At 38.9% G+C, this 72,089-nt stretch overlaps 1 protein-coding gene and 1 pseudogene across 1 annotated transcript; both read right to left on the reverse strand.

The window, feature by feature from the left end:
* Positions 1-18,816: 18,816 nt before the first annotated feature.
* On the reverse strand, positions 18,817-22,579 carry LOC114473722 (uncharacterized). The gene is made up of 10 exons (XM_028463490.1): positions 22,516-22,579; positions 20,852-20,953; positions 20,637-20,771; positions 20,337-20,479; positions 20,099-20,235; positions 19,898-19,991; positions 19,628-19,757; positions 19,206-19,423; positions 18,948-19,125; positions 18,817-18,836 (listed from the first exon to the last, which is right to left on the reverse strand). The coding sequence occupies exons 2-10, from the start codon at positions 20,943-20,945 to the stop codon at positions 18,817-18,819; spliced, it is 1,149 nt and encodes a 382-aa protein (XP_028319291.1). The 5' UTR covers positions 20,946-20,953; positions 22,516-22,579.
* Positions 22,580-32,252: 9,673 nt separating this feature from the next.
* LOC114473872 (uncharacterized) lies at positions 32,253-32,370 on the reverse strand (annotated as a pseudogene).
* Between the last annotated feature and the right edge of the window lie 39,719 nt (positions 32,371-72,089).

Consider the following 72,089-nt stretch of genomic DNA (forward strand, 5'->3'; position numbering starts at 1 on the left):
ATTTTAAGATAGAAATGTACGGATGGATCTTGTAAAATCCCTCATGGAGCTACTGCCACATGGGACAGCAGCTGCATCCTCATTTGCATTGTCTTCACAAAATGCAAATATTCTAGTTACAATTGCTGTTGGTGGTTTTGCATCAGTGATGAAGTTGGTGATTATTTTATAGACACATGTACATCTTGCCTCACAGCACAAAAATGTGTTGGATCCAAGTCCTGAGGTGGACACTTCTGTCCTCTATCTGTCTTCTGTTCTCCGTCCTTTCCCGTGTCATGTTTGCATGTTCTCTCGATGCTTATGCTTTCTTCTCTCATAGGTGTGAAGGGGAGTGTGAGTTGTTGCCTGCGATGGACTGGTGCCTTTTCCACGCTGTACATACTGTCCATCGCCGGCTGAAAAGCATCACCAGACCCCCTCAACCCTCAATAGGAATAAGTGAGTCTGAAAATGAACCAACAAATTTAGTATTTGAATAACTAATAAAAATAAAGGCAGTGGTTATCTGTATGGTTGCCGTATCAATATACCTACACTAGGTCACGTGATTTAGACTAAACCTAACTCTAACCCTAAAAATTGTTGCAATATAGGGTTATAACCCTAAGACACTACGTACTTGTACTTTGGTATCTACATACCAATATTACCGGGGGTTGTCCGTACGGCAACCGTACAAATAGACACTTTCTAAAATAAACACACATGTACAGTGTATATTTAAAAAAATCTTCCTTGGAGTGCTTAATTATACCACCAGGGTACCAATACTTGAGAAGCTAGGTAATAAAAGCAGGTCATCAATGTTGAATCCATGTAAAAAAAGAAAAAAAGTACCCATTGCAATGATTGATCAAAGCAAATTGCTGTTCTTTTCATAACCAAATAAATGGAATTGCAATATTTTGTAATGTATTCATCAATTAGAGAATTATATGTTAACTTGTCTCAAAGAAATGTCAACATTGACATAATATGACTAATGGATTGACCGTTACTCAAAGCAGTTTGGTTAAATGGATGCCATTGAAGGTCAGATTATTCAACAAATATATTTAACCAGAGACAAGTACCCCTAGTCTCTAGTGTGATTTCCTGGAGTTCCATGTTATTCTATTGTTCTGCCAACATATTTTTTATTTTTCATTCCTCATCCTATTCCACCATCCCTATATGGACACTTTCTGTTTTTTGATATTTGGTCCTCGAACTCTACATTCTGTTTTCCATTCTTGAAAACAATGTTCCTCTCAATTGTTTAGCCTTTTTCAGCAGGGGATTTTCATTTTAGTTAATTTTTTTGTCTAGTCTTGTTCTTTCATGAGTATCTTCAAACTCCCATGTTCTTTTTATAGAGTGGTAATACAAAACCATCTCCTCTTCTCTATCAGACCACAATTTCTCCCTTTGGACCTGGAAGTCTGCCCCAGTTTTTGATGTGACTCTATTGTTCGAGTCATTTTAGTGCATCATCCCCTCAGTGCTCTGGCAGAGAGCAAACCTCTCTGCAGCCACCTGCTGCTCCTTGGCTTCAAGCTAATTGCTCCAGCGTTCATTACACTTCACAATGTTTCTGTCATTTGCAATTTTCATGAGTTGGAATCTTTGGTTCCTGTCCTGGAGTTGTCTTTTAGCATCACTCGAAATCTCTCGCACAGTGACGTAAATGTGTGGAGGATCTTTGAGAATCTGCATGAATCTCATTGTCTCTGACCTTAAAAGCAGCTGATCCCTGTGTTTCTCTGACCTGAGTTCTTCTGCTTTTATTTTGGTTTAGAAAAGATTAAATCGACTATCTCTAGCCTTCCTTTCTTGGAGCAGCTCTAGTTTTTTATTCTTGAGGCTGTCGAAGCTCACCCACAAGGGAAAGTATTTTCTTTTCTCTTTTTGTGTCACTGTCTTTATTTGAATAGTTTTTTTTTTCTTAAAAAACCCTATATATAGCTTTCACTATTCTTCTTCCAAATCCTTTTTTCATTGTTTTATAATATATAAGCAATTAAATAATGCACGAGAAGTTTAATGAACAGGAAAATAATAAACTTGCTCCTAATCTGTAACACTCACCTGTTGTTGCACGTGTAAAAAAAACATGCGTAAACGTCATTACAACGTCAGGCATGGTCATTAAATCATGAGTGCCATTCACGTCTATAGACATGAATTGTGTTTTTTGGCTGGGGTTGCTAGGCGACAGTGTGGCGAAGCCCTCTGGTGAATATCTACAGTAACTTGTATCATGATGTGGTGACCAACTGGTGACATGTAGGTGGCAGCAGCACACCTTTGGATGAGAGATCACCCATGATGGGCAGAGCTCAGAGGGAGAGGAAAGGAGTTTACGAGACAGAAAATGGCGCTACGAGAGTTGATGCTGAAGTTCCCAGCAGCTCACAGCAGCGCACACTCGACCAGAGCATGTAAATGGTAAATGGACTAGATTTTATATCGCGCTTTATCACCACACTGAAGCAGTCTCAAAGCGCTTTTACATATCAGCTCATTCACCCTCACATTCACACACCAGTGGGACAGGACTGCCATGCAAGGCGCTAGTCGACCACTGGGAGCAACTTAGGGTTCAGTGTCTTGCCCAAGGACACTTTGACACATAGTCAGGTACTGGGATCGAACCCCCAACCTCTCGATCAGAAGACAACCCTCTACCACCTGAGCCAAGGTCGCCCTGTGTAGAACTAAGTGGACTATTGAGAGTGTCGCGATGGTGAGAGAAAACGGGGCAAGCGCTGAGACTCTGCATGTCCGGGAGAAGGAGGAAGTTGCGTGTGGAGCATGACGGGGGGAGAGACTTGGAGGAAGGCCAAAATACAGGATGAAATCCATTAAATTCTGACCTAGATAGCAAAATAATAATAATTTTCCATCAAAATTATTATTTTTCTTACAAACTGGCCATTTGTGTGAAACTTGCCTCTATTCAACTGCTGATTACGGAAGAACGAAACAAGCTCGAAACAAAATGATTATTTTAATGAAAGAATTCAGAATTGTCATAGTACAAAATATTCTGTGGGTCTTTAAAAATCAGTCTGGCAGTGAATGAGTTAAAACACGACCCACTTTTTTTTAGAATTCAAACAACCAAAGTTAGTTTTTCAAAAATGGCTGTTGAAAAAAACCCATATATAGTCTTTTTTTAAAACATGAATTTATATATGTTCTTGTACAACATGCATTTCACAGCATGCCGGTAAAAAGAAGAGTTTCTTTCAAAATAAGACAAGTCAAGAATTAGAGAAATTAAGTTTTTATTTATTTTGGACAAGCTTTCCGTGACCTCCTTTTGGTTCCCGACCTTCCAGTTGAGAATCGCTGCTTTAGAGCATTGATTTCTAGGGTTAGATCAGAAATTACACAATGTTCTGCCTGAGCTCGTACGACACAGCATCACAGCTCTGACCTCCTGCTAGATGAACCGTAGGGCGTCTTCTTGTGCTTCAGACTGCTTTTTCTGTTGCCGCAGCAACTCAAGACAATGTCATCATGGTATCCGGCCTTTGTCAAACTGCCTAGTTTTGGACAAATGTGAGGAATGCGACAGGGACGGATGCTCGGACAGACATTAAAATGCATTTGGGCAAAAATAAAAGTGTAAAACAAACATTCAAGTAACATCACTTTCATTTACATATATTTTGTAGCCTACATAACAGAATAAATTCAATGTGTTCACCCACAAAAAATGATTTGATCCATTGCATCATCTTCAAATCAAAGGCTTCAAATTTTTTTTTTTGCTTTCACCTACTCAGATGTCCTACATTATCCATGTATAACACTTTACAGGTGCATAAATGCTGATTTATACACTTATTTAACGTTTATTCTTTCTTTCGTCTTTGTTAAACATTTTATTCTTTTATTTGTGATTTTTTTTTTTTTTTTTTTTTTCTTAAGTGGCTGTAACAAAAACAATTTCCCCCTGGAATTAATAAAGGAATTCTGATTCTGATTTTAAAGCAAAATGCTGATAATTAATTGAGTATTTACACACGCAACAGATTTTGCGCTCTAAATTGGAGATCTTAGTGAAAATTATAGTCCGAAAATATTTCATAATGCTAAAAATGTAGTTTTAGAGTGGAAAAAAAAGGAATTAAATAAGAAGTACACCCTGACAAAATGATGTCCAGTGTTCATTTTAAGGACTAAAAGTTTTCGTCGACTATATTTTTTTAAGTGACAATAAATAGACTGACTAATTAAAATAATCACATGTGAACAAAAACTAAAACAACAATCCAATATAAACTACTTTTGTTACGTGGAAGGCGGGACAAGGCTTAATACATGATATACAGTACATCCCATATCAGGTTGATCAATGGTAATTGAAGCTTTAAAGAATTGACCCATCAGACACAAGGTTACTATTGGGGTTCTCCAGAGTTTGGTGAATTGAGTCATTTCACAGCACACTGATTTTTACATCTGGCCCTTCACCCGCAGGTTCTCAGGGAGATCTGGTGCAGTAGGCAGATGTTATGGTTCCCTCTGGGTTACACTTGACTCAATTTGAGAATCACTGGGATAAGACATCCTTGAACTGGTTTCTTTGTATAACCAAAGTGCAATTTTTATTTAGGCTGATCTGAGGGGATTGTTGGCTCCATTTCTTTCTTCAAGGATAACTTATGTCACTTTTGTGCTTTGCATATCTTAAAGGGGACACGTCATGCTAAATCCACTTTTTTAGCCCTTAAATGCATTTTGTCGTATATTTAGAGTGAAAAAATCAAATTAGTCTCTTCAGGAGCTCCGTAGATATCTTTATATTCTGTTTTGCTCATATTTTTCAATCTGTTTCAATTTTTCTATTCTCTATTACGTTTTTTGAACTATTACGTCACAGTATTTGCAGCGGAACTGCCAAATTAAGACATCGACTCCAGGCCCAACACTTCGAGCAATCCGCCATTTTTATTTCTTGCTTTTATTTTGTAGTCCAAGCTCAAGGATGCCGAAGTTTCGAGAGGATAAGTCAAAATGTTCGGTTGTTGGATGTAGTAACCCACACGCTTCATTACACCGTCTCCCAGCATCAGAACCTTTTCAAAGTGCCTGGTTGAGTTTTACTTTTCACGGAAATGTACCCACATCTGTGGGTAAGGTCATTTTTGTGTGCGCGAAGCATTTCAAGGATGACTGCTTCTGCAACCTCCGCCAGTATAAAGAAGGATTTGCCAAAAGACTTTGTCTGATTGAGGGTTCAATTCCTTCTATCTTTGGAGACGATGAACAGAGCACTTTGGTAAGCTGTAAATAACGCTAAAAAGTGTGATGATAAGATGTCCCTGTCATTGTTTTGTTAGCATTAGCAGTTGCTTAGCATTTGCCCTGTCTTCAGACTTCATATGTTAGCGCTGTGTGCTCGTTTTAGATCCTTGATGATATGGCTTACGTGATTTAATTTAAGTCTAAAGTTTTCATTAGTCATTTCATTTTGCCGTTTTTTGTCTTTGAAAAGACTGTATAAAATGCATTTCGTGATGTTAGCTTGTCGCTACCTTTAGCTCGGTGCTTGTGTTAGCTCACTTATTAGGGTTCTGCAGGTTCATCATCTTCATTTTCATCTCGCTCCGCTGGGTCAGACTCTGGCTCGAACATGTAAGGCTGAATGGACAAGTATTCCGTTGTTGACATTTTGTAAATAACCTCTGAATAAAAAGTTTATGCGCCGCTACATAGCCGTATCTCTTCTATCAAACTACAAAAATAGCGGAGCAGGGTGGAGTTGAACCGAGAGGGGGCGGGGTATGAAGTGTCTCATTTGCATTTAAAGAGACCGCACCAAAACGAGTTGCTCTCAGAAGCACATCAGAAAAGGGGTAGAAAAGGGGCCTGTGGAGCTATAATAATGAGGAATTCAGACCCAAGCATTGCAGTTCCGCTTTATATAGACCATAACTGTTTAAGGTGGATTTCCCTGGTACAGTCCAACAATTCATTCATGTACTTTCTAAACAGCCTTGATTTGTTTTTATAATAGGATTGATGTGCTTTTTTCTTGTCTCTTTCTTGTAATAAAAAAGCTGTCTTCTGACCTTAAGATTGAATTAAGGACCCTTAAGGTTGTTAATGACATACTGTGTGTAAAAAACTAAATGGTGTAAATCAAATTATGGACACATTAGAGACATATTATAAAATGATCATCTCAATTTATTAAAAATATGTGGGTCAATAACCAGACTATAAAATCATGTTAGTCAGGCATTAGGTGATTAGTTCTTATTTTGCATGATTAAGTCAAAAGTACTTTTAGACCCTGGAAGATCCCATTAAACTTGAAGAAGGATCCAAATCAATATACTGACTGGATCACTTTTAATAATCGAAAAATCCCCATCTGTCATTATTGTCAAAATTTTTTGAATTAATATCTTGGTTTTGTAATTGACTGATCTTTATGAAATTTGACTTGGTTGTGTTAATTTGCTTTTTCAATTACCCCACCGGGTTTTATGCAGGTCAGACCTTGGTTGCTGATAGTTTAACACGCTAAAGCAGCTCTGTCCAATTGGTGTGTGACTGTGAGAGTGAATGGGTGAATGTGGCTGATATTAAGTGCTTTCCCAGATAGCATACAGCTGTTGACCACATCAGGCATTTTTATGGCCCCTATATCACAAAATCAATATGGCCCACAGTTGGCAAATATTTGGCAAAGTGACGGTGGTCAGTCCATAAGTGAACCAAAGCAGCAAATGTGGGCCAGATGTCTTAAAGCAGAACTAAGTAACTTTTTGACCTCAATAAATCATTCTCATAGTCCATGTGAGGGTAATACAAGTGTTTAAGGGTTGATTGGGGGTCTTTCATCACCCCCTGCTGTCTCTGGCCAGAAAACAGCACTTGCAACTTTCCTGCCTCCGACGCGGTGGCAAGACGTACTGCTTTACGGCAACCTAATACAAACACACTGTCATTGCTGCAACAGGAACGCACACACACTCGCAACCCAGCGCTCCATCAGGCAGCACACACACAAATATCTATCCATCCATCCATTTTCAGAGCCGCTTTGTCAGCACACAAACAAACACATCACACACATTTCCACACTCTCTTCCGTATTACTCCCACATCATTCCTTTATTTTACTTCTCTCCTCCTCATACTGTTCACATGGTCACATGGGACTATATGTGTGGAAGCACCCTTATCGTCACTGTTATATAAGGATTTTTCAGTGATCGGTTGCTACCGTCTTGGGAGAGCAAAGGTGCACATGTAGCAGTCTGCGGAGTTTTTACGACATGACATAACCAAAGGGACCTGTAGGGGGAGCGCTAAGCGCAAGTTACTTAATTCTGCTTTAAAACATACTGTAGTTGGGCCAGTATGGGCTGGATTGTGGCATGTTATGTGAACCAAAACTGGCCCACATATATAATAACAAATGTGGCCCAGCTATCTTAAAACGTGTGGATAGGTTTTAGCTCATGTCTGTATTGTCACTTTGACCTTTTTTGTATAGCTTCTCTAAACCTTTAACTAAAGCATCTTGGGTTTAATTAGAGAGTGTAAAAAACTTAGCCCCTTGTGTTTGATTGTTCTTTTTATTGGTTCTTCATCAGATATTTGTCTTGACAAAATACAGAGTAGTTTTCTAGTTTACACCATAAATGTTGTGTTCAAGTATAATTACCTTCAGTACCTTCATGTAGCCATACCTGCCTGTCACTGACTGATCTTGTTAGACCTTGGAAGCTAAACAAGGCCGGGTTTTGTTAGTACTTGGATGGGAGACCACTGAGAATTCCAGGTGCCACAGTGGGGTGACGTTTGCTCTTGTGGTATCCGTCATTTAGGCAAGACACATCACCCACATTGCCTCATATGAATGTGGTGTGTGAGTGAGTGTTGGTGGTGGTCGGACGGACCAGTGGCGCACTGTGGCAGTTTGCCTTTTTGCACTTGAGCTTCTTTTCATTGACATTTAACATCTTCATTTTAATACCTTAACTTTCCTACTTTGTTCGTCTTCTTCCTTCTCTTCATCTCCTTGTCATCCACTCCTTAACCTTGTCTATCCCTCCTTCACCCAAAGCTTAATACATCTGCTTCAAAGCTGACTAAGCCACCAAGAGAATTACTGCACAGATGGATGTGAGAAAGGGAATATTAGCAGGTGTAGCTCAGCGCAGACTCTCTTACCTTCACTTTGTGAAAACAACAGTCAGGCCTCATGGATTATAGCCTACGCAAGGTAAACAGGATAAACAGTCAGCAGGATCCCTTAAACTGTCATGCCAGCACTGAATAGACAATGAGAAGTATGTTTGTATGACACACACACTAGCAGTTCTCATATGATAACCTTAGCTATGATCCTATCAAGATCCCCTGTTTTGTTCTTGCTTTAACGTGTCAATTACAAATGTCCATCTTTGTATTGACAAAACTTGTTGTCTACTGCTGGATGTTATCTCACTGCCACTTGTTTATTGTACCATTTACTGTCCCATTCAATCTCTTTTTACTGCTCAAGAAAGCAATTAAAGCTCTGTCTCAGCTCCTGGGTCACCGATTTAATTCTAAGATTGTAAATCAATTTTCACTGGTGGGTGGAGAAAAGCTTGCAAAAGCCTGACCTTTTTTAGCTGCGTATAATAGGAGGGAAGTTTTCTCGCTGTGAGCGGCTCTCATATTAATCTATTAAGAGTTGTGATGCATATGTTTCTTTCAACACAACATGTGGTACTGCCCATGTGAGATAAATAGCAGCCCACTGGGATTGACTGAGATAATCTTGTGTTCTGGTTGTAGCAACAGAAACAATCCTCTGCCTGTAGAGGGCAGTAAACAGCCACAGACAGATTCTCTATCTGCCAGTTCCACACTTTTTATTTAACAATACTGGTTTGATAATAAGAAATGGGAAAGGTAACACCATATAAAGCTGTAGTTAGCTCTTTGATTGTTCAACAATTCCCTTTTCCTCTCTGGGTGTAGGAATGAACTTAATGTCATAATAATAACAAAACAGTTATATACCTATATTGTCTATACAGTCAGATAATTAAACATTAATGGTCAACAAGAAGACACAGATGTGCACTGGTTAGATTTTCTACCTACAGCCTTCCTGTGTGGTGTTTGCGTGGTCTCCCCATTCCTGGGTTGGGTTGTCTTTTGGTAGTCTGCATGAGTGAATGCACTGTTGGGTGAAGAAAAAATAAATCAGCAGAATATCAAAATAGGCCTAATCAAGTGATATTACTCAAGCAGAAGAAAATAGGCAGCAACAACTCACCCATTTATTAGAAGTGCTGGAATGGAGTCTGAAATGGGCTGCTTGTATCATAGTCCTTCTATTAGCGAGAATTTAGATAAAGGGTCAATATCATCCGATATTCATTTTTCGCTGATATCTGATCAATATCTGATATAAATATTGGATCAGGACACCCCTAGTAAATCTCATTTCTGATGTGGGATATATCATAATGATATTCTGGTAGATTTGAGTTTAATCAAAGGGGTTTTGTTGAGGCTACTTTCTTTTGTTATACACAAGAATAGGTTCAACAAGCTTTTGCTGTCGTTTTAAAAATTCCTTTTATTTACAGCCCGATACAAGCGCAATCCATGCAGTGTGAAAATTGGCTTTTAATATAAAGCCTATTTACTAAGGGACAAGGCAGCTGTAATCTTAAAACATCCAATTGTGTTGTCTGTCTTTTTTATTAGGCAATTTGTACAAACATTATTTGATGCTTTTAACACAAAAGGCATATCGAGTAGGATCCACACGGATGACATGCTTTTTTGACAATGTTCCCGCAATGTTATCACACCTTTCTTTTTCTGTGTATAAACTCAAAGGAAAGAGAGATACTGTTATATATTCACACCACATTCATGCTGGTGGAGGTTCTGTAGCCACAGCTCTCCTGGTTTAGTCCAACAGAAGCATGGCTGCCTAACTTCCCACTGCAGCCTGTCTGACAACAGAATATCTATCCATCTTCTGCCGCTTATCAATGGCCGGGTCATGAGGCAGCATCCTTAGCAGCAAGGCCCAAACTATCCTCTCCTTGGCCACTTCGTCCAGCTCTTCCCGGGGATCCCAAGGCGTTCCCAGACCAGCCTACAGACATAATCTCTCCCAAACGTGTCCTGGGCCCTCCTCTGGGTCGCCTACCAGTGGGAAGTGTCCCGAAAACCTCACCAGGGAGGTGTCCAGTAGGCATCCAAATTAGGTGCTAAAGCCATTCCATCTGGCTCTCTCAATGCAAAGGTGCAGTGGCTCTACTTTGAGCCCCTCTTGGATTACTGAACTTCTCACCCATACGCATAGTTTGCGGGGGGCATTGGCCCCCTAGTAGTCAAAAGTTTTTATTACATTTTTCTCAATTCTTGATATAATTTACATAATATACAAATATTTTTAGGTGCCAAAAAACACAGTGATGAAAAAAAAAAAAAAAAATGGCTCTATAAAATTTACAGGTTCGGCAAAATAAAACTAACTAAAAAAGTTTTAAAGGACCAGCAGCCGATTACAATGGACCCTCCTGCTTCCCGTAGCAGCTCAGTGCTTTGTTTACAACATGGCGGACACCGCGGGTGTTCCATAGACTCATAAGTCTGTTGTTTGTAGTGACGCACTGAGAAAACAAGCCGACTGGAACAGAGAACGAGCAAACACTGCGATCAGTGCGCGCTTGTCTGGATATAAAGCAGTGGATTGAGCGGTGTTGTTTATATTTACTCCTCCCTCCTCGACAAAGTCGGCGTCCCCTGGCCGCCATGGGAGTGTGCATGCATTCAGTGTTCAGCAAAGGCGGACTAACGTAGCTAGAGACTTTTAATGCCATAATCTATGTTGTTAGACTTTTAAATGCTTTTTAATCCTTATGTATCCCTTTATTATATCATATGTGTCTAACAGTGATTTACGGTCAGCAAGTCAGTCCTTCCATGTTAAAGTGTATCTCCCATATTAAAGCACATGTATCGAGTGTTGTATCATGTAGAATATCATGAATAATAACACTGCTTACTTTGAGCAACTTTACTCTCTCATTCTTTAAGTTACAAGAGGCTGCTGAACATTTCAACTGCATTTTGGATTGCAGCAGTTCAAGTATGTTAATGCAGCAAAAACGAAGCAGAAAGCGACCGCCGGCCTGATTTTATCATGAATTTACAACATTAAATGATGCATTAACAAATTATTTTTTTGTTTTCAATATTATTGTTTATGTTACACACATTGTGGTTGGCTCGAATCTCAATACGTTCTTTATATATAATTCTATTTTTATTTGTATTTATTTTTTTAGCCCCCTCTGGCAAGAATCTCAAACTCCCATGTTCTCACCATATCTCGAAAGGAAAGCCCAGCCACCCTATGAAGGAAGCTCATTTTGCCTTCTTGCCTTCGCAATCTTGTTATTTCGGTCATGACCCAAATTTTATGACCATAGGTGAGGGTAGGAACGAAGATCGACCGGTTAATTCAGAGCTTTGCTTTTTGGCTCAGCTCCATCTTGAGTCTTCACCACAATGGCTCGGTGCAGAGTCTGGATTACGCCACACCAATCCGCCAGTCGATCTCTCGCTCCATCCTTCCTTCACTTGTGAACAAGACCCCAAGGTCCTTGATCTCCTCCACTTGGGGCAGGATCTCATCCCCAACCCGGAGAAGGCTTTCCACCTTTTTCTGGTCAAGAACCATGGACTAGGATTTTTAGGTGTTGATTCTCATCCCGGCCGATTCACACTCTGCTGCAAATTGAGGGTACAGCCTGATGGAACCAACAGGATTGATCATCTGCAAAAGTGACCACCAAACTGGACCCCCTCGATGCCGTGGCAGCGCCTAGAAATTATTTTCATAAAAATTAGTAACAGAGTTGGTGACAGGGACAGGGAATAGATGGTCCGTACCAGGGGGTCTAATATACTCCCAGTGAACCTTCTACAGGAATCACAGAGGGACACATTTGAATACCTTCTCCAAGTCCACAAACCACATGTAGAAGTGTTGGGCAACTCCCATGAACCCTCAAGGGCCCTAAAACTGCATGGCTCCTCCTGGATCCGAGGTTTGACTTTGCGACGTAGAATTTTCTCCAGTACCTCTGAATAGACCGTACCAAGGAGGCTGAGGAGTGAAATTCATCTATAGTTGGAACACATCCTCCAATTTTTGCAAATTCCTTTGTTGGACTCATAAAAATCTTTATCTTCATCAGTCCCCCTTCTTAAAAAGAGGGATCACCACCCCGATCTGCCAGTTTAGAGGCGCTGTTCCACTGAACACAGAAGAAACTGATTAATTCATTCACATTTATAAAGTGTGTTGCCCAAGGACAGAATGACAATGCTTGGGACTGAGTGAGATTCGTACCACCAACTCCCTAGTCAGCACTACTCATACCATCTATTTCAAATAAGACACCGTGACAGTCTTCCTGGAAGCTTTATTTCATAGAAATGATGAACGAGATGATTTCAAAAGGGAGGAAAGGACAGAGTCAGCCAATGTGAGAACAGCTGCTGTCTTTTAATGTCAGTAGAAGAGAGTGATCAGAAGAACAAGTAGAGGAGAACAAAGGTAATAGAACTTAAGAGTAAATGAGGACAATAGGAGAAAAGTACCTGGAAATGTCTGGACTTTGGCAATTAGTGCAAGACAGAGCCTTGGACTCTGAAAATTAGGTTCATCATTGCATTAATCACAGCAGCAGAATGGGATTCTCCCATTAGTCTAAATGGTGAAATGAAAATTATACTAATAACCCCGCATTCATATAAATGGATTTCAAGAGGAGAATACCTCACAATATACTCCGATGTTTGAAATCATTCCTTAGGCACACGTCTTTCACCTGTCAGCAGTTTTTACACAGGATTTAAATATTTGTCTTTTTTTCCACTAATAAAGGCTTTTAATTTGGCGGCTCAGGCATTCAGGTGGGAAACCAGTGACACCGCCAAGCACAGCTTCATGTGCACATGTTCAGTAAGCTGATCGAGCTCATCAATCTTTATTACATATTTAATCCATCTCCCACTCTTCGTTCCCAGAATCCTCCCATCCATGTTTTATTCTAGCCCGGTCTCATGGGGATCGTGAATATGTGATGTAAATGAATGAATCTATTGTTCTGTACGTGGCAACACGATTGCCTCATATTTTTTGTGATGCTAGGAACAAATTTATTTCGTGCTGATTGGAAGTCATTTCAAACAGATGTATTTAAGGTTGAAGTTATGTCCCTCTCCGTAACCCTAACTCTGAACCTTTTACTTTTCCCCAGCCTTAACCTAACCAACCCATTACTATTAGCTCTACGATATCATTTTCTATAACTCAAGTTAGTGCTTTGGTCAAAGCCTTTGTCTTTTCTACAGGAATGGATTGCTGGCATGACTTTTTTCCAATCTGAAGCATATTTTTGGTTTAAGCAACTGTAAAAAAAATTAGGAAATTGTGTTAGCATGCGCGAAACACTAAATTAATCACCAAGACAGTTTCTCGATCCCCGTACGATTGGGTAGTTTATTCAATAGCAAAATTTTGAGCCAATGTCAAAATACATCGGGGGCCTCCGATTTTCCGTGATTGCAGAAAACGGACGGGAAAAACAGAATTGACCTTCTGAAACGTTTAAATTATTCCGACACGGAAAAAGCAATCCGACCTGTTTTTCTTCTCCGTCTATCCTTATTTTAAAATTTGGCCCTAATATAACGTAACTTTTATTCATCACTGTAGTGAAATTCTAATCTGCATTTTCACCCATGTTCCCTGAGGGGTAGCAGTGGGCTGCCAATTGCAGGCACCCAGGGAGCAGTTGGCTTGGGGTTAAGGGACTTGCTCAACATCCCACAGTGATGGCCTGCGTGAGATTCGAACCGGTGACACTTCTATTACAAGCCCGCTTACTTAACCACTCGGCCATCACCAGTGGCGATATTCTGTGCAAAATCTTGCGCTGGTGTAACATTTCACCTACTTATCATGTTATCTTGTGAAAATGAAGACAGAGGTTTATCTAAAGTATGCTTTTAATGTGTTGTGATGAACAAGCGGTTCAGATTATTATGACTGCATTCAAAACTGTAAAGGCACTGGTACAAAGACAAGTTTAGCTGTTAGTGTTTAAGTACATAGTGATGAGTTTACCTGGTGATGCGTCATGGCTGAAGCATTTCCAGTCACACGGCTGCGTGGGGTTTCGTGCAAAACGTGAAAATGATTTGCCGGTTGGCAGTAATTAACGGTTTTATATATAATTTAGGAGCCTAATCACACATTTCCATGGTATATTTCCAGTTAAACAGATGGTTGGGGTTCTATCAGTGTGGCCTATGTCGCTCTTGCAACCTAATCTTGCATGATCCCAATTTTGTAAATTATACGAAGCATATAAAATTTTTAAATAATAACAGTAGTTGACTCTATTAACCCAATTTAGCATGTATGTTATTATTTTGGGAAATTTTATTAGCCAGTCATCTAAACAGGGAAAGATAACAAAAATGGAAACAAAACTAAAAAGTGTAATGTGACGCGGAAATGGTTAAACCCTGAAAGGAGAGCCAATAGGCTTTGACTTCTTGTTTTTGAGACTGTCAATCAAAGTGAAGGCGGAGCTGTGCACGGAAACAAGGCCGCGCCTCACAACAGCAAACAGGTAAATATGATTTTGGCTCTTACCTGACTCATGGACCTATATCAATGTGACCCGATGCGACCTTGTTGTGTTCCGCGATGCGTGTGCAGAAAAGTAGAGGCGTGGCTTCTGGTTGATTGGGAGAGGCAGTGGGAGGAAGTGAGGCTGTTTAGGCCGGGACATCGAGACGTTTCTCCGAAACTCCGAATAGCAGCTTTAAATAAATAGTTTTTAAAATACCATTATCAAACATCCACATTTTTTTTCAAGCTGTAAAATGTTAAGAAGGAACTATGACCACCAAACCTCTCTATTTCTTGCACGCTTCAACTAGTGTAAATGAAAACATTAATGCGTAGTAGTACAACACAATGTTAGTGTGTGTTCAGAGGCATCTAAAAGTTCATTTTTTAATTATTTTGTTTAACCAAAGCATTGGATTGACCCCACGGTCACACAGCGTTCATCTAACTCACTTCAAACTGTGTTTAAGCGTCTGTCTGCGTATAGACATTTAATCATTTTTATAAAGATACTTTTTATGTTCATGCAGACACGTCAACAATGTCTGCTCTTGAGACACATTCAATCATATTCTCTCACTGATAATAAGAGGTTTGCTACACAGCAGCCGAGGTCAGTTAGTGCGCGTTCAGTTTGTTGACAAACCGTGGTCATCCAATCTATACTGAATCGATGGCAACCTTCTCAGTGTGCAGCATCACAAGTGCTACATTGACAGAGGAAGATGGTGTTGACCGCTCTCTTAAATCCTTTTAATACCAAGATAATGCTTCAGATTTACCGATAGACCTCCTTGATCTGGTGCCATTTGTGCTGAGGCAGTGGCAAATAACACAGAACATAATTAGGGGCCCTAATGTTAAACAACTAACCAAATAACTGAGTGAGTGAGTTTATGATTACACAAATCAATAAAGAGAAGTGTTGCAAACTACACAGTACAGAAAAATAATAGTAATTTTATGTTTTATTATATTCACAATGCTATGATTTATGGAACCTTTTTTACATGATTAATTTCATAAATAAAACTTCTACCAACATAAGGGGATGTACTTCAGATTGGCAGCATCAGGTGAGTGGGCCCCACAGCCACATGTGACTTTCTAAGCAGCCAGCAACCAGTTAGGAAACCATCTGGATAGCTTGGAACTGGTGACCGGCTCCCAAACCATCCAGTAAAACATATTCATTACCTGAAACAATGCATCTAAGGCAGATGTCCTATAACTGTGGTCAGAGGTAACCCTGGAGTTTTGCTAGACACAATGAGGAGTCCATTCCATAACAATCATGAAAAAAAAAAACTAACACTAAATATTCACTGCACTAAACTAATGTATATATATACTGTGTATATATATATTTTTTATAAAAAATGTCAGTATTCGCTTGTTTGCTTTCCTTGCTTGTGTAATTGGTCAAGTAATAATTTAGTTTAGATTTAGAAAACTATAATATTTTCATTTGTTTGTAATAAAAAAAAGACCTAAAGTAGCTTTTTCTCCAACAGGACTCCCAGACATTTGTGAAACCCTGATCTTAGAAAAAGTAAATGACAAGAAGAAATTGACAAACACAGCAAAAAGTGGAGTGTTGATTCAACTCCCACAGAGTCAATTTTAACACTTTTTCAGGGTTTATATAGCTCCACACTCTACAGAGTTAAATTAACATTTTCAAAATAGTTAAATATCTAACACTGTGTCAGAGTTACTTTTTAACTCAATAAACTGGGTTAAATTAACACTAATCGAGTTATTATTAACACTGATTCAGAGTTACTTTTTAACTCAATAAACTGGGTTAAATTAACACTAATCGAGTTATTATTAACACTGATTCAGAGTTACTTTTTAACTCAATAAACTGGGTTAAATTAACACTAATCGAGTTATTATTAACACTGATTCAGAGTTACTTTTTAACTCAATAAACTGGGTTAAATTAACACTAATCGAGTTATTATTAACACTGATTCAGAGTTACTTTTTAACTCAATGAACTGGGTTAAATTAACACTAATCGAGTTATTATTAACACTGATTCAGAGTTCCTTTGTAACCTGGTTTAGTGAGTTACATTAACAAAACATACAAAGTTCTTACTTCTAATTATGAAATAATTTAATATAACTAGTAGTAAAATTAAAATGATTGACAATGACATAATTCCAAGAAAAATGATGCTTTTGCAAAAATATTTATTTTATGGCTCTTCTCCCATTATACAATTAAAAGATTGTGAATGAGGGTATGACATATAAACTTTCATTTGTAGCTCCATATGAGCTTTGAATATCAAAAGGTTGGTGACATTTCAGTTCCATTGTTTTTATGACATGCTGTTTTTCTGTTCGTTTCACTTTGAACGCATGGTGATGGTCATCAAAGTTCACTGTAAAAAGCTCCTGTGTCAGTAAAAAAAATGTCATTTTCAAGCAAAAGTACATCAAGTATTTCACCAAAGACTGGCATCTCTTCCTCCATTGAATTGCAAACAACAAGTCCAGCTCTGTACTCAACGCCATCAACTTTCACCCAACTTGTTTCGAACACCTCTTTTGACATCATTTGACGCATTTCACTGTTGACCACATATCTTGGAGAAAATGATTTGATGGGCCCATATTCCTTTTTTTTAAAAGGAAAAGTTTCCCAATGGAAAGCAATGGCCATCTGATGCCTTTTTGCAAGTGATTTGGTTATGTTTTTGAAATTTTTTAAATAATTTTTAAACAATTTGTGCTTTGCCTCAAACCTCATAGACCAGACAAACAATAAGAGGCCAATTTTCCAAATAGAAGATGGATAGTGAATCATAAAATGATGCTTGGGAATCAAGTTTCTTTGAGGACACAAGTGCTTGAATAATTTGTGGTGGTCAACAATGAGATTTTTCAAATACACAGTCATACCCAAAGTGAGAGAAGGAGAAAGAACAATGTCCATTATTTGGAGTAAGAGTAGTAGTAATTCCCAGTGTCCGTTTCCCGCTGGAATAATGTCACCAAACAAAAGAGGGATGTTTTTCACGAGACACAATGTCTGGATGGAGTTCAAGCCAATGCCATTGCCAGCACTATCCAAAATGATTTTTGTGGGGCGGTTTTTTCTGTCTAAAAAACCATAGTCAAATCCATAAATTCGGGAAAGCAAGTGCTGTTCTGATATAAAGTTTTTTATGAGATATTGAAATAACAGTTTGGTCTCATACTGGGCAACACCTTCAAGAAGGTCATGCATTATATCAAATGAATAGTTATTGCAAACATGGAAATCAAATGCCCCAATGAAACGGTTTGCCTGGCAAGGGATGAGATGTTTGTCCATGGAGATGTAGAAGCTGTCGATGTTCCTCTTCTGGCGACCAACGGCTAGGAGGTATGGCTGCTGGCACTGCTGATTCCGAAGATGCTCCTCCAAACTGCAGCAAGACTAAGGGTTTACACAAGGACAGGGGACATTTGACACAAGTTAAATCAGAGAAAACAGCATGACAGAAGTGAACACAAACACCCTCTGTAACTTGTCTAATTTGTTTCATCCACCTCTTGACCACCTTTAAACATGATAAAAATGAATAAATATTAAATTACCTTGTGAAAGACGACAAGTTTTTTGACTGCATCAGAGGCGCTTAATTTTGGAGATTTCGGTCCCCCAGGTGGTGGCGGAAGGAGATATAACAGCAACAAAAGGGAGGCCATCTCTTTGAACAGACAGAATGAATTGACGGAAAATACTTTGAAATGCATTAATTTGATATTTTTAATTAAAACGAGATTAGAATAAAGAGCATTTTCCTGTTGAAAGTTTGTGAATTCTGGAGGCTGAACAGAATGGTTTGCAAAGGGTTAAAAGCAGTTACAATGTTGAAAAGATTGAAAATCCTGAATTTTTTAAGTTGATGTGTGCTGCAATAAATTGTAAATTGACAGTTAAAGGATGTTAGTGAAGCAAGAGCTGAGAGAATATAGCCCCCAATATATCTGATTTAAAAACATCAATCCTCAAATGTTTAAATGGTGAATATAATGCTTTAAATTTTATGATCAACTAGTGAACAACCATAAGCCTTCACTTAGTAGTAGGCAGTAAACATCTTCTTTTGAGTCATTCACGTTTATTTCTTAGAGAAGAAATAAACAATCTACATTGAAGAAATTTAGTTACAAAAAAATTTAATAAAATCAAATAATTCTTATTTAATAGAGTTTTGGAATGTAACTGCTTGTAACAAATTCTAAAGAGCAAAACTCACTTGTTGCCTCATCACTTCCTGGTTGACTCTCTGCTGACTGAACCAATTCACGCAGCTCCGGTGTTGAGGTGAGCTGCTTGGCCTCTTTGATGACGTTAGATCTGAAGATCGGATCCCATTTCTGAAGCAGTCTGGTGGATACCTCATCATCAAACAGAAGAGTGAAGTCTTGATTCACCTGTGAGAAAGAAAATATATTACTACCACCTTCAGAACCAAATTTCAAGTCCTTCAAAACATAGACCACTGCATACTTACTAATCCTTTTGTATCCATGAATCTTGGGAAGATAGACAGGATATCAACAATTTTGGCAGGGTCATTGATAAGTTTTCGACCATGTTGAAATGTCTCTCTCATCTTTTGGAGAATTAAAGAAGTGTCTGTTGCATGGTTGAGCAAAGAGATTGCCTCTTGGCAGGCATCTCCCTCAAGCTGCTTCTCAACATCACTGGATCGTTGCAAATTAGGGCCCCCTGAAGGAAAGAACACAACAGTTTAAAGAAAATAAGCCCTATCTGCTGATCAGATAGGTAAATAAAAACAAAATAACATTTCAGACCTACAGAGTTGTGGAAAAGGTGAGAACATAAGACCCTTAAACCCTTTCATTCAATTCTATACTGGTTGACATCAAAAATGGTGACTATAGTCTAAAAGGCACTTAGCAAGTATGTTACCTCCTCCTCCCCCTTGCGAAAAGCCAGTGGGGCTATTTGGAGCTACAGATCCTCGTCGACTCTTTCTTTTGACTGTCTTCAGACGCCAAGAAATGTAGCCTGTGCTGCTTGCAGCTTCATAGAAGTGTTCCTAAAATGGAAATTAATTCACAATGTGTTGTCACTCATAAGTAATCTTAGAATTTGAACATCCCCTCAAACACAACTCAAAACATACAAATTATGTAAAAAAAATAAAATAAATAAAAGTAAAATAATAACTATACATACATAGCCTTTCTTGAAGTAAGGGTCTTTGAGGGACGGGAACACAGTCACTATCCCCAGAGCATATTCTTCTATAATAGCTTTGGTGGGGATGTGCCTGAGAAGAAAGATTGAGGTGGAATTATTTATGTAATTTGCATTCTTTATGTAATGGTTAAACAGTTATTTTTCTTATCAAAGTCTTAATAAAGAGGACAAGATTACCCATGTTTATCAATCATGTGGGCCACTATTATATTGACCAGTAGTCTTCGGGTAGCATCTGTAAGAGTTTGTGTTGTGTGATATTCCTCGAGAACCTCTTTACCACCTGAACTGGTTTCAAGTAATGTTTCGATCAACTTAAGGAAAAAAAAAGAAAGCCAAGAAAAATTGTGATTAACAGCAGAATAATAGATAGATACATTTAAAGAAATCTGTGAGAAGTGAGGATTGTTGCAACCTTTTTAGCAGACGCTGCATTGATTATTCCTTCAACTCTGGATTTCTTCCTAGGGACCTCATCTAGAAGTATAGTTGATGCACTTGAACTGAAGCTAGATTCAGACCACTCAGATGGAGAGGACAAGGAGGAATCGGAAAACCCTAGAAGGAAAAGAAAAACAATTATTTTGCACTGCAAAAGTGAATTACATTAATTCCACAATATACTTAACACTGTTGACAGATTTGAGAAAAAAATATATAGGTTACACCATCTGGAATTGGATTGGGTCATACCATTGACCGCTACATTTCTTACCATCATTTGAGAAAGCTGTTAGAACCAGACTGCCTTGGCTGACAAGGTCACTGAAAATGTCTTCATCAACTTCTGTTCCCGTTGTATCTTTGTACACTACTTTTGCGTCAGGTGGCATGCAAAATCTCTCAATGACTAGAAAAAGATAAAACAGACTTAGATAAAATCCCATACACAATATTCATTCAATTTTTAGTCTATATGTAAAAACAAACCTTTTTCATGGAACTCCATGAAATCAAACTGTCCATCGACATCATTCACCTTCACATACTTCTGCTGTTGGCAGTAACGAACCTGGATCAGCATGCTGAGACCTACAAAAAACAAATAAATTAAATTGACAGTAATAAGCACTTGATGTAAAAAACAAAACAAAATGAAGCAATTCAAGTTGAAATGATTAATAACACTTATAAACACACATCATGCAGGTTATACCCTGTAAAGACTGTCAAAGCTTTGACACACATGCAGTGGATTTTAAAATAATCCTGTCAAGCTTGGTCACTTAGTCTGTACATTTGCATGGCCCGATAGAGTGCATCTGCGATTTTTGGACATGTGAATGGTAAAACGAATCAATGGTGCCCCCTTGAACATTTTATTTGCCCCAGATTTCTGTGATGAATCCTGATCAAATGTTACTCACGTCCGTTTTTTGTCTTTTGTAATAAATTGTTTGGGTTTTTTTTTTTAATTTTCTGCCTTTTCAGGTCAAAAAAAAGTTATGTAAGAGTTTTGTACATAATTAAATGTGTAAATAAAATTATTGAACAAAAAAAAAAAAAAAAAAAAAATATTTGCCCCAGACTAGCACTGATGACATAACTGTAAAAAACTTCTGCAAAATATTCAAAAACATTCTAAAACGTACAGTCGAATTTGTCGAACCAAATAATCCCAGCTACAGGTCAACTGACACCGCACCCTGTGTTCACAGTTTTTGTCAGGTCACAGATTCTGTCACAACACCGGCACAGTCAAGTCCACTGAGTCCGACCTCTGTGGTAGCGGTGGCGGGGTAGTCTCTGCATCTGGCCACTCTAAAGGCACGTTGACACCGGACGCGGCAGAACCCGTCGAAAGCGTCAGGTTTACATCCAATATACATAGTGGACGCTAGTGATGCGCGGGGTCGGGATTTTTTCAACCGGCGGGGCCCAGCATAAATGGCTAAAACCAACCCGCACCGCCTGCCCCGAGCTTCTGCCTCTATTTACAGAACCCGCCCCAACCCAACCAGCAAGAATAAAATCCACAGACATAATGGTCATACTAATCCGTTATATTTTAGCTAGTATGCATGGAAAGTGGAAACAGACTCCATATTGCAACAGCTGCATCATTAGCACATTTCACCGAACACTTCGGTGAACAAGTGCTTGCTTCACCAAGCAAGCGTAACAAAATAACTGTAAACTCCTGACCTTATCTTTGACCGCATTTCCTCCTCCATGTTGTTACGGTTAGTCAAGAAAAAAGGATATTCCGCATGGTGCACACGCCTCACGATGTACTGCGCACGGTGCTAGCCAGCGCTGATGAGCTGTGCAGGTGTGATGCATTCATGGACAGTCGTAATGTTCTAAATTGGCCAATGGGAGCCCAAACACATAACTTCACGCACACACACAGTACCTTTTTAATTTACATGTTATTATACATGGACACATCACACGAAAAGGCGACTGTCCATTCAAATTACCCGCCCCAACCCGAACCGAACCGACATTAATTGACAATATCTTCACCCGCTCCGGTGCAACCGCATGTTAATGTCCAACTCATAGCTAAAATATATTAGAAAGTAGATATTTCATTTTTAAATGCTGCCTGTCATTTGACACTATTGATAATTTTGAATTAGTTAACTTACCTTCAGCGGAAAAACTCCTCTCGACTTCAGCAGCAGCTCCAGCAGATGGAAAATGGCGCGCACAGCATCAATGCACGGGGTTTCAAGCCTGAAGTCCAGGGGCATTGCTGAAGCAAGGCACATTAACACTGTAGAGATGTAAGGAGGACATCGCTACAGTGTTGATTTGCTTGGACGTGACTAACTCTGTTAAACAACTCCAACACTGAACACCATTTGAATCAGAATGTGTTAAAATAACACCCTAAGAGTGGAAATCAACTCTGATTCATTTACGTCTGAAATATCAACACTCCAATTTTTGCTGTGAAATGTTGTTTTTCCAACAATCCATTCCATCTATATTTAAGAGCCACTTCAAACAAACATGGGATTAAGATGATTATTTCATGACTACATATCACAAAAATCCTTTTTTTTCTGGGAATAACCATCCGATATGTTGATTCCTGAGACAGATTGAAGTAAGCTTTCATGTTTTTCTCTCTGATTAACCTTTCCGCCCACATTCAAACTGTGTGTTAACAAGAAGTGTCGTCTTATAATTAATTCTGTAGAATATAACAGATGTCTAGCATTTCCTTCTATTTTTTTCATGTATATCAGAGCCATTTACAGTGTTTTTCCCCCTCATAACTGTCATTGCTATAAGATGTAACACTAAACTTTGTTTTAACAGTATATGTATTGAAGACACAATTAAATTAAGCAGATTTAAAAGACTATAAATTACAAAGTGACTTTGATTCTTGTTGTTTAAAGCTGATATCCGGAGTTTTTGTGTAAGATTCTTTTGAAATGCGAAAAAATACCTAACTCGTTTTTTACTATGGTCTACTGCCAGTAGTCATTAATATACATTAATGTATATAAGTACCTCCTTCGTCCTATAGACACCTATACAAATGTGCCCAGCCAATAGGCTTCGACTTCCTGTTTTTGAGACTGTCAATCAAAGTGAATGCGGAACTGTGCACGGAAACAAGGTCACGCGTCGCGACCGCAAACAGGTAAATATGATTTTGGTTCCTACCTGACCCATAGACCTATATCAATGCAACTCGATGCAACCTTGTTATGTTTCGGGATGCGCGTGCAGAAAAGTAGAGGCGTGGCTTCCGGTAGATTGACAGAGGCAGGGGGAGGAAGTGAAGCTGTTTAGGGCGGGACATCGACACGTTTCTCAGAAACTCCGGATAGCAACTTTAAAGTCTGAACAACTTGACAATTTTGCCAACAGATTTTATTTCTTTCAATCCCTATACAATGTCCGTCAACTAGAGTCTGTGTGAATTCCACACAGCATAATTGTTTCAGATAGTTGAACAATACCAGTGGAGGGCTTTTTATTTTCTTCTCCTTTCAAGATGATAACATTCTGTCTGGACTTTCATTCCCATGTGCTGATGTTTTATTGGGGTTGTACAATAACAAGACAGGTCCGGTGGAAGATGCCTTTCAAGAAACTCGCTAACTTAAATCAGAAGAAAAATCTCTGACAGACTCAAATTTTAACAAAATATATAATTCGTGTTTCAATTCCAGGCAAAGAGGAGTCTCGGTTCTTTTCAACAAAAGGTTTCTCTTTAACATAATCAACTCCACCATAGACCCAGAGGGTAGATATATTATTATCAAAGTGGTAATCTAAACCTCTATGCCCCCAATAACGACGACCCTGAATTCTTCCATAGAGTTTTTTCGGAGCTATCGGACCTATCTGCAGATTCATCTGTAATCATCGGAGGAGACTTCAATCTGACACTCAACACATCATTAGACAGATCCAGTAAGTGCCCAAATACAAAACCATCTCGATCTGCTAAAGTATTAATGAATTACATGGATGATCTTGGAATAGGTGACGTATGGAGACTGAACAGTCCAACTAAAAAAGAATACACCTTCTTCTCCCCTGTGCATAAATCCTTCTCCCGAATTTACTTTTTTCTCTCAAATAAATCCATCACACATAAGATGTCCTCTAAAATACATCCTAAAATCATTAGCGATCATGCCCCGATATCCCTCACCCTGAAGTGTGACTCTAATCAGAAATTATCCTCTCTGTGGCGCTTTAATGCTTCATTACTTAATGACAGTGAATTTGGTAAAATGATAAGAAAAGAATGGGAGGACTTTCTATTAACAAACGATTCTCTGGAAGTGTCACCGTCCTTACTCTGGGAAACCGGCAAGGCTGTCATCAAAGGGAACTCCAAAATACAAAACTTAATCTGGACATAATTTTATCTAAAAAAACGGATTTTATTTTACAGCAATTACGGTACAAAAACTTACAATAAATCAGGCAAATATTTAGCAAATCAGCTTAAACACAACAAAGAAAACTATTTCATAGCAGCAATTTCTGATAATTCAGGTCAACCTTTAAACTTACCTCAGGACATTAATAAGGTTTTTCATGATTACTATCAAAACCTTCCTCAATAACTTAAACCTACCACAGCTCACCATAGAGCAGAAAACCACCTTAGACTCACCATTAACTTTACAAGAACTACAAAATGCTTTGGATAGCATGTCCCCAGTGCCTCTCCATTGGGGAATGGAGAGGCACCATAACAGGGTGGTGGGTAAATTCACACATCTGGGCCTGTCGGGTGGGGGCCCGGCCCGTCTGTTGATGGCTGGGCTACAGTGTGGGGATCGGGGGGTGCGGTCGGGCGTGGCGGGGCGGTGGGTCTCTGGGGGGTGTGGAGGAGTGTTGCTGGGGGCTCCCTTTGCGGGGTCTCTCCGGGCGGTGCCGGCCTGGTGGAGCGTGGGGGTGCCCCTTCCCTGCGGGTGGGGCTTGGGGCTTGTCTCGTTTCCTGGTTGCCTTGGGGGCGTGCCTCGCGGCGTGTGGGTCCGGGGCGGCTTGTCGCGCTGGTGTGGGGGGTGGGCGCGCTGGGGGGTGCCGGCGTCTGCGCCGGGGTTGGGGCGGGGTTACTTGGGGCTCCGGGGTGGTGCTCTTTGCTGGGGGGCGGCTCTAGCTGTTCCGGGGGTTGCACTGGGTGCTCGGCTGCTTGGGGCTTCCTCGGATGTGTGTGTGGGGGGCGGTGGCTGCCTCTCGGCCTGGGATCTTGGGGGCATCTGGGGGGTTGCTCGGCCGCGGGGGGGTTGCCTGGGGCTCCCTGGCCTCCGCTCTTTCTGCTGGCCTGGCTGCATCTGCGGGCCAAGGGCAGTTCCTGGGCTTGCAGTAGCGTTTTTTTTTTTTTTGCACATATACTGGTATACGATGCACTGGCACGCCTTGGGATGTGGGATAAAACTCATACTGGTCTTAAATTTAGACATGTTAATCCCAAATACCTGCTTTAGGTACTGCCATTCACTCATTCCCCCTGTTCACAGCCACCACCATTATAGCTAAGCTTCACACTTGTCACCATACTGGCTGGATTACACAACATAATAAGCACAATATAATCTACAACCTCACATCTCACCCTCACTGCAAAACAGTCTATTCTTCCCCACCTTTTCTATTTCCTGCCTTGAGTCTCTCCTCCCTGCTCCCTTTCCCCTCCCCTTCCCTCCCCCCTCCACTTAGGTGTAACACTGCTCTCCCTTTTTATATCCTCCCTATAATAAAATATTTCTTACCCTTCCTTAGGGAGGGCTGGTGATGGTCACAATTAAGCAATAAAAGAAATCAATGTATTTTATTGCAATAACAAAATATGCATTGCTGTCTCATAATGATTGCACTTCCTGTGGTGTTTACCTTTGACAGCATGTGCAGACAAGTAAAAAAAAAAAAAAAAAATATAGAGATCACAGACGTACTCCAGTCTCGCTGGTAGTGCTGACACAGAGTCGACTAAGACTGATTAATACTGCCTGTCACTGCTCCACCAGGCTGTGGCTTTCCTAAATCTCTTCTCATGAACTTCACCCATTGATGGATTTTCTAATTTGACAGCAAAATCCAATCATGACCCCGCCATCTGCTCATATGTCTGATAAAGTCAGCTCTTAATAAAGTACAAATATTTCTATATCTAATAGAACACATCTACCGTAGGGGGAAAAAAAACCTAACTGAAAATGTATTTAATATATGTTTTAAATAATATTTTTAAACATACTACTTAAAAATATAAGCAACATAATGATTGTATAATAAAGTCGTTCCATAAGTTGCAAAGATGCACACTTCTAACTTTTATGGCCCTCTGGAGTCCATTTTACTCATTTTACAGTGTGTAGAAATATCTGTTCAATCAAATGTAAGAGTTCTCTAGAGGAATGAAGTCTGTGAAACATCTAATCAGACATTTTATGGATTTCTGGGACAGTTATAAAGAGGATAAGCACAAGGGAAGACAGATTTTTAGGTACCAGCTGCTGAAAAGGCAGCTGTCAAATTTCATACACTGTTGTAATATGACGAGTAAAAACTTTGTCAACCCGTCTGGACACTTTTCCTTAGTTTATTTTGTTGGAAACTCTAATCGCTGTTCATCCTTTGCCTCTAGTTTCTATCGTCTTTTGAAAGCAGTGTGTTTGTGATGGCAGAACCACCCATACTTATATGAAGACAACAGTATTACACCATTTTTAAAGTGAAATATTGATTAAAATGTGGCTGCGTTTACCTTAATGTACACAAGAAGCAATCCCTGAGATTTTTTGCGCTCACATATTAGTCTCACATTAGTCAACACTTTTTGTGGTAGCAAGAAAGTAGGTAGTGAGGAAACTGCGTCACTCAAGGATTTAGGGAAGCAACTGGTTTAACCACCCTTTATTTGAGATCTTAGTGAATCCACCCCTCAGTGCGTGAAGTCAAAAAATTGGTTAGACCCAGGTGACAGTTAAAAAAAGAAAAAAAGTCTCTGACAGGCAGAGATGCAACGCGAGTTGCATTCTACCAAGCACTACGTCTGAACGAACTCACGTTTACCAGAACTCTACTGTTTAACAAGTAAGTACAAACTGAAGTAAAAAGAAATCTAAAGCTGAAGAAACCCTAAACGTGAACGGAAAAGACCTGCAAGCCTGAGTGACTGAGCAGAGACAGAGCTGTCAGTGAGAGAGCACGCAAAGCGGAACTGCTGCAGGACACAATCAGCCAGCAACACATCTGTATGTTTGTAGGGGAGGAGCGCTGTGACTGACTACAGAAAAACATTGTATCAGGTTTTTCTGCAGTCGGTGCTTTCTCTTCGCCTTTCTTTCTCTTTTTTCTGTCTTGGGTGTCTTGGCGCTGTTTGCATTTCAACCAGTCTGTGATACTCTGATGTTCTTTCGCTCTATTTGGTTTCGTTTTCCTCTTACTATCCACCAACACCAACCAGTGAAGGCAGGTGGCTGCCCCTTGAGCCTGGTTCTTGTCGTGATTTCTTCCCATTAAAAGGACGTTTTTTCTCCCTACCGTTGCTGATGCTTGCTCATGTGGAAATGTTGGGTTTCTTCATCATAACTCTATATTTTGTGATAAGTGCTATGAGATGACTTCTTGTTCGAATTGGCGTTATATAAATAAACATACTAGAGAAGAATGGTCACTCAAAAAGTTTAGCATCGAGGAGAGGAAATAAAGCCTAGGACATTGTTGTTTTGGAACCAATTTGCTAACTGCCATTCTGCCTTAAATGTGACACAATGTATCACATTTTTAAATGAAAGTAAAGCAAATACAAAGGAAAAATTGAATATAAAAATAGAAGACGGAGGGGATACATTTCAAGATCAAACCAAAGCATTAAGCAAAGAAACAAAACGGTTTCTAAGGAATAAAATATTAAATAAGATCTATGCTAAATTAAAAAAATATTTCCTCAATAAATTAATTGGCAGTAATTATTCCCATGACGATTTTGTGGACTTAAAGTCTGTACAAGAAGTGATCAGAAAAGAGAGGCAAACTTTTTGTTCAAAGGGTGATGTGTTTGAGGAGTTGGTGAACAGTTTTCCCTTTGTGCACCCTGTATGTCAGTTATAGTGCAATAAATGACAGCAGGTGATTACATTGGGTCTTAGTGCTGAGGAGAGCCTAGCTGAGGAGAATCGGACACACACACACACACACACACAGATGGTCTGTTTCTTAGAAAGCTGGAATGACTCCTAGTCCACCTATTTCCAACCTTCAGTCCGATATCATTTTCCTGTGACTGATAACCACAGGATAAAGTGTTCCCATACCAGTGTGTGTTTCTGTGTGCCTGCCTTTGTGGGGACCAGTTTGGATCTTTGGCTGAAGTTAAACTTCTTCAAGCCAATGTTTTCAAGGTTCAGGTTATCATCTTTGGGGTAGATTAGAGCTCCACTGTGACTAAAGACACTGTGTGCCAATAGGAAACGATGGCAAATGCATGAGGCCCAAAGGCAGTATATGGCTGACAACCCTATCCACTGCAGTGACAAAGTCCAATATTTGTAGTTATGGTTTAAAGCCAGTGAGAGTCAGTAGAAGAGCTCCCTAATGGGGCTCCACCTGCCTTACATTTCAGTGTTGTTTTTTTTTGGTTGCAAGACTTTTTTGTGATAAATGGGTAATGAATCCAGATTCAAGGGCACCCGGTGTGTTTTTTTTTTTTTTTCTTTTTTTTTTTTTTCTGCCCAGGTGAGAACAAAGGAACTCATCTAAGGCTGTGATTTTCTTCCTTAAAGCCTGAAGGAAGAAACCTGTATTGATCCGAGATTACCAAAAAAGTTCAGTGAATCCTGACCAGGGGTAAGTGAACCTCGCGGGTACATTACACACACTGCAAGGGTACACACAAACACTTGTTCATCTATTTTGAAGGTAGTACACTCAAGTAATTCATGACAAAGTTTTGCTGCAGGTATTTTTTTCTTTTTTAGTTCTAATCAGCCAACAACAGGCCTGACCAGATGCCTACTGTATATATGGTGATATCACAGATTCTGTTGCAGTGAATGTGTTTGCAGATTTGTAATTAAAGAATTTAAATAGTCTCTAATATGAAATGTAAACAGTTTTAAAATGTTAGACAAATGGTTATGAACTGGATGTCAAATTTTTGTCGCATTAGTTTTAAATGGATATCTTTCCCCCATCAGATCACAAATTAACTACGGGTGTGGTACTGTAGGCTCTATATTTAAATGTGTTTCTCAATATGTGTGAATGCCTTTTGGGCACCAGTTTAAAACATGTCCTTCCATTCCTGTGAGGTACAAAATGTAACTGTTAAGTTACTGTTAACTGTTAGCGTTAAAACCAGGAGTCAGGCATTAATGTTAAAATTAGAATGAAGAGTGAAGTGTTAGTATGTCAAGACCTCACAAATGCTATAATTGACTGAAGGAGTGCTGACATTGTGTTGTGTTTTTCTTCCTCGAGAGAGCATTAACTGCAGCTATACTCAGACAAATCAAGATTGAGTATCTAAAAGACAGGATAATAATTCAGCTGAAACCTTCAGCACATGATTGTTGTAATCTATTCATTGGAACCAAGACGTAGATATCCGCATTGCTTTCAGCAGGTTGCCCATTATAAAGATAGTGGGCCATCTGTTTTTGCACTTGTCACACTTCGCGTGTACTAAACTACAATGGCCCTTTTGAAAAACATTAAGTTCCTAAACAGCTTCTGAGGTGATTGTAACTCTTAGAAATAGTCAATGCAGTAAAATGTATAGGACAAGCTAAATCTTTTTCTCTGGTTCTGGAGAAGGAGAAAGTCTTTCATCTTGACAAGAGAAACTTGCTCAATCACTCAGGGTTGCATTTGTATGCACTTGTCCTGTTGCTCAACCTTTGGCTTCATATAAACACCCATGTATATTCTGCAACTCAAAAAGTTCTCCTGCTCATTTGCCCAGTCCAGGGCCAACATCTGTTATGATTTGCATGAAGTGCTGCACGATCAGGTCACCAGAGTGAATTCTAAACCACAGCATGGTCCATCTCAAATGTTCCCTATTGTTGTAGAGGAGTTACTACTGAACATGAGCTTATTATGATTCCCTTATCTCGAGAGCCTAGAGGTTTTAGCTGACATGACACGTTTCGAAGTACTCCTGCAGTTGATTGTACTACACTTATTTTATCATGTCCTCTTTCCTAAACAACTTACATCCGATTGCAATAAACCACATTTCACACACAGAGCATCGAATCGCAGTTGGACATACACATTCCAATACATCATATAGACTACATATAGGGGAGAGTTGGGTAAGATGAGCATATTTCATATTTAGGATCACTACATCAAGGCAATCATAGTTTTGTGGCTAACTAACAATAATTTTTTATAGCGCTTTTTTTTTTTTTTTTTTTTTTTTTTTTTTTTTTTACCTTGTTTGCACATGCTGTTGAAGGTTAACACTACAAGAAGTGCAATCTTTTAACAGCAATGCATATTTTATTATTGCAATTAAATAAATGAATTTATTTCATTGCATAATTGTGACCATCACCAGCCCTCCCTAGGGAAGGGTAAATACTTTATTAAAGGGAGGATGTAAAAGAGAGAGGGCAGTGTTACACCAGGGTGAGGGGGGTGGGGGGGGGAGTTAACAGGGAGGAGGGATACAAGATAGGAAAACGAATGGGTGGGGAATAATCAATAAGTTTCAAGTGATGTGATGTGAAATTGTGGTTGTGTATATTGTGCTTATTGTTGTGTTATCAAGCCAGTCTGGTGACCAGTGTGTGGCTTAGGAATAATGATGGTGGCTGTGAGCAGAGGAGGAAGTGAGTGGAAGTTACATAAAACAGGTATTTGGGAACAACGTGTCTATGGTTGAGCCCAGTATGAGTGTTATCCCACAGCCCGAGGCCAGTGCGTCCATGACAAATGTGATTCCAAGAGCCGCTACTGCAAAACCCATAAGCCGCCCCCGGGCCCGAAGAAGCAGTCGGGCCAGCAGAAAGAGCGAGAGATCTAGGGGCCCCCGGCGACCACCCCACGGCCAAGCAGCCCCCCGAACGCCCCCAAGGTCCCAAGCCGAGAGGCTGCCATTGCCCCCCCCATACACACCCGAAAAGCCCCCAAGGAGCCAAGGACCCAGCGCACCACACCACCGACTCCAACCCCCAACCCCCAGGCCCCCCAGCCCCCCACCCCCCCACCACCACCCACACCCCCGCGCCCAGCCCCCCGAGGGGAGGGCCCAGAGAGCCCCCCGCCCGAGACCCCAGCGGAGGAGCCAAAGCCCACGCCCAGCAGACGACCAGAGCCACGCCGAACGGGCAGCCGGCGGGCCCCCGCCGGTGAGCCCAGAGCCAGCAAGGACCCGACCCCAGGCCAGGAGGACCCGGAATGGATGCAGCACCAGGAGCAGCCCGCCCAGGGCGAACGACCACACCCCAAGCCGCATACGGCACCAGGGGGCCGCTGGGAGTCCCCCCGCCGGTCCCCAGGCACCCCAACCTAGCCCCCCCGGGCGCCCCAGATGCTGATGCCGCCCGCGCCACGAGCTTCAGTTCTTTAAAGCCAGGGCCCCCTCCAGAGGCCAAGCCAGACCGCCCCGCCGGGATGTGGCCCCCTAATTTAACCCCGACACTCTGCCTCACGGCAGCGCTTTTTTGGACACTCAAAGTTGCTTTACAGAATCAACGGATTATTCTTTCACTCCACACTTAGTGGTGGTAAGCTGCTATTGTAGACAGAAGCAAGGCTGTCATAGTGCGCCATCGGCCCCTCCCCTCCGACCACCACCAACGCTCACACACTGCATTTATACTAGGCAATGTGGGTGAGGTGTCTTTCCCATGGACACAATGACGGATCCCACTGGAGCGACTGTCTCCAACTGTGGCACCTGGAATTCTCAGTGGTCTCCCTTCCAACTACTAACCAGGCCCAGACCTGCTTAGCTTCCGAGATCTAACGAGATCGAGCAATGACAGGCTTGTATGGCCACTATATATCTGCATATATTTCAGGATGTTGTGCATCCCTTCAAACAAACAGAATGAGTGTAAACATAACTGTGTGAAAAATATAGCATGTAAAAAAAAGGGTCTCGTGGAACAACATAACCCGCATATGGGGTAAGTTGACCACAGGAGCGGGGTAAATTTAGCCATATCCCAACTTCCCCCCAACAACCTCCACACCAACCTTCTCTCTACCTAAACAACAGTCACTTCTTCACATCCATGTGTACTTTTATGTATTATACACAATTCAACAGGGAACGCAGTGGCCCTTGAGAAGGATGTGGCCTCTGGTGTCCGGCTTGTTGTCCGTGTTAAATACCGGTAATATTTTTATATCACATCAATTGAGTTTAGATGTTCTTAGCGAGCTGGCTGGTTGGCATTCATTTTGGGAGATAATCTCGTATATTTAGATAGATCTCTATGTTCACTATCTCTTATACCTGCTCGTTCTTCTCTTCAGCAGATTTCTGGATGCCGTTTCGCTTTGCAAACTCGTAGGAAAGTTCTGACTCCATGCATCTGAGATCATCTTTTTAGCCTCTGCTACTCCACCATAGCCTGTCTTTTTCAAAGATATATTTTCTTGTTTGTCAATGCACTTCTGCAGTGTCATTCTGTCTATTTTGGAATTATTTGCTGCTGCTTGAATAGACTTCCCTTCTCACACTTCACTGGAAACTCTTTCAATAACATCAGTGATGGCTAACTTGCTTTTTTTTGCGTTTATACACGAGGCATGATGTCCACTCTTTTATCATACAATTGTAGAATCTTAAAAATAATGTTTAAAACATATAGGCTACAGTCAAAATACACTTATTAAGTATAAGTGAAGTGAAGTGTATAACCCTTACCCCTGGCCAAATGGCTCAACTTACCTCAGAGCTATCATTTTGGCTTTATTAGTCCCCACAGCTAAAATGGTGCACTTTTATGCTAGTTGTATTACCTAATGTTGTAGCTCATAGACATACCACAATTTATGTATAAAACGAATGTAAAATTATCTATTTAAATCTGAACACAATTCTCTTGAAAGTTTCACTTATCAAGAAGGAAAAAAGCTTTTTTTTTTTTCTGGAAATACGTAAATGTCTTACCACTTCACCCGCGTGGTTCTTACCTTCACAGACTAAACATGTGGTCAGATGATCAGTGTTTTTTACCGTTTCTGAGCAACAAAGGGTGGCTCATCTTACCCTTTGGCTCACCTACAGTATATACTGTATAAGCAAAAATCACGGTTCGATACGCACCTCGATTTTGAGGTCACGGTTCGGTTCACGTTTGGTAAAGTATGAAACAAAATGCAAAAACATAAATTTGCTTGTTGGTTATTTGAAACTTTAGTAAACCAACAATGTATTTAACATTATACAGAATACGAAAATAAAGTTAGAAAAAAAAATAAAAATGCTATACTGTTGTAAAGTGCATCCTGGTAATAATAATATTCTCAAACAAAAAAAAAAATACATAAAATGTTATTAAAAAAAAAAAAGCTCCTCACAGCTTGTTAACAGCTTTTATCCGCTGCTATCAAAACTCTGATGGCAGTTGTTATAGCTTTGGCCAGATATTACATTACGGGAACTCACCCGTGCACAACCCTGTACACGAACCGAACGTCCTGTACCGAAACGGTTCAATACAAATACATGATTGTTACACCCTTAATATATACAGTCCCCTCCAAAACTATTAGAACGGCAAGGTCTATTCCTTTGTTTTTGTTGTATACTGAAGACATTTGGATTTCACATCAAAACATGGATATGAGACAAAAGTTCAGAATTCCAGCTTTTATTTCATGGTATTTACATCTAGATGTGTAAACAACTCAGAACAGAGCACCTGTTGTTTGAACCCACCTACTTTTCAAGTGAGCAAAAGTATTGTAGCAGAAATTATTAAATGAACGTAAAGTGAATAACATTTCATATTTGGTGGCATAACCCTTCCTTGCAATAACTGCATCAAGCCTGTGAACCATTGCCTTCACCAGACTGTTGCATTCTTCATTTTAAATGCTTTTCCAGGCCTTTACTGCCACCTCTTTCAGTTCTTGTTTGTTTTCTGGGGGATTTTTCCCTTCAGTCTCCTCTTCAGGAGGTAAAATGTCTCTTTTGGCTTAAGGTGTGGTGATTAACTTGGCCAGTATAAGACCATCCACTTTTTCCCCCTGATGAAGTCCTTTGTTGTGTTGGCAGTGTGTTTTGGGTCAGTGTCTTGTTGGGTGATGAAGCTTCTTCCAATTAGTTTGGATGCATTTTTCTGTAAATTGCCAGACAAAATGGTTTCGTAGACTTCAGAATGAGTTCTGCTGCCTCCACCATGTTTCACAGATGAGCTTGTGTGTTTTGGATCATATATGTAGAGTATATATGTGTGTGTGTGTGTTGTAAAATAGACATATATCTATGTAGAGTAAAGTATGGGCGACCATGGCTCAGGTGGTAGTGGGTCGTCTTCTGATCGAGAGGTTGGGGGTTCGATCCCAGTATCTGACTATGTGTCGAAGTGTCCTTGGGCAAGACACTGAACCCTAAGTTGCTCCCAGTGGTCGACTAGCGCCTTGCATGGCAGTCCTGTCCCAATGGTGTGTGAATGTGAGAGTGATTGGGTGAATGAGCTGATATGTAAAGCGCTTTGAGACTGCTTCAGTGTGGTGATAAAGCGCTATATAAAATCAAGTCCATTTACCATTTACCATTTAAAATGTGCTTTAGCAGCAGCTGTTAGAGTGGACAAGGTTAAAAATAAAGCCACGTGGTGTTCATCATTTTTACTGGAGACCTTTTCGCCAAAATCTTTAGTTCAGCAAGGATACATTATGTACTTTATCACTCTCTACCCAGCAGATAAAAATTCTGTCGGGATAAAGAAATTCACCGTTCGATTTGGCCACTGTTATCAGTGTGAGATATTTTGGTTACATTTTCTAATCCATTGCGGTTATTTATTTTTCTTCTAAGGGCAGCGCTTTCATTTCTCAGCCACCTGAGAAAGCCTACTTCGTTTTACATCACCCAACATGTCGGTGATTTTGAAAATCATTGACTGAGCGTCAGCCTCCAGGAATCTTCAGACACACACACAGAGACAAATAACACAGACACACACGCTGTGCTTTGTCCTGCTGGCAGAGACAGAAAGAAGGCCGCTGGGAGGAATAAGCCTCCATCGACAAGCAGTCACATTTTTAATAAACACATTAACTCCTTATAGATCCCTGCTGAGCTGCTGTTAAATGGCACTCATGAGGAATTAGCTCAAGGAAGATTAATTGGCTGCCAGAAGAGAGAATGGCAGAAGAGCGCAGAAAAGGGAAGAACAGGTGAAGGAATACAGGTGTAAAGGACAAACAGGAATGAAGCCAAATGATGAGAAATGTAAGATCAGTGAAAAGAAAGAAAAGGATTCTCAAGGTGGGGAAGCTCGTGAGAGAAAATGAGCAGTAGAGTAAAAGTCATGTAGAATGACTAGAAGTCAGCCTCAGGGTCACTCCAAGGAAAACTGAAGCAAAATGAATCACAGAATTTTCAAATCATCACCATTATTTTCATCATTGAAATGTCATCTCAATGTCAACTCACATTTTCTATCTTCATGCTTAGGAATGGGAATAAAAACCCGTTCTTTCTGAGAACTGGTTCCCAGTAATCCAATTCCTAGGAATCATTTGTTTGCATGTATTTCAATTCCACTTATCGGTTCCTCTTACGTCGCAAATACGTAACAATAAACTCCTCCAGGTACTGTATATTGTGTTTATGCTGGCACCAAGTGAAGCTCCTTCAACCATACAGTTGTTTGCTGTCCACCGCGGAGAATCCACCTCCTCCACCCACAGCTGTGCTGTCCTCCGTGCTGTGTTTGTAGCGTCTCTGTTGCTATGCTACTCACTTCCGGGTTTTGTACACTCGCGCAAAAGTTGCTTCTTGCACGGACTTTTGTTTCCGAAAACAAAAAAACTTCAGCAAGAACACACCTCTTCGCAAGTTTATGTCGACATAACAAGTAATCAGACATTGGAGACGGACTGGTACTGATTGTTGTCTTTAGTTTGCTCTTTCACATGTCACACACACACACACACACACACACACACGGTTGATGACATCACATGTAACAAAGGGGACGGCGTCTCTGAAGGTCCATTGATAGAAATGTAAACAAAGGCTAAACTAAAGCTTTACCGTTTAAATACATAACAAAATAAGTGCAGCTATACTTTTGGTTAATATGTTCTTTTTTTTTACAGATTATTTATTTGTTTTATGTCTGAATTAGTTTTGGATCAAGTTTTTCAAGTTCAAAAAGAACACTGCAAATATTCTCAAATGTTTTGAACCAAAATGTGTCATAAGTTATAATAATAATATTAATAATAATAATTCATCAATTTTATATAGCACCTTTGTATATATTAATATCCAGTGAAAACAATCCATACCTGGTGGATTAAAATAGAGCTGATATTCCTGCAGGAAAAAAGAGACAAAGATAATAAAATAAAGAGTTAAATCAAACAAACCCATTTGTATTATTTCCTTCCCTCACCCAATGAGAATCGATAAGGAATCGAATCGATAAGCAGTATCAATAATGGAATCGGAATCGCTAAATTCTTATCAATTCCCATCCCTATTCATGCTTATCTAGTTCAATGTCCTTCCCAGGTTTGGTGCTAATCAAGGTTGGGGTCAATTATAATTATAATTGGGTAATTGGTAGTATTGCTGTTGTAATCGTAATTGAGTTCAGATAATTGACTTTGCAATTGGAATCGGGATGAACGTTCTATATAAACTGTCAATTACAATGTAATTAAATACGTTTGTGGTGAACAATTATTAAAATATCAAGTTTATCTCGTGTTTCTGTTGAGAATAATTTTACTATTTAAAAACAGTTAAAAATCAAGGGGTTTACTGACAAAAAAGGCTCAGACGCTCAATATCAATACCAATATTTTCAATGATAAGGAAGCCTAACAAGGTCAACAGGAGATGAAAAATAAATTGGATGATAGATGATATTTTACAAATTATCTAAGACATGGGTTTAAACTCACCCGTTATCATAAGTGATGCTAACAGAAAGCTGAGACAAGAGAAAGGTTGAATATTATGCTCTTGTTTATTATGGCTTAGTAATAGTGATTCATTACAATTGAACTTTAGTAATTGAGAATGTAATTGTTATTGACTTTCAGGGGAAAAATAATTATAGTAATTGGAATTGGAAAACAAAACACATGCAGATCAACATTGAGTTGTAATTGAACATGAATAATTAAAAACATAATTGTAATTCAAAAGTGTAATTGACTCCAACCCTGGCACTAATACACAGAGACAGTAAATCAGCTACACTCACAGGCATTATAAAAACCTAACTCCACCCATTTTACCAGCAAGTGGTCACACCAAGGACAATAACTTTATTTTTTAAAGAAATTTCACATTCACTGTTGACAGCGTTAAATGTAGCTCATAACCTTCACTGTGTCTGCGATGCTCCCCACAAGACTCCTTAAACACTGGGTGAAGTGTGATGCTCTTTAATAAGGTTACATTTAGAAATATAGTGCCATACAACAGAGCCGAGGGGAGTGATTCAATAACATTTTACCGTTGTAAATGTGAAATACAGCAGTCAGATGGTGATGTCACAGGTGAGCAAACTGCGAGGTGGAGTCAATATTATTTTTTTGTGAAAATACACAAAGATCTGAAGCTGAAAAAACAGATGGCCCAGTCCAGGGACTGGGACAAAAATTCAGCCTTGGCATTTTCTGTCCAGATCAACCCACCACATTATCAGTGACACCACGTAGAAGCTGTTATTAAGTGATGCTCAATATGTGGCTCTTTATGTCTTCATTTTAATTATTATTCCCCCAGAAAACATTAAAAGAGGACACTTTTTAACCCCTTTTTACCTATTACCTTCGGCCATTTTCTAACTTCCTTTGTCCCATTTTTGCCCCTTTTCAATCAGTTCTGGCACTTTTTTCAGACTTTAACTACCTTATTTTTTGTCTCTTTTTGCAAGTTCTTTTTGACATTTTCATCCAAATACGCTAATTTTGACCAAATAAATATCACTTGTTTCCTTTTTACCCTACATTTTGCCTCTTTTTGTTCCACATTTTTTCACTTTTCCCCTATTGAGTGCCACATTTTGCTTATTAAAGCTTCCCGTTTCATTACATACCACCTGGTTCCTATTTTTTCCCCATTATTTGGCCACTCTTGGCTGCTTTTGTCCAATTTTAGTCACTTTACACTCTTTTCTTGCCACGTTTTTGTCATTTTTGGACCATTTTTGGCCACCTGTTACCATGAAAATCAGAAATCAGAATCAGAAAAGTTGAATTTGCCAAGTACAGTTTCAAAAAACAACACAGGGAATTTGACTCAGTCGTCGGTGAGCATGAGAACAAAAAAACAAAACACAAGCCAGCAACAGTAATGTAAATAATGATAGGTATAAAGGATAAGGGATAAATAAAGGATATATAGAGGATCAGGATAAAGGATACATTTTTTTTTTTATTTATTTATTTTTTACCATGTCTGCCTTTACTCGCTCTTCTTCTTCTGTGTGTATGAGTTACACGAGTTAGCATGTGTTCACAGATCCATTTTATCACCCGATGGGTAATTACTTCATCAATTTGCCATGAAAATGTTAATGGAGTCCTTTTATCAAATATTTAATTTCATAACTATGACTTATTCATCAAATAGAGCGTACATTACCACTGAGACAAGGGCAAGTGTGGTTTGAAATTCAAGCAACCTAAAAGACTGGTGTTTAGGATTCAAGTGGGATCTTGTCAAATTAAAGAAACGTTGGCTTTAAAAATGAGAAATGAAGAATTTTCTTTACGTGAAGCTGTTTGGGGACTTATTGACCTGCCTGGCATTAAACACTTCAAATAGGTAAACCAATTGTACATTTTTATTATGAATCCCATTTCTTGCTGGTTTAGTATTCTATGTTCTGTGGTTCAGGGTTACTGGGTTCAATGATACACTGAGTTCACAATATGATAGAGATTTGGCCCATGTACACTTGATCCTTTCTGTCATTATGTGAGTAGCCTCTAGTTCATGTTGTGCATTGTTTATTTGTGTCAGCAGACTCGTCTGAACCCTCTACTGTATTTGGTCCAACATTAATATTGGATTAAAGCCTTTTTTTCTGTCTTTTTCTGTCTTGGCCATTTTAGATTTAGAAATTCACTTTTTTATTATTATTATTATTATTATTATTATTATTATTATTATTATTATTATTATTATTATCATTATTACTTATTTCAATTTATCATCGATGTCTGAGTGCATGTAAAAAATGTGTCCTCTAATTTTAGAAATAAAATTGCCAAATATTTATTTGTACCCAATAAGATGAATTTGAGCAGTACCCCTGTTTGGGAACCACTGCAATAGATGATAATAAGAAAAAGGAAAAATGACCAAATAATTGCAGTTGAAAAAAATTACCATGCTTTTCTTTGTCTTATTTACGTACTCCTTTTCAACTCAATTAGAATATAAAAAAACAAAACATTTACAATCTGGTGTATAGCATATCGTGGGAATTTCTTTTATTTTATCTGACCCCCACCATGAATCTCTCACGATACCACTCGTGCCCTCCACCATGCATTTTGTGACATTTTATGATTGCAATATCTTGCTGCATGATATATCGTCCCACCGTTAGTAACTACCTATAATTCAAATGGCCTCAACTCTTGTTTTACAGATTTTAATTTTAAAAATCTATATTTCCACCACATTTAACAGCTGAAACCTTAGTAAAGCTCCTTCCTTCCAATCCTCACCTTCTTGCGTTACTTTAGTTTTGCTAATCCACATTTCTCCTCCCCAACACACACTGGTGTAAAGGCTGAATGTAAATGCAATGCACAGGTGTACTCGTGGTTATGCTGACTGTATCTCTAAATATATAAATATACGAGCAGCATGCCCATGGAACAACCGGGTTGATCATTTTGTTCAGAAGTGTATCACACACCCTCATATTAGGGATGTCATTCTGTTCGTGATATCCCAGTAAAAATGTGTCTTACAATTAGATGTACAAATTATGTGTATAAAAAGTAATTTGTATCCTATGTATCTCTTTATTTTTCTCTAAATAGCTCTTATATTTTATACCTCATCTGTAATTATTGAACTTAAGCTTTATCTTAACTCCTTATCCTCTGTGAATAGCCCCTATATTTTTGCATACTGTTTAGACCTGAACATTCAGACAGCACATTGTAACGTTTAATTTCAATGTTCTCATACATTTTTTCCTTCCTGGTCTAACCTTTTTTTCAGAGCTGCAGGGTCTTTAGTTTAAAAGCAGAGGGAGGTTCACAAACTGGAAAAAAAACAAGCAAAAAAAAAAACAGATTCTTTTAGAGAGAGCTCCTCTCACTTCACAGGAAGGGACCCTGTGACTAACTAGGACTTAACCAAACTAATTAAAAACCTCACGGTCAAGACATGGAGTGTAATTACTGGTGATGGAAGCAGCCCTCTGGGTCGCGGTAAGCCCACATAACACCATACAAACACTGAACAATAACACTAAATAAACACACACACACACACACACACACTCATGTTGATGTTTTACTGGATGGAGTTCACTCAAAAAAGTCTTTTGACGATAATCTGAACACATACAGTAACGTTGTTGTGTAGAAATCTTCAGGAACCGTGCAAAGGCACGCCACAACTCTCTATGTTGAGGATGTACAGTATGAGTTTTGACTGAAGGCTTTTAGGGTGCTTTCACACATACCTGTTTGATCCGCACCGTGCTTCGTTTCCTCGGATAGTGCGCTCTTTTTGCGATGTGTGAAAGCTCACTCGAAGTCTGGTGTGGAGCAAACAAGCGAACTCTGGTCCTCTGTGAAATGTGGGTCTCGGTTCGCCTCAAGCGAAACTAGGTGCGGTTTGTAATCACGTGAGAAAGTAAACAGACACCAAATGTAGGACTTTACGTTGAGGCGTAATTGTGACGGTGCAACTCCGTCATTGGCGGGGCAGCGGTGGAACACAGCAATCACACATGAACACACCCAGCAGGCAGCACACACACAAATATCCATCCATTCATCTATCTATCCATTTTCAGACCCACTTTGTCAAGCACACAAACAAACACATCACAAACATTTCCACACTCCCTTCCATATTACTCCACCATCATTCATTCATTTCACTTCTCTTTCTTCTTCAAACAATTCACATGATCGACAATGGCTGCACACCTGACTGTTCTATGTTTCACCTACTCACACATTATGCATCCTTATCGGTAACATTTAGCATAGGTTGTGGGATTCTGTAATTATGGGTTATTTTGAATTATTAATTACATTTCTGAGGGGTTTGTTTTAGGATTTCCTTTGGAAAACATAGGAAGAAGGACCAAATATAGGAAGTGACGGCGCAACTGTCAATGACTGCAGCGGCACATTGTTACGGCAACGAGCAGACACACACACATGACCACACCCAGCGCTCCTCCGTCCTGCAGCAATACACATACAGTACATACACAGACACAAACATTTCCACATTCATTGTGTTTATGGGTCATTTTGAATTATTATTAATTATGTTTCTGGGGATTTGTTTGAGGATTTTCTTTTGGAAATCGCATTTTTCTGACAGAAGTGTTCCTTTTGTCTATGGAGACTGAAATATTCTGTCCAATAGGCGGCCGACTGTTTTACCTGTGTGAGGTTGTTCAGAAAGTTTGGTGCACTTGGCAAATAGCATGTGTGAAAGCGGATTGAAACAAATTTAAATGCAACAATGTTGTGGATGCACCGCCTGAACTGCACCGAGTCTACCGGTCTGTATGTCTGTGAAAGCACCCTTAAACTCCCTCCTAAACCCTTATGCGGTGAGATCTGAAACAACACTTCTTTCCTTTGAATCGTTGCTCTGACAGCACGCTACATGTCATGTCATGCCTTATTGTACACGTGGGCTTTCTAGGGGCTGTAGACCTTCTTTTTAGGCCCGGCTACCAGACTCAAAACGCATTCACTTTGTTGTTGTTGTTCTTCTTCTTGTTGTGTACACTAGTTAAAATCACTAATCCTCTGATAATCATGAACGGATCGGGCTGAAATTTCCGGTAATATTCAAATTTATGGGAACATAGTCGTGTGATATATCGATTCAAAGTAAATTCAATGTATATTATGATTATGCCACGCACAATTCCATTAGGGGCCCGAGGGGCCCACCCCTCTTTTTTTTAGCAATTTCCATTCAAGTATTTTTCTCATTTATTTGTGAGTCAAATATTGCGACAATTGGTGGTACCGAATCATTGAACACATACCAACATATAAATGGGGTGCCAGGGGGCCTCATTTTTCAACTGACTGCTCCTCCGTCAATGCTCGTTGAATCGGGCTGTAATTTAAGAGATGTATTCTATGAGCGGATGCCATGAGCCTCTCGGAGACCTTTTTTTACTCGGTGGAACCGAGTCATTTGATTGAATTTTTGGGAACACAGTACATGCTATGCGGCACGGAGACATTCCGTGGGCCTGACCGTAGTTTGTTTGAACTTGTTTTTAAAAGAGAGCTGCATTTTATGAATAATGTTAATGAAGATGCAAAAATATGTATGCCCTCAATATAATATGAATTTGGCTTTAAAACCTAAGTTGTGTATTTAGCCAAAGTGGCCTTGGTCAGACTTTTAAGTATCAGATTTATATGGAAAACCCTGGGTTCAAGCCCTGAGGTGGACAGTTGGGTCCTTTCTGTGTGGAGTTTGCATGTTCTCCCCATACTAGTTTGGAGTCTTTAGTTAGGCAGTAGCTAAAACATTCTGCACAAGAATCCAACGGAGCAAGCTCCAACTCGCAGCAAGGTACTACATATCTGAGACACGAAAACAGACCCTGGGCTTATCACTGGGATGTGTCCACGCTGCACCAAACACCTTGTTTCCACTTTGGAATATAAACACACATGCCTTAGCAATCAGTTCTATGTATTTACATGTCTTTATTTATCTTCTGTTTTGTCAAGGTCAAACATTAAGATACAGATAAACCCATTGACCCAATTACATCCACACTCAATGAGGATTCATTGATAATTAGAACACAATTTTAAGTTGAAGGCAGAGTACATGGAGAACATGCAATCTCCACACAATAAGACTCCTTGTTTCCAGATTGCTGAAATACCTGATATTATAGAACAGACATAAGTAGCTCGGGAGCCACATGCGACTCTTGGTATTAACACAAAATGACTCTAGAAAACATACAAAAGTTACAAACCAAAAAACAAAAACAAAATTACTCCAAAAACACGGAACACAATTACATAAAGGCATAAAAATGAATAAAAAAAACCACAAGAATACATAAATGACTCACAAAAAAACACATAAAACAACAAATTTACTGAAAAATGCAAAAAGGACAACAAAAACACACAAAAATATTCAAAAATCCCACAAAATGACAACAAAAACAGACAAAACCTTGAATCTTTCCTGTATTAATGCTCAGATTACTCATTATTCTGTTGATATTGTGACCCTTGTATCAGAGAATCACTGTTCTGTGACCCCTCCTCCCCACTGTGACAAAAGTTGCCAATCTCTGTTTCAGAACAACACATTGAGCCAACAGCTATTCTATTTTCTCCTTTTGATGTGATAAAGTAAAAACAATTGCTGTTGTTGCACGTCAGCATTGAGCATTACCTCAGTGTTCCCCGTGGAGCTGTAGGAGGGATTTGTTCAGGGACAATTTAACAGAACAGATGCTTTCAGACCCTTCCTGGAGCCTTTAGCGAGGGACAAGCACAACAATAAATGTTAGCTTTTGAAGCTGTGAGTCATCAAACTAAACACAGTAATCTGAGAATCACCCTCGATCCGAAAGCATTAAAGAGATGAAGTCACTGGTTTAATTCTCCGCTACGACATTCTGCTGCTTGGTGTTTGTTCAGCAAAGTGAAATAAACAGTCAATTTGCTCTCATTTGAGATAGCGGTGAGGGAATAGATTGTTTTCTGGCATTATCGCTTCCAAATATGAGGGATTTATATGATTATTTGCTTCAAAGGTCCACTCCATAATTACCACTGGGAGGCAATTACTGGCTTTGCCTACTCCATGATTTATCGCCACCTCTTCTGAAATGATGTCAAACATGTTAATGAGTGTGATGGCCCACACGGTTACAAATCGAAGACTTCAAGGTTTTATTTGTGTGTGTGTGAGTGTATCCCTGGGAGAGCAGAAAAACGAGTGATATAAACTAAATTTGTGCTTTCAGCAACGGTTTTCAATCAACAGTCAAACAAAAATGGGATAGTTCTAAAAATTTTAAAAAAAAATTTTAAAAAAAAGTGTTGGTTGTATAGCAGTGGTCTTGTGCAGATAAGCCAGTTGTTTTTTTTGTTTTTTTTAGTCTTTGATTATTTAATAAAGTTAATTACTGTCATTCCCAAGAAAAAAATATAAAGCATGTAATTAATTAACTTTTCTTTTTTTTATTTCTTTTTTTTTTTTTTAACTTGATTGCCTTTTTTCTTTTTTAATGAAGAAAAACTAGAAAGCTCGTAGCATACAGCAACAAGACAAATTACTCTAGAATGGAAATTACAATTTTAAAAATTGATTCAAGTCTAAAATTTTCTAATTTGCCAATAATAGTAGTAATAAAAAAATGTAGATGTTTAAACACGCACACAGCATCATAAAAAGTATTGTGATATGGCTGTGATGATGCAACAACGAAGTGGCGCGTATATTTATGTGTATCTGGCAACCATGGTGTGTGTTACAAGCAGCAGCATTAAAATGAGTAAAGTTACCTCTATAGAACGATGTGTTCATTGCTTCAGCAAATAACACTTCAAAAAGGAGTCGACGAGAGAGAAGTCGCTGAAGATAAACAAAGACCCCAGGAAGTCACCCCCATCACGTTGTTGTTATCAGAGGAAGACCAGCAAATGATGAAAAAATTGCATGGGGGGCCATACCCCCACCCTCTGGACTCTGGACTGATGAAAACACCATAAAAACAACAGAGTCAGATAATCAGATGTCTCATTTCTACCAGAGTAGTTTGCTGTGAAGGAGACAGAGGACCACAATCGTGCTTGTAGCTTTACATGTATCCGGGTTATTGATGAATAAGTCGAGTCATCTGTGAAAGCAAGAAATTGAGCTGAGCTAAAAGTCCAACAGTGACGCAACTAATCGAACACAAGCCTGTAAAATGAACTGTAAAATGTGATCTACAATCCGACAAAACACATGATCCATGTATCCTGAGTCCTGACACACAGCAGTGTCTGCAACAGACTGCAGTGTTGAAAGCCTTCTGAGGCGCTGCGCGTTTCACCGACCTGCGCGCTCTGTTGCGGAACTACAACTTCCCGCAATGATGAGTTTCAACCAGGAAGGCGTGACGCAGTGTGGGCTTAGTCGTGTCCTGGAGCATAAACACTCTGCTTTTTTTCACCTCTGCCACGTTTTCCATCATTTACAGCTGTGATGACTGTTGTAAAGAACTTTGTTTTCATGTATTTATGCCACTACTGTGACCACCAAATAGATACTAATTTTCCTCGTCATATCTGCCACAAACAATCGTAGAATCCCATTGGTCAGCAGCTCGTTTAGATGCAAAAAACATTCATTAGCTGCTTTGCATTGACCATTTATAGTAAAATATGGCTGTGTCGAGGGTGGCATATGAAGTGAATTCACCTGTGTGAATCACAGCATAGCTAGAATATTACAAAGGGAAAAGTGCATGCAGGAGAGCTGAGCTCAGTTTTATAAATCTGAATTTTTATTGGCTGAGCACATTTTCAGATTTTTGACGTACGCTCACTTTTAGTGTAGATTCTACTCAATGTAGAGTAGGTCATCTCGAGTACATGTGCAGCTGTTTTGGTTTGGCCATGTCTTAACTGTTGGCTTGGTTTGGTGTGGCAGGCATGTAAGTAGCTCTTTCTTTAATTGGATTGTCTGTTAAATGATGACGAGTATTAATTTTGGCCCGTTTTAGGCCTGTGTCGTAGTCTGTTTGAGAGAAAACCCTGAGAGTGTTGTGGTGCCAGAACAGAGTGAGCCAGGTAATTATTTCAAGGTAACATAATCTATTTCTATTTATGTTGTGCTCTTACCTGCAGTATATGCCTAAGACATGTTCTCTAGTTTAGTATCTCTTTTTGGTTCTTCCTATTTAACCATTAAAGGTGCAGTCTGCAACTCTTATAAAAGTGACTTTTTTGTCATATTTGCTAAAGCTGTCACTATGTAAGGACAGCTTTACATGAAACTAGTAGTCTGTGTAAAAAAACACACTCATTGAGACCCCCCTGCTGCTCCTGCAGCCTTTAGCAACTTGCCAGAATGCACCGCAACCGAGCAAAAAGAACCAATCACAGCCAGGATTGTGTTTGATGGGCTGTCTGACAGCTGTTGCTCACAGGCCCCGCCCCTTTCCCGGGTCTGCAGCGCCGTCTTTTTTACACTGTATGGTGTGGAGGAGTCGAAGATGGAATTAGCAACTTTTCTGCTTCAAAGTTAATTACTGGGGCCTGATTACATTATGTTTGATTTGTAATTATTACACTAGAACTCTGTGGTGCATGTGCTGTTCATGTGCGCACAGCAGTCTCCGTGTGGGCTGCTGTAAGTGACACTGTGTTGTTGCTGCTGCTGCTGAGGTGTGTGCACATTGAGAGAGAGAAGCGCTGCAGTAATATGCTTTTAACAGTGCATGTTATATTACTGTGATGTTGCTGTCGGACTAACGTTAGCTTGTTAGCTCCTGGGATGGGCGATCTGAAAGTTGCGGACTGTACCTTTAAGCATCTTGATTAGTTTTGTACAATTTATTTTGTTGTGTTGTCTGTTACTAATTTAGTTTGCTATCTTTGGGTTTGGTTTCGTAACCCCTTCATTATTTGAATAAGTCAATGTTTGTGTTGTGGTTTTAAAAAATGAATTAGAAATAATAAAGTAATTTTATGTTGTTGGGACTTGTAACTATCATCGCTCTGTGTTCATTGTGGGGCCTGCCATTCATTAACAGGGAACACTCTTTAGTTAACCTTATTTACCTCATTTTGAGGCGGCTTAGCTTAAGTTTCTTTTGGTAACAGACCACCCTTAGGCTATATACTGTTTGCTAAATGTGGTTTCACAAGACAGAGGGTGAATCAGGACAGCAGAAAAGATCATCGGTGTCAAACTGCCCCCCCTTTCCAAGACTTATACCGGTCAAGGGTCAGGAAACGGGCAGGTATCCTCACTGCAGACCTCTCACACCCTGGACACAAATTGCTCAAACTCCTCCCCTCCGGAAGGCGTTACAGATCACTGTACGCCAAAACAACCCGTCATAAGAACAGTTTCTTCCCCCAGGCTGTCACTCTGATCAACGCTAAACAGTCAGAGTGTCAGACCTGTTGCTGTGAAATAACCCTGGAACTGAATGGTCACTGTGAATGTACCTATACGTATATTATTTAATTTAAATGTTCATCTACACACACTGTTCAATGTAAATACTGAAAAAGAAATTACCTCATGTTTACTTCATCATCCTTTTGCACTACTCACCACTGCACTATTATCTTATCATATTATGTTATTGTATTATCCTATTTAGTCTTGTACATATTAGTCTTTAATTACTGTTTATGTTTTTAGTTATTAATGTTTACACTGTTCAGAGAGCGCACAGTCCACAGAAGTCAAATTCCTTGTGTGTTAATTATACATGGCCAATAAAGATGATTGTGATTTTATTGTTATATCAAGGATTTATTATTTAGTTTCAATTTATTAAATTTTTTTTTTTTGTGTGTGAAACAAGTAAAGGGGCATTTTAAAGTTACTTTAAACCCTTAACGAATTGTTAAAACTGCTAATTGTATTTGCTAAATCTATCTATCATGGTTATTTCGTCAATAGTCAATATTAGCCAAAGGTGGCTTTATCAGTTGATGCAGTATCAAAGGATCAAAAATGCATTTTTACATAATCTTTTGCAATGACAGTTAAAAAAAAAAAAAAAAAAAAAAAACTTTACTTTTATCCCTATGTAGGTTGCCACTTGGTGTGGCATGGAAGCAATGACTCTGTCAATGTTGCTAAGTGGTTAAATTTCATCAAACTCCCAAATTTGGGAAAAATTGATGTTACAACAATCAGTAGTAAATAAAATCTCAAATAAAATGCTGGAGTACATGAAATTCCACCTCAAAGGTAACAGCTAATTGCAACTATTAGTGCAAAATTTGCCTAAAAGTGACAGTAATTCAAGGTTCAATGTGTATTGCATAAAACTGACTCAATAACAGTTATTTTTTTCTGAAAAAAATGAATTGGGATCAAGACACTGGTCAGCTAACTCTCGTCTATAGTCCATGTTATTATAGAAAATTAGCTGAGTTCACAACTTTGAAGCACTGCTACACTGAGGCTGAGGAGAAAACCTTTTCTGTGTAGTGTTTTTGGTGATGCTAGTATTGTTTTTGACATTGTTTGACCTGTGGGAAGAATATCTTATAATTGGATATCTCAAGGGCCTCATAGACAACTGGAAGAGTCATTTGTTGTTGTCATCTTCTGTCTGGACCTCATAACAGTCTTGCGAGCTAACCCGATATAAAAATGCCTGTCGCTGCACATAAAAAGCTTGGCTAACAAGACGAGACAAGTGTAGAAATGTATACCAAAAACAGAGTTGAAATGGATTTCTCGGTTTTCTTGCCGAAAAGTGAGTTCCAGCAAGTAGGATAATGGTGGATATCAGGGTTGGGGTCAATTACATTTTTCAATTACAATTATGCCTTCAATTATCCATGTTCAATTACAACTCAATTATGATTACAAGGACGGGCATTTTTTCCAACTACAAATATTGTTTTCCCCTGAACATCAATTACATTCTCACTAAAGTTCAAATTACTGAGCCTTTCATAACTAAGCCCATAAACCTTATCCTCCTTCTTCTGTTAGCTTTCTGTTAGCATCTCTTATGATAACGGGTCAGTTTGACCCATGTCTTAAATCAGTTGTAAAATACACAAAAAATATATTATCTAATTAGTTTCTCATCTCTTGGTTACCTTGTTAGATGTTCTAATCAATGAAAAATTTGGCATTAATGTTTTTGGTTTGGGCGTCTGAGCCTTTTTTCTGTCACCATGCCCCTAAATTTCAGTAAAATGATACTCAAGAGAACTGACAGGTAGTGTAAACTTGATATGAAATATACTTTATTAACTACAAATTAATGAAATTGTAGTTTTCTATAGAATATTCATATAAATTACAATTCAATTATGATTACAACAGTGACACATTCTTTCAATTACAGTTATAATTACGCCATAATGTAGTTAATTATCAATTACGTGATTAAAAATTGTAATTTACCCCAACCCTGGTGGATATCATACAGAACTTTAACAAGCGTATTGTTCAAGTATATTTGCTAAAAACCAAATGTTATGAGATGTTTAATGGTGGGCTGTTCAGCCTATGTAATAACTTTTTAAATGCCAAAGAATACATAAGCTTCGATATTTTTAGTGGGAAACACTTGGTCCCACCCACCTTTGCGATTGCTTAATCGAAAACGCCTCGACAGACTAATTAAGAATATGCAAAGGTTGAACTTCACAAGCTTATTCGTCTCAAGCCAAAACCCACAGTGCTAACAAGGCCCTCAGCTCATTAAAGCTCTTAAGCTCTAGGCCAGACAGCCCACTGTCAGTTGGCTAACAAGGTAAATGAAGGGGGCAGCCAGTGTTGACTTAGCACAGGAAAGCTAGAGGAGGCAGATGAGCCTATGTGACACTAGGTTAAGGTTGGTCTGACCTGAGATACTCTGCTCAGCGAGTTCACCCACATGGAAACCATCATGCTGATGAAATGAACCACGCATGCTTGCACAAGTGTGGATAATCACACAGGTTTGCATGTGTGCGCAGGAGGTTAATTGGCTTCCTTGGCTTTCAATGCTGTGATGACAAGGATTAGCCAAAGAGAGCAAGGTTAATTTGACAACTGGACCTGTAACAAAAAAGTAAGTGATATCTCTCAAAATTAAAAGCAATAGTATAATAATTATGTTAAGAGACTACTTTAAATAGATTTATTTATTTTTTTTTACCAATGTTCCACACTACATGTGTCCTGTTTATAGCTTAAGATATTTGCTCAGTTGGGTTTAGTCTTAAAGCAGAACTAACTTTTTCACCTTAATAAACCCTCCTTGTAGTCCCTGTGAGGGTAATACAAGCCCAGAATCAAGGCTTATTCAAGATGAACTGCTTTTAATTTTGCCCCGGTACGTATAGGAAGCCTCCCGCTGACCGTCTCACTGAAGCGGGAGGGAGGAGCTGCTGCCTTGGGGGTATGGAGTGTTTACGACAGTGACCTAACCAAAAAGGACCTTTGGGGGAACGCTAAGTGCAAGTTACTTAGTTCTGCTTTAGTATTTTACATGGGCTCAGGCACTGCGCTGTAAATGAGCGGTAAGGCGATGCATTTCGATTATTGCGAGAAAGATGCGCAAATGGATGCTGAAGAGGTTAAAACGAAGGCTTGCCTTTGACACATGAGAAAATGATGTTAAAATGTAAAGTGGATTTAAATAGTGTCAGGGTTTTGCTAAAAATGGCTTAGTTTGGGTTTTGAGGCCTGATAATAGGACTATATACTACTCCTGTTTGACTTGATTTTATTTATTTTAGCTATTTATTTTTACTAGTGTGAAGCACTTTTTCTATCTGTGAAAAGTGCTATATACAGTAAATACAGTTTACTTACTGTCTACAACTCTGTATGTTTAATTTGGGTCAGTGCCTTCATTACTGATAGGCAGAGGAAATGTATGTCCTCCCTATCACTAGGTGGCAGTAACACTGCAATGTGGTGTGTTAAGATGTGCTATTACTAAGTATGAATAGGTAGAAACTAGGGATGTAACGATTCACTCAACTCCCGATACGATTCGATTCACGATACTGGGTTCACGATACGATTCTCTCACGATTTTTTCATTTACAAAATGGGACTGTAGACAAATTTTTTGGGAAAAAAAAACTAGAAAATACTGTATTATTTTCCTTTTATTTTTCATTGTCAACATAATTCCTTGATAAACTATTCAAAACAATGCAATTTAACTAAAAATAAATCTTGAATTAAATAAATAAAGGAATAATACAAATGAAAATGAAGCCTATTAATTTAAATTCTGGTTCTATAATAAACAATGCAAAACTGCATAATATTTCTTTTTCTTTTAAAAGTACAATTGAAAATGTATTTTGTGCCTTAACAATTGGACTTTAAAAAAAAAAACCTGTCATTGCACTGATTTACGTCATATTTGTTTGGACCAGCAGAGGGCGCTGGTAACCCAGTGGTTGGTTGGCATAGAGATATCTTGCAGTGAAGAAGAGAAGCTATGCTAGCAGACAGAGCTAATAGAAAAATGTGACTTTTACAGATATTCAAGTAATATTACAAATATTCTTTCGGTGCTAAAGGGGTAATGAATCATTTATTAACATATTTAAGAGTAGAAGGCAGCCAGAAAGAAAGTATTAGCAGACTCCGCCCGCCGCCTACACTTGTGGATAGCGCCCTCTGCTGGTTAAAAAAAGTACTGCGATTCAATTTTCAGAAAATCGATATCAACCGTGATACCTATGAATCGATTTTTAACTGCCTTACGATTAATCGTTACATCCCTAGTAGAAACAAATCACACGCTGTTAAACAATATTGATAACAAGCAGCAATTTAGCTTGTTTGCGCTGTAGAAAAGGTAATGTTTTTTTTTTACTTCTATTTGAAATAAAACCGAGTAACCACTACACACCAAAGCTTTAGCTATTAACGTTTTTGCTAGGTTCGGTGCAATGTGTTACTGGGGAACACAATGAGAAGACAGACGTAATGGAACAATCCATTCTCAGACTGACCTTGGCTAATCTCTGCATAAATCCATCTGTTATTATTTCCTGTTACCAGAAATCATTTAATTAAGAAAAAGTAAACTTTAGTAATATGAACAGTTGTCGGACAGATGGACTGGAAGCCCAGTGGTTTTCTCCCAAACTCCCAGGAATTTTAAAGCTCTTTTATTCGGGGACATAAATGAGAAATGGGCTCCCACTGAGTCTCAGGATAGAGATTTATTATAACACGTTGCCAGTGTGGCTGGGCCTCAGACACATTTTTTGGGACCTGCGCCCGCTTTTTTCCATCTGCCATATGACAAAAGTTCCAATGTGTCTTAATGAGGCAGCAATTCAGGGCAAGATAAGTTAAGGCAACATAAGATTAACTTTATTGATCCCTGAAGGGCAGGTGTGCCAAAGGGGAAATTGAGTCATTACAGCTGCAAATCATGGAGGTGTACGACTGGTGCACAGGCGTACAGGGGCAGCAGTGTGTGTTGGACTAAGAATATATGCTACCATCAGCATTTTACAACTCAAACACTTTTTGTTTGGCAGAAAGAACTTTGTTATTGTTGAAAGTTCAACTGTAAATACTGAATTATTATGGTGTGTTTGTGTAATCAGCAGCTCTTCATCATTCTAAATGTATTTCACACACGGTATCCTGCAGATATTAACAATGTTTGGAACATAATGCTTGAAATGTTTGTCTGTCTGAATAAACTTGAGCTTGAAATTTAAATTCATCAATCCAACCGTCCATGTTCACTGTTGTTTCTTTAAAGCATATTTTGTACAGGACTGCAGGCATATGCTTGAGCCTATCCCAGGTGACTCGGGGTGCAATGTAGGGCAAACCCTGGGCACGATGCCAGGCTACCACATGGCCAACACAAAGAAAAAGCTCAAAAATCTCAGTGAAACCATGCATAGTCAGGGAGAAATTACAAACTGAGTTTACTCGTTCCAGCGAGCCTCAATCTCTCAATCTTTGTGCTGTGGAAAATGACATGACACGTAAAATTAATCGTTCATTTACACAAAATAAACACGATGTCATGGGGAAATATTAGCTTTGTTTCAATTAGAGTTTTTCCCAAAATAAAAGCAATGTTTTTAAAGTTTTGACAAAGTGTAATTGCACTTTGAACGTGTTTCCATAACTCTTGTGAAGTCTAACCCTGGAAGATTTTGCTCCAGGAAGATGGACGCTCAAAACACTCCTTATAACACTCTGCATTCCTTTGTTCTTGACTCACTAATATGGCAGTAATATATATATATATTTTTAAGTATAATGCTAACTAAGGGTGTGCCAAAATATCGATTCGACAATATGTCGCGAGGTTTCATCTTGCGGTACGTTATCGATTCACTGGCACCAAATATTGATATTTAATTTTTTTTTATTCATTTATGTTCCGTTATTACACAAGATAAGTATAGGGCTCTATAAAATCCACGTTAACGGAATCGCGGACGGAATCAAATGGACAGAATTGGCATGTAATGTGTCACCATGAGGCAAGGAACGTTTTTTTTTTTTTTTTTATGGGGAAATGTTTCGAGGGAGCGCTGATTAGATGCACTGCCCTCCTCCTCCCGTCTTGGATGTATTAAACGCCGCCTAAACTACCTGAAACCCTATCTAAACTGCCAAGAAACTACGCAAATGATCATTGACTCCTAGGGATGTAATGATTAATCGTAAGGCAGTTAAAAATCGATTCATAGGTATCACGGTTGATATCGATTTTCTGAAAATTGAATCGCAGTACTTTTTTTAACCACAAGTGTAGGCGGCGGGCGGAGTCTGCTAATACTTTCTTTCTGGCTGCCTTCTACTCTTAAATATGTTAATAAATGATTCATTGCCCCTTTAGCACCGAAAGAATATCTGTAATATTACTTGAATATCTGTAAAAGTCACGTTTTTCTATTAGCTCTGTCTGCTAGCATAGCTTCTCTTCTTCACTGCAAGATATCTGCATGCCAACCAACCACTGTGTTACCACCGCCCTCTGCTGGTCCAAACAAATATGACGTAAATCAGTGCAATGATGTTTTTTTTTTTTTAAAGTCCAATTGTTAAGGCACAAAATACATTTTCAGTTGCACTTTTAAAAAGAAAAATAACTATTATGCAGTTTTGCATTGTTTATTATAGAACCAGAATTTAAATTAATAGGCTTCATTTTCATTTGTATTATTCCTTTATTTATTTCATTCAAGATTTATTTTTAGTTAAATTGCATTGTTTTGAATAGTTTATCAAGGAATTCTTTTGACAATGAAAAATAAAAGGAAAATAGTACCGTATTTTCTACAGTCCCATTTTGTAAAATAAATCGTGAGAGAATCGTATCGTGAACCCAGTCTCGTGAATCGAATCGTATCGGGAGTTGAGTGAATCGTTACATCCCTACTGACTCCTAAATACAGAGCCCACCAGTTTCTGCTTAACTTTGCTGTGCCTGTGAAACTGTCCATTTCTGGTCAAGAACAGCGTCACACTGAGTAGCTTCACCTTCTCAGTGTGTTAACATCTCATCAGAGCTACAGAAGATCCGTGGGAAAAGTTGCGTGTTGTGGATGAGACCATCGATGCCAGGATAATGCACTGACTGAAATGTTTATTTTTCACATGCAGTGACATTTTCCAGATCAGTTTGAAGTTTATTCTGCTTGTTAAGCAGCACCGATGTGTCCATGTTTACAGAGATAATACCAGCAGTGAAATGAGTATTTTCTGCATTCATTTTGTTTTTAATGATTTAAAGTTAATTTGCTTTTGCACAAACATCATTAACAGTATTTTGGTGAAGCATTATTTTGTATCAGTCTTCCCTTAAAAAAGAGTTAAACAGAAGAGTTCAGAAGAGCCACTGTTCAGTATACGCTTTGTTTAACTTGACTGTCATTCATTTGAAATTGATTGACAATGTTTTGCAATTCCTGTGAAATGGATTCAGTGCATTAGATAAATTCTAAATTTCTTCAGTGATGCAGATATCGTGATGTATCGCGTTTGAAAGTTCCCATGATATATAATTTATCGCGATGTTATCGTGGGAAAACATATTGATATATCGTATCGCGAGGTACCTTGTGACACCCAGGCCTAACGCTAACAAATCACTCTGTCTCCACTTCTGTCCTCACATGCCGTTGTCATGTTTTCTCGGAGAGAAGTGGTCATGTGACCAGGTGCTTCACGCCCTGTAACGTATTATTGCAGAAAGAGTATTTCCATTGCACTTTTGCGATATATTTCAATATCGAAACATCTGAAAAACCTCCTCATGGAAGCGTAAAAACTTTTTAGCGATATTTGAGTGTTTTTTCAGAATTCAGTTCTTTCAGTTGTTGTTGGTTACGCACATCGGTTTTGATTTGTTGCCAAGCAGCATGAAAAACCTACAAAAAATAATTTTGGTGACAGTTTCACACACTTCGTGACACTATGGCTTGCTGATCATGCCATCTGCACTGACTGTTCTCGGCGTGTGTGTGTGTTTGCATTTAGGCAGAGGTGTAAAGACTACTGATATATCCTACTTAAGTAGAAGTACTGTTACAATTAAGTCATACATAAAATACCCAAGTACACGTAAAAAGTAGCTCAATTGCCAGTAAACATCTCATGTATGAACTTAAAAAGGTAGAGATGAAATCTTGCACAATATATACACTCTCTCTCTCTCTCTCTCTCTCTCTCTCTCTCTATATATATATATATATATATATATATATATATATATATATATATATATATATATATATGTAGATAGCTTTCTGATGCTGTCACCCTTCCTATGTTTAAATGCAAATATGTCAGAACGATGTCTCCTATGCCAGTCCAGCAGCAGTAGGCTCGTTCTTCTTCTGGTGATGTTCTGAGAAAATAACCGGCATTCAATGCTGTTTTGGCGCGGTGCATTACGTTTAATCTGGTTGGTTGGCTAATGATGTGATGCATTTGATTGTTGTCTGGTCATTTCATTTTTTGTAGTTTCACAATGTCTGAAAATAATAATTTACTCAGTAATGATTGGGTGTAGAAACTTAACAAATGACTACTTAAAGGTATTGTAGACGATGTTTAGCTTCCTGGTGGCTCATCAAGACTATTGGTCCTCCTAATTGTCAATCATGTTTACGAAATGCCGTCGTACGTGCTCGTGCTCGTGCATGGTGCGCACCGGGTCCTTTGAAAATGGATTTTCACTTACCGGTGGCGAGTCTGACATTGTGGGAAAAGTGCAAATCTTTTTTTGTAAGGTAAGCTTGTATGACCGATGTCCACACCAACTTGTAAACAGAGCTGTGCACGAGGAAAACGGGGCTCGTGCACGCTCTCCCGCACACGTAGGCGTGTTGCGCATGCGCGTTTTTTTTCCAAAATGTGGAGAGGGTGTTTCTTTTTTAAACATCGTCCACAATACCTTTAAGTACAAGTAAAATGATTGATTTAGAAACATACTCAAAAAAGAAGTACCTATAAAAGCAACACAATTACAGTAACGCAAGTACTTGTGATCCATCACTTTCACCTCTGCATGTCGGTGTTCTTTAATCAAATTGAGTAAAACGTTATATACTTGCATAAATACAGGACAATATTTCTGATAATAGATGAAAAGTTATCATGATCATGTGATTTATTGGAGTGAGAGACAAAGACAAAAACCGACGTAAAATCAACAATAAGGGTAAGAAAAAGCAAAAGATGTGGAGGCAGGAGTGATGAGGTGTACGGTGTCGGGTTTGGTTGAGATGAAGATGTGGAATGCAGTTGATAGCCTGAGGCTGTGGTAAATACGATTTATTATAAATAGGACAGCTCCTATGACGAACAGCCGGTGTGGGATGTGTGTGTTTGCTTACAGTACCTTCCCAAGTCCTGTGCGTGTGCATGTGCGTGCACGTGCGATCACAAAACTTCTTTTATTCTGTGATGTCCCAAAGCCCAGCTGGCAGAGACACCTGGGTTTGTGTATCATACAGGTAGAAACTAGTTTATCATTTCCCATGATCATGAATACTGTAATTAACTGTGAGCTTATCTTTGCATTTCACATAAAAGGAACATTTGAATCAGGCTTATTTGTGGGAAGAGGTGTTGTTACAGTGAACAAAGACACATTATTAGTGGGGCACTATAAGAATGCACTCACTGGTCAATCTGTGCAAACTAATTAAATAACAAAAACATCTACATTTGATCCTCTACTATGAATGGTTGCTTGTACTCATGTTTACATCCTTAATTTGGTTTTATTGGGGTTTTCTTTGTGCCTGGATTTGACACTGCGTCACTAATCCCAGTTTTTCTGAATAACATCAATAATCTTAGATCACATTCTGTTAATCAGACAATGGCCACGTTTACATGGAAGCTTTAATTCCTTTTTAATTCAGAGTAAAAGTTGAATCCTTTTTAATCTGACCTTGTAAACACTTAATACAAATGTAATTCTGAATTAGCTTGCTGGTTTATTCCGATTTCATTTCTGAATTAAACTATTCCTCAATACTGTAAATACTTAATTCCGCTTCAAGTTAATTCCAGTTGTTCTGCGCATGCGTGACTTCCCGCTATGACGCACTGGTGACAACATAGTCCAAGATGGACTGGAGCCGAGACTCTTTATTTAATATAGCCTTAAAATACATGGATATATGGAAAAGAGTGGATGGACAGAGGCATAACCATGCAGACATTCACACGGACTTATTACACACACCGACATTGGCAAATGGAACAGGCTTCATAGGGGCATGAAGCAGCAGCAGAGATTCAATAACGGCGAGCGGATAATCAAAGTTCTCCGTTCACTCAACATCCTGTATAGTGGAGGTAGAACAGCTGTAGCTATTTCCATGTGAACACAAAGCAGAACACTTTCATTCTGTATAATTTAATTTGGAATAACTAATTCCGGATTCAAAAAAACATAATGTAACCATGGCCACTGACTTCATGTCACGACCAGACAACATGGTGCTGACTCTGTTTTCTTGACGTGCCTCTGATTGAACCCTTAGTAGCTTCACAAGAGCATATGATAAACATTATTTCACTCAATTTCAAGTATTATATACATTTTTTTTTGCTAGAACTTGTAATTGAAAATTCACTACAGGTATTGTCTAATAAACCTAAGACCGTTGTCCAAACCTGCCACTCTATTTAATATCCTAGCATTATTTACACAGAACACAGCAGCTTTTTTTTCTAAGCCTGCCATGTCAAAAACACAGTGTTTTTTAAAGATACAAAGTTGATATTATGTAATTTAATAAAGCTTGATCCTTTAATTGAAAGTTCTTATACAGTAACTCCTTCACCCAGCTATGGCGGCAACATTTTCTTCATGTACAGTGGTAGATGTTTTTGAATTACTACAAAAGCAAAATGTGGTCTTAATTCATGAAATATATTATCTGCACAGATTTACACATCCTCTGTATCAGTTTGATCTAGTACAACACAAGGGTCCATCCTGGACAGACAACCTGGTCTCACAGATTTTCGTGCATTAACACCACGACAGTACATCTATTATGTCGTGCTGTTGGAGCACAAATGTTTGTCGTCTTTGTGCAATAACAGCACGATGTATTTTCGTGCATTAACTGCACAACATTCAACGGGCTGACGTCAGGTCACGTCACTGCTGACTCCTCAATGAAAAACAACGGCGGAAATCTCGTATATTTTAGTGGCAAATTGCCTTATTTCAAGATAGATTGGGACTTTAGAATTTAGATGACATTTCTAGTGAGAAATGTACCCTTCATAGTATCTATTCAGTTTATTTAAACAGTGTTGGGAATGTTTCTTTAAAAAAAGTAATTAGTTATAGTTTCTCACTACTTGTTCAAAAAAGTAACTGCGTTAGTAACTGAATGACTCTATAATAAAAGTAACTCATTACCAAGGAAAGTAACTATTTGCGTTACTGTTAAAAAATAAAAAAGTTGCTATATGTCAAATAATTCACATTTTTTAGATGCGTGTCATTGTGAGGTGCTTCATTAAATTTGAGTTGCTTACAACGGATGTCGACAAAGTCTTCACTCCTGTATATAATGAACACTTCACATGCACGTTCTTGCCTTTGACCACAATTCATTTCAAGTAGTGTTTGTATCATCACCTTAAAAATGCCAACTTTTCATCAGACTGCTCCACGTGTGTGTTATTTTTTTCAATTTTATCAATATTTTTATTTATATTCCTTCACATTTGAATATGTTTCTACACCTACACGTCATTTGCACAGTGTTTACTATGGGGACACGTCAGGTCACATGACCACCTGTCAGTTTGTGAACATAGAAATATTTTTTTTTTTTTTTTTTTTACCTTGTCTGCACATGCTGTCGAAGGTTAACACTACAAGAAGTGCAATCTTTTGACAGCAATGCATATTTTATTATTGCAATTAAATACATTTATTTATTTCATTGCATAATTGTGACCGTCACCAGCCCTCCCTAGGGAAGGGTAAGAAATACTTTATTAAAGGGAGGATGTAAAAAAGAGAGGGCAGTGTTACACCAAGGTGAGGGGTTGGAGGGGGGTGGGGAAGTTAACAGGGAAGAGGGATACAAGATAGGATATGGAATGGGTGGGGAATAGTTTTAAGTGATGCGATGTGAAATTGTGGTTGTGTATATTGTGTTTATTGTTGTGTTGTCAAGCCAGTTTGGTGACCAGTGTGTGGTTTAGGAATAATGGTGGTGGCTGTGAACAGAGGAAGAGGTGAGTGGAAATTCCATAAAACAGGTATTTGGGAACAACGTGTCTAAGGTTGAGCCCAGTATGAGTGTTATCCCACAGCCCAAGGCCAGTGCATCCATGACAAATGTATTTCCAAGAACCGCCACTGCAAAACCCAAGAGCCGCCCCCGGGCCCGAAGAAGCAGTCAGGCCAGCAGCAAGAGCAGGCAGCCTAAGGGCCCCCGGCGACCACCCCACGGCCAAGCAGTCCCCCGAACGCCCCCAAGATCCCAAGCCGAGAGGCAGCCATCGCCCCCCCATACACACCCGAGAAAGCCCAAGGAGCCAAGGACCCAGCGCACCACGCCACCGATCCCACCCCCAACCCCCAGACCCCCCACCCCATCGACCCCCCCACCCCCCCACCCCACCCCCGCGCCCAACCCCCCGAGGTGAACATAGAAATATTAAGATAGCTTGTGGCTTTAGCTTGGTATTGACGACATTTCTAGGGAGAAGTGTACCCTTAACCTACACAGTATCTATTTGATTTATGTATAGGATCTGTAGTTTGTTTATAGTGGCAACATTAATCGTGCTTTATGCTGTTGCTATGGTGCTAGCACGCGAAGAACGTACCAGAAGTCATGTTTTTTTAAAAACAGGAAGTGATGTCGAATTAGGTTTTCACTTTTTAAAACCCTGAATTTTTTACCGTCATTATTATTATTTACATTCATTCACATGTGAATATATTTCCACACCTCGAGGCTAAAGTGAAATTTAAAACTGTTTGAAACCTTGTAATGATGGAACGATGTGAATGAAGTTTTGTTTTTTTTCTTTAAAAAATATAATGTGTGGAGCTGTGAATCGCAGACTGTAATTATTTTAGCATTTGAGCTCCATGTAAATTAGGATGGACACCATCCTTTTTGTATAGATCAGCACGTTTCCATAAAAAAAAGGTTGTAGCTTGTCTGAATAATCTGAACATTCTTTTTAATTATTTGTTCATGCTGTTGCTGTAGGGGTTCTATTGTTTTTGTATATTATTGTATATTTGTATCATTTTTGTGTGTATTCTTTTTATGTTCATGGTGTTTTTCTAGACTGGTGCCCTGTACAGGGTGTACCCCCTCTTAACGCTCAATGAGAGCTGGAGTAGTCACCAGCAGACCCCTGAGACCCTGAAAAAAGATAAAAGCGGGTCAGAAAATGGATTAATGGATGGACTATGTTTTCCATTTTTTTTCTATTTTTATTCATTCATACTATTATTCACTCTGTTTATTCTTTAAGGGCTTAACTGGGAACTTGGGGATGTCAAATACAAATCCTTTAAATTATTAACTTTACAGAAATATGTGAAATATCTTTTAAAATATAGCTTGCCTGTCTAATGGTTTGTTTTTTTTAAGAAAAAAAACAACTTTTATTCGGATTGTTCCATCATTACAATGTTTCTAACAGTTTTACATTACACTTTAGCCTCAAGGTGTGGAAATATATTCGTGTGAATGAATATAAATAATAATAATGATGATGGTAAAAAGTAAATAATTCAGGGTTTTAAAAAGTAAAAACCTAATTAGACATAACTTCCTGTATAAAAAAAAAAAAAATTCCCTTCAGCACGCCCTTAGCTAGTACCTTAGCAACAGCATAAAGCATGATTAATGTTGCCCAAACAAACTGAATGGATACTAAGTAAGTTAAGGGTACATTTTTCACTAGAAATCTAGTCAAAACAAAGCTAAAACCACAAGCTCTCTTAATATTGCTATGTTGACAAATGTGACCTGATGTGTCCCCCATAGTAAACACTGTGCAAATGACGTGTATGACATGAAAAAACAAAGCAAGAAAATTACAACATCCACTCGGTCCGTGATTTATATTACAGTAGTCCCTCGCTATATCGCGGTTCATCTTTTGCGGCCTCTGTGTTTCGCAGATTTTTTTTTACAGTGTAATTTTGGATGCAATTTTTCACAGCGTATGAAAGCTCATTGTGTTCTGCGTCCTGATTGGCTAATGCTGCGTTCACCCACCAGCGACACATCCAACTCAGTGAGTTCTCATCCACGCCAAATCCTTCCTAGTCCTGAGAAATGTTAATTCATTCATATTTTGAGAACGTAACCCCCGCGATAAACAAGGGATTACTGTAATCTGCTCTTAGTTTGATGTTTTTTGGCATCCATAGCTTGTCATAATAACCACAGAGGAATGTCTGTTGCACCGCGAAAAAATACAGATTCTTTACATAAACCGAATTGATACGAAGAAAGTTAAATGTATGTTTCTCACTAGAAATGTCATCAAAACAATTCTACAGCCACAATCTCTCTAGAAATAAGGCAATTTGCCACTAAGATATACAAGATTTCTGACATTGTTTTTCATTGAGGAGTCAGCAGTGACGTCAGCCCGTTGAATATCGTGCAGTTAATGCACGACAATGCATCATGCCGTTATTGCACGAAGACGACACAAATATTCGTGCTCTAATAGCACGAAATAATAGATATACTGTCGTGGTTCACACCCACTCACCCCAATTAGCATTTAATGACCCCAGGTAAGAAATCTGTTTTGAGAGTAAATCAATGAACCGTAATACCTGAAAAACAAACCATGCAATTAAACAATATCTGCATCCCCAGTGTCTCTCAAATGTATAAAATATTAACTATTACAAGCTACTAGGACTGAATCACCCTTAGTAGGCCCCTACAAACCTTTATGATCTCTCTAAGTAGTGTTCCCATTACTATATCCTAAACCCATTTAGATATATTATGTCCATATATAAATATATGATCACTAAACTGAAAAAAACATATAATCTCAATGCTTTAGTTTAGAAATGAAAAAAACCCCTGCTGAGCTGTTGTTACAGCTGTAGCATCTCCTACTTGCTCTAAGCTTTATTAGCGTGACTCTACAACTGTCAAACTGTTTTCAACCCTCATTATATATCCTTACTAGATTTGTGAAAATGCGAAAGCACAGAAAGTACAGCTCTTGTTAGTGGTGCAATCGTTAGCTATGTGGCTAATTAGCTGACTTGTCAACACCAAAGTCTCAGCCGTCCTTTAGGCACTAATGCCACAAAGAGTTACTGAATATTGACAAGAATGGACAGACTTAAGGAAACAATAGAGTTTGTGGCAGCAGAGTCCTAATTAGAAGTGGTGAGACATAAGTGGGAGTTATGAAAAAGACAAGAAAATCTAGTGAAAGCTAAAATAAGTACTCTGTTGTTTGGGACTCTCACAACTGTCTAAGCAGGGAGGTGAATTTCTCCAGCGTGAATCTTTCTCTACCCAATTATAACACTCAGGCGTTAAGAAGTTGTCAACCTTGAAATCTAAAATCAGCATAGGTGAGAAATAGATGCACAAACAAGGCAAGGCAAATGTATTTGTACAGCGCATTTCATACACAAGGCAACTCAGTGTGCTATACATGATCAAAAAGTGCAACAGAAAACATTCAACAGCATAAAAATCAATAAGAACGTCAGAATCAGTAGCCAAAACATTTAAAATCATCAACAAACACCACATCAACAACAACCTGACCAAAAATGTCCTACTCAATCATACGCAGTAGTTTTCTCTATTTTTGGTCATGTGGTTGATGTAATGTTTGATTATTTTGAATGTCTTTTGCTGCCAATTTTAATGTTATTGATTTTTAAGGTGTTGAATGTTTTCGTTTGCACTTTTTGATCATGTAAAGCACATCGAGTTGCCTTGTGTATGAAATGCGCCTTGCCTTGCCTTGCCATAGTGCGCCATCGGCCTTTCCGTCCACCACCAACATTTATTCACACACCACATTCATTACGAGACAATGTCTTGCTGAAGTGTCTTGCTTAAGGACACAATGACAGAAACCACCCCACTGTGGCACCTGATATTCTCAGTGGTCTCCCATCCAACTTCTAACCAGGCTTGGCCTTGCTCAGCCTCCGAGATCTGGTGTGATCGGGCAAAGACAGGCAGGTATGGCCACAATTTTGTACGTGTTACGGTCTTCTCTTTTTTATTGTGTTGCTGCAAAAGCTAATTTTTCCTCTGGGGATCAATAAAGGTGTTTTTTATTCTATTCTAAAATATAATCTGTGATCCGAGGACTTTCCCCACAAGTCGTCTCGATCTGTAAATAACTCCTCCCTCTTTCTTAATCTCTGTAATTTCACAGACAGACGCCTAAGTCTTCTCTAATTCACTAAGAGCTTAAATAAACATTCTAATTAAAATTGTTGTTCCCATTGTGTCAAGCAAGTCAGACATTGGTCTAAATAGAGCCATCAAGGGATCTTAGCAGGAAGCAAAGATGAGCCAAAAGTCCCCCTCAGAGAGCTAGCTAGTGTTATCAGCGGATAATAAGCAACACTTAGCATCAATTAGCAATTAGTTTCAGCCACTAAACTAAAACAAACCTCTCATGCTGCTTAGTTTGGAAAATTAAGTCCATTGTCTTGAGTAAAATGAGAGTGAATTGATAGGGGAAGATTTTGCACATATCTCAGTACAGCAGGACCACAATGAACAACGGGTGCTATTTATTATGAAATGTCAGCCTGTGGATTGAAAACGAATCAATCGTAGTCAGTTTTCTCTGCTTTTAAATCTCTAAAGAGGTGTGTTCACAACTCGGAGAGGTCACTGTAACGCGTTCAGGAATTAGTGATAACTATTCAATTCCTTGTTTGCCTCTATTTTAAAAAAAAATCTAAGTACACCTGAGCATATCAAGAAATTACAATTGAAAGCCTTAGAGGAAAGACACTTTACCCATTGCATAATGATTTCCTTTAAATGAAACATAAAGTGAATAGTCCCACAATCGAGTTGGCCATAATCAGTTTTGAACATAATGCACAAAGTTGAGTCTTATGTGTAAAAGGGGAATGTGCCTTTATAATGAACTAATTCCACTAATCTTCTTGTGTTCCACTCAATTAGTTTCCATTCTGTCAGTCTCCCTCACGTCACTGTCTCATTAACCTCTATTGTCGAATAATGAACACAAGAGCAGTACATCTTATAGATGCAACAACCATTTTTTCTATGGCTGCTTTTGTTTTTCTGGCATTATGCATTGACACCTTGCTGTAGCTACGGTTCATTTTCTCCCTCCATTCAGCTGTGTGGTTTACCAGTAATGTTTCAGCACATTGTTGGTTTCAAAGAGCAGCGCTGGCAGCAAGAAGTGAGCCCTATATTGAAATATCAAATAAGGCCATTAGCATACAGATTAGGACAAAGAGCTCAGTCATTGTTTGAATGTAGAAACTATACCCTACCCAATGCAAAGTCTCTGCTGTAAACTATTTTAATGAGGATATCTAAAGTCAATGGCAGAAAGACTAAACCGCCTGCTGGCTGTGCTAAATCAAACCCATAAACTAACTGCTGTGCCATGACTTCATTTGCAGTTGGAATATAAATAAAACAAAGCTAAACAAATGTTGGTCTTATAATATTAGATGCTTTGGGAGTACTCTAAAGTAAACCGTCTGTTGGCTTGTTGTGGGGTCGATTTTTACTGCGATCCCTTAGCTGCTGGTAGGGCTCTTTCCACCTGTTTACTTGGATGTGACTTAGGAATTTTAGTTAATATACAAAGCCCGCTCTACCACATACAGTAGTCAGATTCCAACAAACCTCTTGATGAATACAGATTAAAATCCTTACTTTCACTTGCTAAATTGGTGGCACCCAAAGAAATACTCGGAAGTGACAAAGTCCATATCTTAGATGCATCAAAATTTAGGTTTACAACAACCCCAGACATGTTTTTTTTTTTTTTTTCAGAACAAATTTATAAAAATGAAAAACTTGACTCATTCCAGGAATAATAAACTATTGAGTTTATTTCCCCCCCTTTAGCCTCCAGCGAGAGGATCTGTATTCATTTGTGTATTTTTCCCCATCAATTTGTCTCTATTGCCCAACCATCTCATTTCCCTCTTGGGTGTCAGCAGGAGGTCTTGTCAGCTATGAGGCTGTCTGTCCTCTTATCTTTTCTTTTAGTTCTGACTCTTTGACTCCCCCCAGTTCCCCTAAGGAGGTACTGCCTAACTGAAATCCTCTGCATGTGTTTGTTACACCATATTCTCCATTTCTTTTATCCTCCTCACTGTCCCCTCGGTGCCTGAACAGGTGGTCTTGTCTACTTAAAAGTTCCTGGGAAGATGCCATTCTTCCCTCAAACACAATAGACAATATGCTGTATTTGCTTTACATGGCTGTGCATCGAGAGTCCTTCGGTACAGAAGATCTTTATGAACATTTTTCATTTAGGTAAATTCATATGCATACAATTGTTTCATCTGTTAACGTGATATTTTCTTTTCAAAAGTCAAAAGGTCATTGTTCTGTTGAAGGTCGGGTGTTCACAACAAATGAAGCGGTAAAATTATCTGTGGTCTGATCTTGTGCTGCAAATGCAGTTCCTATGATTTGTTTAGTGACGCTGAAGATTTGACTTATACCTTTAGGATATAGCTCTGGGTTGTCAAACTCATCCTGGTTCAAAAGTCACATTTAAATCAGTTTAATTTGAAGAGGTGCCATTGGAGATCATTTATGTGGAAAACCTATGCATGCATTAAAAACGATATAAATAATATAAACAAATTCCTTCTGGCTCTCAGAGGAGACGCTATTTCCTTCACTCCCTCCTTTTTGTTGCTTGCTGCTCTTTGTCTTGTTTTTTGTCTTGTCATAAAATCTAATAGGAGCCTCTCTCTGCATCCCGATAAATCTAAATCATGGAATTGATCAGCTGGTTTGTCAACGCCATTGGTCAAATTTTTCTCAACAAGGAGGTCGGGCAAGCGAGAGCCCGTATGTCCTGAGGATGTGGAAGATGTCCACCAGATTGGAATTATAAGTGCTGATATAAACTGGCATTTTCATGCTTTATCGCAAAATTTGGATTACGTTGGCTGCATTATTGGAAAGCCGCTAGTCATCGACGGAGGGGGCCGAACTCTTAGAACACTCAGATGGAATCCATCGTGGTGAACTTTTAAGGAGGAGTGGAGAGTTTGTGTCAAGGGAAATGGCCACATTATTGGATATGAATGACGAGGAACAATAGGGCTGGAAGTCAATGTTGTGACTAGCCTGTCTGAAAACAACTTACCTTCATTCGGCCCCCTGAGATGAACAGTCCGTTGTCAAGGTCTGTTTGTTGTTGAGCCCGCGTGTCCGTACATTTGCGGCCGGATACACGATGGATTCCTGGAATAAGTGGAAGGCCATGTGTCTCTCCATGCTTTCCGTGGATGACGTTGAGAACATCTACATGGTTGGATTTATGGTAGCAGGGATGCTGCTGATTGGAGCAGGCAGCTTTCTGATCTATCGCAAAGTCTGTATTACGTTGGCAGCTGTTTTTTGGAAGGCTGCCAGTCATTTCTGAAGGATGGGGCAGAGAACTCAACACTCGGAGTAGTGTGAACAAACTCAAAAGTAAGCAGGAAGCTACTTTGGAGCGTTTAGGCTGAATTGAAACCAGCACTCCATTCCCAAACCACAGCCTCGACTTCAACTCCCATGTCTGCCCAGACACAAAATAAACCAGCTTGGAGGGGCTGAGCGCTCGGCTTGCAGTTTGAGGCCACATTATTGGATTTTACTGCTGGAGACCAAGGCTGCCGAAATTGTGCTAGCCTGGAGAACACAATCGCTTATCATCATTGGCCTCCCCCACACGCCAGCCACTCAAAGTGTCTGTCCTCTATTTCACCAAAGATGTTGTGCCGACTGACACTCTGTCCCCCTCCATCTGTGCCTCCTCTTCCCCATCACCACTTGGACTTTGTTTTCTGAACCAGATCAACCAAGGTTGTTACTCATCATCTGACTGTATCAGAAGGAAAGCAAAGGGTTTATTTTTCAACGCCTCCATCAGCCCTCTGTCCCCCCTCCCTCTCCGCAAGCGCCAAGGGAGCATGTGAAGCGCCTACAGAGGCTACACGCGCGCCTCCCAGAGGCTGGCAGTCCTTTCTTTCTCCACCCTAACCCCCCAACCCCCACCAAGGTTTTATCCTAGTTTTATATTTTCCTTCCCAATAGGGAAGTCAGTTTAAAACCTGCTTTTTCCCATCACCTCTCCTGCTGTTGTTCTCCCACTATTCATCTAAATACAAGGTGTCTCCCATGCCCATGGCGACCCACAGTTCTCTCGTTCTTGCCCTCCCATGTTATATGAGAATGTCTTCATGTTTCTTTGGACGGGATGTAACTGAAATGTTTGTACAGCACTTTGTGAATTTTATCTGTGAAAAGTACTTACAATATTTTCAAAATACAATACATAGAGAATGTAATACATCCAGTGACGAGCCATTCATGCAGATGGTTAAGATTAAATGAGATTAATTTAATTATCAAAGTTTTTCATGACACATGGGATCGAGTTTTGGAATGACCAACTGTAGCGAATTGATTCAAGTGATCAATGCACCTCTGCTGATGTTCACAACTGTGTTTGTCTTGCAAACATTGACTTATCTCTGAACCAAAATAAAAACACATCCATATTTCAGAATGCTGGAGGAACAGGATGGTGTAATAATAAAGGCTTTGCAGTTTTGCATTGCTTTTTCTGGTAACCCTTCCTTGGGACTCTTCTTAAATATTTGATCAATAATCCAGTCAGCAACAATGCTTATTTAGGAATTTTTGTTAATTTACGCTACTACTGTTGCCAGGTTGGATGGGTTCTTGCCATTTGAGTATAGTTTAAAACTATTTTGTAGAAAAATCCTTGCTAAGTCAAATAACTTATATATTAATATATTAAAATATATTTAGATTGAAAAATAGCTGTACTTGGCAATGCTGCAAGCGACCTATCACACATTATTTTTCTTTGTGCTGTCACCAGGTATTAAATATTCCATAAAAAGTCATGACAAAATAGTCATGCACTTTGTAGTTATTGAGAATGATATTTTTTTATTTTTTTATTTTACATATTATTCCATCTACCCAATAACTGTTTTGTACAATTTTTACTTTTGGGCATTTAAAACGGGATGCAAAACTAAATCCTTTCCTCATTTTTCTAACAATGATTAATGTTTACACCCAGATATGAAATAATGATGAAAGCATCTACTATTATTGTTCAACAGCAAGATTTTATTCTTTAAAATCATACTTTGAGTCCCTGTTGGCAGTTTGCTAAAGACACGGGCATATTTAAAGCGTGAAAATTACCAGCAGAATTCATAGATGTTTTTGCACATCCACAAAAATATTGTGCATCTCTACACCAAAGAAAACCCCTGACAGAATGTTGTTCTTCTTCTAGCATACTCCACATAGTCATTTTCATTTTACAGTGTTAATTGCATTTTACAGCTGCTAAAATGATCATATTTGCTAGAATAACTTCACGATAGCATGAATAACAATGACTGTCTCACTAATGACGTGCGCACCATGCGGTCTATAACTTGTTATTTTTGCAAAACTAATCATCACACTGTTCATTATGGTGAGTGACTGTTTTCCCTCCAACTGGTGGGAAAACACAAACATTCTGTTCCAAACTTTTCAATCAAATTCTTAAAAGAACACTTTTTGTGGATAAAAATCATCCGAATAGACTGACAGATAGCTATGTGGTGATCGTTCATCAGGTTCCAGTCGTTCTTAATGACCTTCAGCCCATATTTACTCTTTAAGCAGCTGTGTTGGAAGAAATGAACAGAAGTGGCATACATAGAGTTGTGGATGTACGTATGTCCAATATTATTTCAGAGTTTTCTCATTAAAAAAAAGCCTGTGAAGACTGGAATTTTTTTCTCTTGTTGCTTTGACAGGCAATCCCTTCTCGAAGCAGTGAAATGTGCCATATTGCTCGAATGCAAAATTGACGGCAACGCACCAGGGTGGCCTCTAAAGGATATATTTTTTTAAGTGTTATTTTTTATAACATTTTCTAATGATGACAATAACGAAAGCTTTTCAGGATTTATGTGTATTCATAGTGGAGGTTCCTCATCTTTTGTACCTGCTTATGCTGTAAAACAGACATGGGCAATTGGTGGCTCAGGGGCCACATGCGGGAAGGGCTGCCAATATTTAAAAAAAAAAAAGAGCATTCAAAATGATCAAAAAACAACAAAAATGACAGCAAAATATAAATAAGGAATGAAAATTACTTATAACACACAAAAAAACTGAATTATGCAGAATTAGAAGTGGTCGAGGAGAAAGCACAGACTGCAGAACCAAGTTATGAATATCTTCTTAGCAAGATATTGGTAGTGAACTGGATCAATGATCCTGATCATGGTACCATGATAATTCACATTTAAAAGGCTTGTATGAAACTTCTAGCACATGGCTGTGCAGTTGTATGATCAAAACACAAATTGAATTGGAACTTATTACTAGAGCATGTAATGCTCAGGTGGTGTTGTAAATTCAGCTAAAACAGCTGAACATGGGGAACTTTCAATTTTTTAAATTGATCCGTATTTGGGAAATTAATCTGGATCATAACCAAAATGTATTTACTTGTTCCTTTTACCATTTCGGATTGTATTAATTATTATTATTGTTGTAATATGTTTATATTGTACTATATTTTGGTTAATATTTCTTTCTTTGTATGCTGCTGGTCCCGAGAAACAAATTTCGTTTTTATGGTAACACAGAAGTGACAATAAGAAAAACCTTGAACCTTGGATATTTCCTTAATATTTCATCCAAATCCATCCATTAGTTTTATTGAGTTTACAGACAAATATTAAGTAAATAAATAATGGCACAACCTCCTTTGTGGAGGTAACACAACAACCAACCCTAGTCAATGACAAAGTATTAAACTTGAGACAAACTAAAAGAAACTGAATAACAAGAAGAATTTACTGTGTTTTGGATTCAAATTGAAAAAAAAACTTGAAAAACAAGAGAGAAAAGTCAAGTCAGTAGATGTTATATTACATGGTGCAAAACAAACCCTGAGCGGTTACAGAAAGCAGGAGAGGCAACACTATCTTTAATTGGCCAATGTTTTAGAGCACTTTTTTTGTGTTTGTGTAAAACGTTGGGCTAAAACTTGTGCCAGTAGGAATTAAATTTGAATTGATGGCTTGAATAATTGCTTTTAAAATCTGAATTGAAATTGAATTTATTGGTTTGAATGTGAATCATGATAATATTGAAACTGCATTTCATTTAATTGAAGAGTTCAGCTCCTTAATTCATTTTCAGTTTTCAGTTTCTGTCCACTCCAATTCAGTTTTTCCATGAATTTTTTTGTGCCACATATCCGGGACCTGGCCTCAGGTCAAACGCAGATGGAAATAATTTTACGTTCCCTTTACCTGGCGTGTATAGTGTCCCTGCAGGCGTGATGTCCAACGACGATTCGGCCCAACACTCAGGTTTGTGAAATAAATTAAGAAAAGAAATCAGAACATGTATGAGAAGTGTCATGTTTACATACAAAATGATAGCCAGGACAGCTCCTTGTGTGTCGCCTTACCTGGCTCTCAGAAAACAACGTGCGTGATACCGTAGCATAAACAGTCTGTGGACTTTAGCAGCAGCGGCTAACTTTAGCGCAGTGTTTCATCCCATACTAGTCATTGTTGGAAATGTAACATTTCCAGCTGACACACTGGGACAAATCCCGCTGGTTTCCAACTCCGTGATCTACCACACCCCCCAGAGCTGGTCTGACTTGGAAATGCCAGGGCCAATTTCAATTCCTGGATTTGCCCATATTGGTGTACCTGTAACTTACGTTCTTAATTTGCAATGAAAACGATGTGTATCATGCATTGGGTAGAATTGGGAGAACCTCACTTAATATTTTCTAATTAATAATAAAATATTATATATATTTTTAATAATAAAATATTAAGTGAGGGTATTATTA

This window comes from Gouania willdenowi, chromosome 12 (assembly GCF_900634775.1).
Source record: "Gouania willdenowi chromosome 12, fGouWil2.1, whole genome shotgun sequence".
Taxonomy (NCBI): domain Eukaryota; kingdom Metazoa; phylum Chordata; class Actinopteri; order Blenniiformes; family Gobiesocidae; genus Gouania; species Gouania willdenowi.

Coding starts and splice junctions, on each gene's coding strand:
- LOC114473722 (XM_028463490.1), bottom strand. CDS start 20,945: ATGCTGATCCAGGTTCGTTACTGCCAACAGCAGAAGTATGTGAAGGTG. Junction 20,480..20,636: donor AACAGCTTTCTCAAATGATG/GTAAGAAATGTA, acceptor TTTTCCTTCTAG/GGTTTTCCGATTCCTCCTTG. Junction 19,758..19,897: donor CTTACTTCAAGAAAGGCTAT/GTATGTATAGTT, acceptor TTTCCATTTTAG/GAACACTTCTATGAAGCTGC.